Below are 71,772 nucleotides of genomic sequence, written 5' to 3' on the forward strand. Positions count from 1 at the left end.
GCATACAAAACTGGAATTACCGCGCACACGACAAATTTTGACGTGGCACGGTGCCTGGTGCCGTGACACTGTGCTTGGTGTCATGACACGGTAATTCCCAACGTGTCACGATGCTTTTTTCCATGTTTTTAATCCACCGTTTCAGGGGAATAGTTGTCGGGCCATGGGATTTTGCACCGTGTCACGTTACAATTTCTCGTGTCACGGTGCCCATTCCGTGACACGGGGGTGTTCCGTGTTTTCTCCGCGTAAACCCTTCACGCATTTTTATCTTCTGTAGGTTAATTATTTCTTGCATCACACTAAACCATGCCATGTCACGGCATGCTTTGCCGTGTCGCGACAGTGTTTTTTAGGGTTTTTATCTTTTCTAGGGTTCCGTGTGATCCCCTACTCATTGCCTCTATAAATACCCCCCTCCTTCTATTGTTCAGGGCATCAAATCATTCTCTCTTCCTGTCTTTTACACCAAAAATCATTCTCTTATGTCTATCTCTCTGTCTCTCTCTCTTTCTCTTTCTCTCTCTCTCTCTCTCTCTCTCTCTCTCTCTCTCTCTCTCTCTCTCTCTTTCTCTCTCTCTCTCTCTCTCTCTCTCTCTCTCTCTCTTTCTCATACTCTAAACCTTAAACCTATATTCTTAGTTACACCATTATTCCCTTAAGCACTCCAAGGAGTCCATACAACACCCGAAGTTCCGCCCTTAAACCAAGGTGTGAAAGGTACAAATAACTGAGAGTTTGGACCAAATCAACTCTACATTTATTTTATTTAATTTAATTTTCATTTGATTTATATTTTTTTTATTAAAATTACTAACAATTTATTCATGATGTAGCAATTTTAAGGAACGCGCGGAATGTGAGTAATTAATTAATTTAATTACTCTTATTTTATTTTAATATTGCTAGTATCATGATTAGGTTATTTTATATTTGATTTGACTAATGCTATTATTGTTAAATTTCTTCTAATATTAATGTTTATTCTATTATTATTATTATTATTATTATTATGATCACCATATTGCATGTTTAAATGGAATATGTAATTTAAAATCACGCCTAATAAGATAATTTGGACAACCGGTTTAAGATCCTTTTTAATCTTGTTGTTTAACCAAGTGATCACAAATTTTAGAATTATGTGTTGCATTAATATTCAACCAATTTAGCTTAATAATATTTTGGAGCAAATTGAATATTTTGTTTGTATGCCTTTGAGATCGCGGGAATCACTTTTCACTATAAGAATCGAGTAGAGGCCAATATAGGCAAATGTGACTCCATGACTCACTTCGTACCATCATCCCCGATCCTCCTTTCGTAGTTCCGAACCATATGGAGTTAGTAATCTCATGGACTATGAATTGGGTGTAACCTTCACGGGTCAATCGTTGTTGCCTTTCGTTGTCCCTTAATTGTGGTTGTCTTATTTGATCCGTGAACGGTTTACAAGTTCCTTAAAAACTTGTTGGCGACTCCCTACTTTATTTGTCCCTAATCGTATACGTCAATTCCCACTTCCTATGAGTGCCAAGCATATTCACAACATGTTTAATGTAGGCGCACTTTGAACGACACCTACACATTGTCGGCTACATGGCAAGGCAACTTGAATTCATGACTGTAGGCGCTGAACCATTTCCTACAACACTTGAACATATCATGAATAAAACTGTAAGCTCTTTTGTCAACTACTCCCTATCCCATTGCCACCAATACTTACTTTGTTAACTCACGCTACTTCATTTAGGTTGACAACCCTATCCAAGAAGAAGTGTACACACTCACAGTAACAATTCCAGAAGCACAATTGAGCAACATCATTGCTTATATTGGTTGTGATGGTTGTGGTAAGCGATGTGGCGTTGCTGCAAATGTTCCTTTTTTCTGCCCACATTGCCCTAACAAAAAATACACTTCCACTAAAAGGTGCATTTTCCATTTCAGCATCCTTATATTGTACAGCTAATTACTTCTCTAGTTTAAATGTACGAACACCACTACAATGTAGAGTCAACTTCACCTTTGATGATGCGGACAACACCGGCACATTTCGTCTCACTGTCTTTGGTCCAGTGTGTGAGCAAATCCTCAACCTGCCTACATTAGAGATTTTTGAGATGAAAATTAAGGTGCGTGTTTAATCACATAAATAGCTTATTCAATAAAATCACCTACTTATACACATTTTAGTCATGACACTATTTTCTATTTCTCTCAAGATGATTGGAGTGACTTTGATCACCTTGCTGCAGCTATGAAGAACACACCAATGCACATCATACTTCATCCAACACAGTCATTGAACAGGGCAGGGGTGCTAAGGTGGGTGGTCCAGTCAGTTTCCTGCCCCTGAATACCTAATCTACTGATCTAAGGGCTCGTATCAGAACACATCGTTCCCGATAAGCTTTGCTTATCATTTTGGGTTGTGTTCTTGTTTGAGACCTTATTTAATGCTCTTAAAATGTTGGCTATTCTTTGAGTACTTTCCAAACATTATTTCTTCTGATTAGCATTTAAGCCTTCTTTTGTTGCTATATATATTGCTGATATAAAATAGCTTACTGTTTTTGCCTTGCATGCACTTTGACTTAGGCTTACAAAAATGACTCTTTAGCATGCTTAACTAATACATGTGTTCATCAATTCCTTGTATTACATACTCTTAAGTTTCACAATTAGTGCATGCATTCTGCTAAATAGCAACATCTGTAAAAAGTTTTGTTGTTCTTTCCCTTATTACTTGACCCTAGATCATGAAATCATTTAAGAAACTCTTATAAAATCTCATAAACTTTATTCTCAATGGGTTAAGGAAGGATAAATTAGCTAATATTTAGTTTAGAAAAATATGTAAGCCTTTAAACCACACTTAAGCAACTAATAGAGGATGAGTACATTCAAGTTATGTAAATTGTGATATGTGATTAGATATAAATCAGTAATGAGAATATAGCCAGCTTCACAACAAATAATAACTGCTTCAACTACTACCAAAACCTTCATTCTGTCAAAATGCTATGAGGTGTGACATTACAGAGATATCTGCCCAGAAAAAATTCTTTAAAACCTCAGGGGGGGTGTTTAACACTGTTGTAGGTTTGTTGTTTTCCATTTTATCCCCCTATAATAGAAAATGAACCAGAAGTGGAAATAGAAAAGATGTACATGTAGTTTAGGAAATGTGTTTTGTTTGACACTTTCACTAAACACATTACTTCATCTCTATCATTGGTAGAGACTAGAAGTGACTCACAACTATTTATGATACATAAGATGTAAACATTTCCTACTCAAAGATCAACCATTATTAGTCATAAAAATTGAAATATTGGCTAAACAAATTAATCATCTTGTTCTATTCAAAAAAAAAATTAATCATCTTGTTTTGCTTTCTCTCTGATTTTGTCACCTGCAAGCCAAAAAAATAAGCATAAAAAGAAAAGTCATAGGAAAATAAATGTATTCGTCATTGCCTCACATCAAATATTTTCTTTCTTTTGTACCTACTGGTATAACAGCCCCAGAAGATTCAAAAGACACAATCTAAGGAATATATAGCTCACTATTTCAAGAGCCTAAACATTAGTTAATTCAATCAGCAAAGAGCATCAACAGAAATTACTAAACAATGTACCATCAACAAAAACCCCAATAACCCCATCCTTAATTCAATCATCTAAGCGCAGCATGTTCAACATTCTAAGCCTATTTTCAGGACTACTCACAATCAAATCCCTGAAAATCTTTACTGTTCTCATTTACAGAACCCCCCTCCTTAAAACATTTAAGCAAAATAAAAAACCCATTACACAATCAATTCTTAAAAAATAATGTCTTCAACTCACTGTATGTCAACCTAGATCAAGATAATCCTTTCCAAATAACATCCCTTTGTAAGCAATCATATATACATATACTGTGAAATGCTAGCTTTAATATAAACAAACTCATTAAACAAGAAATTAGACTATAAACAGATAAATGAACTCACAACTATATCTAAAATACTTATATTCAATCCATTTTAAATATGCAAACAAAATGCTTATGATCTACCACGATCATAACAGCTTACATAATTAAAAGTTTCCTACTTTCATCCCAATATTACATAATAATAAGTTAAGACAATCTTTAAATAACTAAAAAGCCCCTAAATTCATATCTACTTTAAAACAAAAAAAAAAAAAAAAAACCCTACTTTGTTTACTTAGTCAGAATCGAAACCATGGGCTCCATCATCGCTGTGAGACACCTCAGGAGAATGATAATGGTATGGATAACTGTTATCCTCCTCTGAGTTAGAATACCAGGAATCCTCCTGCTCCTAAACCTCCTCTTCTTTGTCTTCTTGCTCCTCATACTCCATTTCCTGATTCACTTGCGGCTATTGCTGCTCCTGCTGCGTTGCACCAGCATCCTCAACCCTAACAACAGGTTGCTCTTGTGCTGCTTCAGCCTGGAAAGCCAACGTTGAATCAAGTACATGCTTTACTATGCCCTCATCATTACTAATATCCCAGTCAACCTCCCCTCCTTCAACCCCAACACCAAAAACCACCTTAGTATCACTACATTCACCTTTGCTTTTCGATGACTCACCTTAAAAACCTACACATCTTCTCATCCTCACTGGCTCTTCATCGATATCACTATTGTAGGGAATATTTCAAGCGTTATCCCCTAGCTTGAACCCCACTGTGATCATACACTAAAGTACGGTGGCGTCCAAAGGGAAAGAAGATAGAGCAAAAGAGTCGCCAACAAGTTTTAGGAACTTGTAAACCGTTCACGAGGTGAAGGTTACGCCCCTTAACGATCCAGGAGATCGTTAACTCCAATAGGTCTGGAACCATGACTGGTAGTTCGGGGATGAAGGTACAAATCCAACCTAAAAGAGATTGAACCTGCCCTAATAATAGGCCTCTACTTTATTCTGATCGTATTCATATGTGCTTTCTGACTAACATGCAATCAATAGGTTTAACCCTAAACCTGTTTATCTATGTTGGTTGAATATTAATGCACAAATAAATCTATTATTGGCGATCACTTGAATTATAATCATATTTAACCCTAAACAAGATTATTAATTATCTTACTAAGCGTGATTACAAGTACCAATTCCCTTTTAAACATGCATAAAAGGTGTGATCAAGCAATAACAATAAATATATATATCAAGCAGCATAGCAATAATCATGAAAATAATCATAATCATAATAATAACAACTATTATAACAATTATAAAAATAATCATAGAAATAAACATGTTCATGTTAAAGCATAATAACAATAGCAAGATCCTAGGCATGATACTAACAAGATTAATAACAAACCCTAGCATATCACTAAACAATAAAGATCAAAACTTTAACCCTAACATGATACTAACAATCATAAATATTAGGAAGAACATAAAAGGCATCATACTTTTAGTCATACTTGATATTAAAGTTACCCTAGACATGATACTAGGAAGATCAAAATGCCCTAACATGACATTAGGAATCATAAAAACAACCTAAGCATGATTTCTATATCATAATAACAATGTAAACAATTAAAGCACTTACTTGGATGCCTTGTACCTCTTTCTAATAACAAAATACGCACGTTAGTAACTTTAAGGAAAATAATAAACAATAAAACAATTAAATTAAATAATAATTGAAAGAGAGATTTGGGACCAAACCCTCAGAAATCAAACCTTTCACGTCTAGGGCGAAGGCAACTTCGAATATTGCTAGGTGTATATAGGTCTTGTGAATGCGGAATTTTATAAAAAAGGGTAGGTTTAGAAAAAAAGAGAGAAGCTTAGATAAAGAATTGATGATTATAGATTTGATGATTGTAGATTGTAGATGAATGAAAACGGAGTTTTTAGGAGGCTATTTATAGAGAAATCAGCCAAAAAGATAGAAAATCGAACCAGAGTTCTGACGCGAAAAAACGAGGTTAGCGTCAGGCGCAAGGCGCCAGGCTTAGCGAGAATTAAATTTTTGACACATTTTCTAAAATCAGATAGAAATTAACCGTACAGGAGGATAAAATCGTATTTTCCTCAAAAACATTCTTTTATTCTGATTAAAACTCTAAAAAGTCAACAAAAGTCAATTTATCAATGATAATTGAATTAGGAATGAAAAGAACCTCCTAGAAGAATGTAAAAGACTAAAACCATTCCTAATTGCATTAGGAATGATAAATCCATATTAGGCCCTCCTCTAGATCATTGGGACGCATATAAGGTTCAAACTGGGCCGAGTTTAGTAATTTGGCCATAACTTCCTAATTATTCATCAGAATTGGGCTTATAATATATCGTTGGAAAGCTCTTTTCAAGCCCTATCCAACTACACCATTATTGGACCCATATCATGGATCAACCAAACTGTATTGGCTGCTTTCTTAAAATAGGTTTTCAAAAATAGAGAGAAGAGAAAAGAAATTAAAACTATCCATAACACTAAACTTTCTACACTTTCACTTTATTCGATTATGATTCGACGTGAAAGACACTCATCATCGGGTTTGGTTTTGGGGAGACACAAATGGGTGTCTACAGAAGCCCCCACTTTGACTGAGTTTGGAGAAACGCAAGTTTCGAAAACAAAAGTCAAAGTATCGATAGGGACGGAGAATGATTCAGAACGTTCTGCGATCCTAAATCATTCTTGTAACGCCGATACCTGCAAACTAACGTTATTAGTTAAACAGATAAAAGAGTTAAGAAACGCGTATCTTGCACCGTCAAGCACACGTCTCTGAAAGTAACCGATTTGCTGTTGTATTCTATACTTTTATATTTTTTACGACCTCTTTCAAGCTAGATAATGCCGCCTGAAGACTGCTAAGCTTGTACCTGCCTCCAATTCCGCCATGATAGACTTCTGCAAGCTAGAGAACCCCATCGAAGATTGCTTCGCTTGAAACCATTTTCTAGCACTTTGTGACCATCTTCCGCAAGCCAGGGAGCACGATCGAAGACAACTTCGCTTGAAATCACCTCCAGTTGTTTATGACAACTCTCCGCAAGCTAGGGAACGCTGCCGAAGATATCCTCGCTTGAAGCTATCCTCATTTGTTGCAATAATATTCCAAAGAAAATTATCGAAGACCTACGCTTGTCGATCTTTAAAAGTTCGCTTGAACTTTGCTTCCGTTGTGCCTGTACGTCGGCGCTTTTGCTACTTGTGAACCATTATGTCGGTGCCTTTCGCTGAATGAACCAATATGTCGGTGTCTTGCTGAATGAACCAATATATCGGTGTCTTGCTGAATGAACCAATATGTCAGTGCCTTTTGCGATGAGAAAATACTTAGGCGCTTTAAGCTAAGTGAGACGATCTTTCATTAAGTCGATCATTTTATATAATTGTAATCAAGCCGATTACTAACAATCATGTCAAATTGCTCAGAGGGGCTAACTGGCGTACCAAGGAACCCAAAATATATTGCAAAGGTTGGAACAACCGTACTAAGTGGCTAAGCGGCCTGGCGCCGCTGAAATAACGCTAGCGCCGCTGAAATAATGCCAGCGCCGCTTATTTGGCTGTAGCGCCAGACGCTGGTACTAGTGCCAGGCGCTAAGCCTTATCGACTGACGCCAAGGTATGACGCTTGGCGCTAGAGTCGGGTTTTCCTTAAATACCCTTCTCTTCTTCATTTCCGCTGCTGCTGCTCGCGTTTCTGCTCGAGAAATTCTCAGAACTTCATTTGATTCGTTCTTGCTCGTTTCTCAACCAAATTCGCTCAAATTTGTTGCAAATCAAAGCTTATTCCATCCATTTTCCCGATCTATGTAAGTTTCCTCCAAACTCACACTGGTTTCAATGAATTTCGCATGTATTTGTTCACAAATTTCTTGAAAATTTGAAATTTAGATTGCTAAATTCTCTTTGTTTATCGAATTTTATGCCATGAAATTGCTTGATTATGTTTATATATTGCTTTGGGAGTAACTTGAGACTTGTTTGACTCAATTTGGTGAAGAAACGAACGAATCACCATTATTGAACCTCTTAAGGTCGGGAAGACAATGTGGCTTGTTCTTGATGTTTTTGCTAGCAATTCTTGTCCAATTTGTCACAATAATTACTATAGTATTGCAAGAAATTGTTTGATTGCTTGAAAAATGCCGTAAATGCTCAATTTGAATTTGTGCTCTGTTTTAGTACTACTTACTCTGTTTTTCGCGAACATAGTATCATGCGGCTAGGCGAACCTTAGATACCATAGAACCTTAATTTATGATGATTCTGCACAATGTAGCATGGCTAGACAGCGAGGCTCTGGTTCACGGTCCCGAGACGTTCGACGGGAGCATGAGCCTGTAGAGGACGACGCTGACCTGTCCACTTCGCTCGGCCGACTCCATGAGTGGGATGAGCGGACTTTGTACTTCTCTCCCGTCCACCACATCTCTGAGAGAGTGAGACGGGGCATCACAATTAAGAGGACACGCTGCCATGGTTCTAGATGCGACGGTTTGGGCGACCTGTACAAGATGTACATCACCAATGACGATGAGATGAGACGTCTATGGGAGTCTTGCGGACTGTCTGCACTGTTTGAGACCTCAGAGGCCATGATTGCCTCTAGCAGGGGTCACCATGTAGTCCGTGCTCTGGTGGAGTTCTTTTGGGACACCACCAACACTTTCCACTTCCCTTGGGGTGAGATGATGGTCACCCCGACCGACTTCAGTCTCATTACGGGACTGGAGTTTAGCTCTGTGGCGCTGCCATTCGATAGCGAGATCAACGTCTTTTCTCCCGAGGTCGAGGAGCTGTTTGGTCTGATTGCTGTTCTGGCTCGTGCTGAGGTGGAGTCGACTCAGTTCAGCGCGAAGGGGATTCGCCGCTCGACTCTAACGACGGCTTTTGATGATGGTGCGACTACTCGAGAGTAGCGGGTGCGCATATTTGCACTTATCTTGCTGTTAGGGACGTTCTCCCCTGACAAGGGTAGTAAGGCACTGCTTTACTACCTTCCTGCTGTCCGTGATCTACATCGGATCGGGACTTATGACTGGGCCAGCTTGGCCTATGCTGACTTCATCCGAGCGTTGCGGGACTCGTGTCGACATCGGTCCTTCACGGGAAACGTTGCTCTATTCGCCTTTTGGAGGGTCGTAGAGGTACACTTTATTTCCTGTAAAGTTAACTCTAAGCTTTAGTAAGCACTTGCTAATAATTTTTGCCTTTTGTAGATCTGGTTCTACGAGTACTTTCCCTCAGCTGCGCCGGCGAGACCGTCGCCGCGAAGGTTTCCAGTAAGTGCTTCCTAGGGAAGCCGCCGTGTGGGGATGTCCACTGCTTACGTCCGAGATTGGATCATCTCGGTATGGTTCTTTACATATTTGAACATTTTGTGATACCTTCGATAGATTCTTGTCTGATACGCGTTCTTCGCAGGAGTCTGATGTGTTCTACCGACCGTGGGTCGACTTGGCGGTCCCTAGGCTAGCCGCGCAGTATTCTGCTGAGCACCGCTATTTCTTGGGGACCTATGGAGCGATTGCATATCTTGGAGAGAGAGTTGCTATTCAGCATTCCTCAGATACCTTTGTCGTTCCTGCTCCTCCACCGCGTCATATGTTTAATGCCGCGAGGTTGGTGCACATGTTAGAGGGAGCTGGTACCCCTTGGCGATCTTACACGATCCCTGGGCGGTGCTATGAGGAGGAGCTACTGCCGTTGTTAGCTCCAGTTGTTGTACCTGCTGAGGATGTGGTGGTATGATTTTCAGCTTTTACCTTTCGTGTGTTAAGTAGCCCCCAAGTAATGCTTACTGATTTTGATTTGCTTTGTTAGGGTGGTCCTGCTGAGTTCGTGCCACCTCGTATGTCCATCCACTATCAGGGGACATATGTGCCGATTGAGGAGATGATTCCTCCGGCTCCTGAGGGCGAGCGCTTTGTGGAGCGGTCGATTCCTCGTCACCAGACTTAGGTAAGCTTGTTTATTTGCAACTTTCGTCCATATATGTCATGCATGTTTACTGACTTTCTTCTTTGATAGTTCTCACGCGAGGTGGTCGCGGCGAAGGCACGATGCATAGATGCCTTCCGGAGCCAGCTCGTCCGGATGAGGAACGTGGCTACATGTCGTCGAGACGACGCCATTCAGGAGGTAGCTTCCCTTCTCATGTTTTGCACTACCGCTTCTATTCTGCATGTTTTTTATTTTGGTTTCTTTTGCAGGGTCATCCCATTCCTTCTCGTACCCGTACGAGACCTAAGGTGCGGGGGGAGCCGGCGAGGTCTAGCTCGAAGCTTTGCCGCACTGGTTTGGGTGGTCGGGGCGGTCGTTCTGAGGCACTCGTACCGAGGTGGTAGAGGGCTCAGGCTCTTCATCTGAGGGTGCACATGCTGCGCCGGTAGGCCAAGGAGAGGCTACCTCGGCTCTTAGAGGTGGTGGGATGTATAAGGTTGGCTCGTCATCACAGCAGCCTCCACAACCTCAGCCTCAGGTTGATCTTGGGTGGACGGGTCCTGTGTTGAGTTTTGCACCTCCCGAGGAGACCGAAGCTGGCGCTGGAGATGGTGGAGAGGTTACTCCTCATACGACGCAGTTTTATGAGATGATGGGTGTACGTCCCCCGGCACCGTAGTTTGTTCCTGTGCTTTTTATTATTTTATTTTGACTTTGTATAGAACTTTGCCTTTAATTAGACTCATTATTTAGACATGTTTGTATATACATACTATTATGAGTTTATTCATCATTTATCGTTGTTTTTCATTTTTTATTATTTTTATGTGCATGTTTGTGTGTGCAAGGAATTGTGAAAGTTAATTTTGCGCAAAAATTCCTTCATTTTTATTATCGATGGAGGGTATCCGAATTTCTCCCCCAAAAAAAGAAAAATGAAAAATGAAAGTAAAAAAAATATCGGATTTATAAAAACTTGGAAGTTAGTCTAAATAAAATCCGAGAAATAATATAATTAATATAATAGTTGTATTAATCAAGAGGAAGAAATAAATGAATTTTTAGAAAAAGATATAAAAGAAGAATAAAGAAACCGTAAAGTCATTGGCAGACTCGAATCAGGTAAAAAAAAATGCGGTTTTTTGGAAAGATCGTACGATAAGACAGATTAGCGCCAGCTGGCGCCACGCGTTTTGGTGTAGCGTTAGGCACTACACTTAGAGTTTGGCGCCAGGCTCTGGCGTCGGGCGCCAATGTTTGGCGTCTGGCGCTAATGAGCGCTGACTCCGAATCCTTCCTGGATTAAAACTGTGCCGATTTTGTGTATAAATAGCCCCCTGTCCAGCCGATTTTCTTCATAATTTTAGCAAATAAAATATTTTCCTAGCTTTTAGAGAAAAAAAAAACATGTCTCTAGTCTCCAAAAGTTTTACCAACTACACACATGAATGGTGTCGGTCTCTTAACGCCAAGGAGAGAAAAGAGTTAGATGTGTTTCACCTGGGGGGTATTTATGGTGTCAAAAGGGTAGATCTTGATTTAGATTTTATTCATATCGCTCTAGAATATTGGGATGTAGATACTCATTGCTTTAGACTAGGGTATGATGAAATTAGCCCTTTGCCGGAAGAATTCGGTGCTATTTTAGGCTTCCCTGCATTAGATCTTGTAGTAATCCCTAAAATAAACGAATATTATTATAAGGATTTTGAGAGCTTCTTCAACTTAAAAAACAAAGATCTAACAAAAATAGTAGATGGTAGCATAGTTAATTTGAAAGAATTTGCCTGCCATTATTTTGATAGACCTTATTCCGAATCTTTCCATGTGTATAGAAGAAGGGCTTTTCTCTTTTGTATGCTCAATCAATATTTTTTCACTAGTGATAAAAATAATGAGGGTCAAGCAATTATATCCACTATTTTAGAGCAAATTGAATCTGGGAGAAATCCAATGCCCTTAATAGTTGGAGAGACTATGCTTAGTCTTGATGATTTAAAGAAGAATCCAAAAGCACCTTTTCGGGGCTCTCCAATTTTATTATAGGTAGAAAAATAATATTTTTAATTATAAATTATTTGCATTGAAATTTTTTACAGATGTGGCTAATGGAAAGACTGGAATTAATTAGCCCTTCAGACAATATTGAGAAGTATACTCCAAATTTCTTCGTGAGAAGGAAGAAACGCTTCTCTAAGATGGGACGCCACGAATGGAAGAAAGTCTTCGAGTCTTATAATTTTGCCATCAAGTGGGTCATCCCTTGGTGGAAAATAGAAAAGATGGTTGGTGTTAACAAGCAACCTTTATGCCGTCTTCCAAGCTTGTTTCGAATGACTTTTTATTATCCCTGTAGGGTAAAAAGACAATAAGGCCTACTTCAAACTATTCCTTCCGGTGATCTTCGTCGTCCTTATGAGTTCCCTGTCTCTCAGGAAGTAGACAAATTTGATGCTTATTGGAGCGCTAGACCTTTATGGGAAGTGATTACCCGAAAGGTTCCTCCTTCTTTGCCCAATGACGTTAAAAAGTGGCTTTTGAAGAAACCTTCAAAGGACATGAAGAAAAATCAGAGTAAAACTGATGTGAAGAGTCGCCTAGGTGACAAAGTGATTCCTGTTAAGGAGCGCTTGGGTGAAAGGGTTGAGTTCAAAACACCTACAATGCCTAAGAAGAAAAGTATTGCGAAAGATAAAGGAAAAAGGAAAGCTTACACCACAGAAAAGAAAGCTTGGATAGAAAAGAAGCATGGGGTCCTAGCTAAGGGAGAGACTATTTACTCAAAGATTGAATGTAGGTCCTCTAAAGGATGCCTACTAGCTAAGGTTATGGATGAGGAAGAAGACGCAGACAAGAATTGGAAAAGGGCTAAGAAAGAGAAAAAAGATTAAGAGCATTGCTTAATTTTCAATTATCACGCTTAGTTTTTTTTTAATTCAAAGTTAATTTAATTAAGCTTTATTTAAATTCCATCAATAATGTAATTTATTTTATTAATGAAATTCGAGCTTTTTAATTAAATTATTTACTTTAAATTTATTTTATTAAAGCAATGAAAACCTAAAAATTAATTTTCCAGAATTTTTTTCGAGTACGGAAGTTGAAAGTTTTCCGAAAAACACCGAAATATTCCCAAATAGTTTACTTTAAATTGGCGCCACGATTCTGCGACTGGCGCCAGCTACGGCAGTCTGGCGTCAGGCGACGGAGGTTGTCGTCTAGCGCTAATGTTCATCGGCTGGCGCCAGAATTTTTTCTGTGACGCCGATGTTTCGTCGATCTTCTGTTGAATTTTTTATTGAGTCTGGGATGCGAGACTTGAAAGAAATAAAGTGGCCGCACCCGTAAAGGGTTGCCTACGTATCCTTTCTTAAGGAATCAGGCCAAACGTAGCTCTCTTGAGTGTCCTACTCAAGTAATTATGGGTAGTATTTCTTAAGTTGGTCAAGATTTGTCATGTTTGAGAATTCATTGCCATCCATGTCAGTTAATTTTGCTGCACCTCCTGACAGGATTGTTTTGACAATGTAGGGTCCAGACCAATTAGGTCTGAATTTTCCCCTTGGATCTAAAACATTTTTCCTTAATGCCTTTAACATCAAAACTCCTGCTTTGATGTTTCTTGTCTTGACCTTCTTGTTAAAATGCCTAGCCATACAAGTTTGGTAACATTGAGCGTGATGTAGAGATTCTAGTCGTTTTTCATCAAGTAGAATTAGCTCCTCATATCTTTCCCTAGTCCATTCAACTTCATCGAGTTTGCTCTATAATGCGATGCGTAGAGATGGAATCTCTAGTTCGACAGGTTGTACGGCATCCATTCCATAAACCAAGGAAAATGACGTATTTCCCGTTGATGTGCGAATTGACGTGCGATAGCCCCACGATGCGAAGTGAAGTTTGTCAGGCCAATCCTTGTAATTTTCCGTCATTTTCTCGATGATAGTCTTTAGATTTTTATTAGCTGCTTCGAATGCTCCATTTTCCCGAGGTCTATAAGGAGAAGAATGATGATGTTGAATACCATATTTCTGTAGCAATTCTTCACATTCGGCTTGAAAGTGAGTTCCATTGTCACTTATCATTTCATGTGGGACTCCATATCGACAAATAATATTTCTCTCGATAAAGAGTGCTACATGCTTTGCAGTGAGTTTAGCATACGATTGTGCTTTGACCCACTTTGTGAAGTAATCAATTGCCACTAAGATATATTCGTGACCTCCTGTTCTTGGGGGAGTGGTTTTGCCGATGATGTCAATTCCCCATGTAGAGAATGGTCATGGCGACATGTAGGTGTAGAGTAAAGATGGAGGAACGTGTTGTAAATTAGCGTAGATTTGGCACTTAGGGCATCATTTTACGTATTGATGGCAATCCCTATTCATTGTAGTCCAATAGTATCCTTATCGCATTATCTTTTGGACTAACATCTTGCCATTTACGTGAGTTCCACAAATTCCTTCGTGGACTATCCTCATTTCTCTTTGGGCATCCTTTTTTTCTTACACATAAGAGAGTTTGACCCTTAGGTACTCTTTTGTGTAGCTCGTTGTCTATGAGTACGTATTGGGAAGCCAAGAGTCTTAATGCTCGTTTTGCTCTTTTGTCAGCGTGGGGAGGGTATTCTCCTTTGGTGACATAATTGAGTATATCCGTATACCACGGTTCTTCTTCTTCTTCTTCTTCTTCTTCTTCTTCTTCTTCTTCTTCTTCTTCTTCTTCTTCTTCTTCTTCTTCTTCTTCTTCTTCTTCTTCTTCTTCTTCTTCTTCTTCTTCTTCTTCTTCTTCTTCGTCCTGGATTGCTTCGTCATCTTCTATAGCTTTAATATAGGCCGGTTTGTGCCTTTTTTTAATGGTTAGAGGCACTTTCTCGATTTCCGTAGGAATCCTAACCATTGAGGCTAGTCTTGCCAAGGCATCAGCAAATTGATTTTCTTCTCTAGGTATATATGTGTATTCTACCTTCTCTAACTGATTAGTAAGGGTTTCCAGATAGGTTTGGTAAGGGGCTAGACTTTTGCTCCTTACTTTCCACCTTTTGGAGATTTGGTTGATGATCAATGAAGAGTCTCCGAATATCCGTAACTTTTTTACTCCCAATGCCAAAGCTGTTTCAAGGCCTACCACGCATGCTTCGTATTCAGCACCGTTGTTGGTAACGTCGAAATCGAGCTTTATGGAGATTGGAACATGCTCTTCTTTGGGTGATACTAGTAATACTCCAACGCCACATCCCTTTTGGTTTGAGGCTCCGTCGAAGTACAAGGTCCAAGTATCATCTTCAGTGACCATCAAGTCTTCATCTGGAAATTCATTGTCGTGTATTGGCGTCGAGTCTTCTATTGGAAAGTCCGCTAGAAAATCCGACACCACAGATCCTTTGATAGATTTTTGTTGCATGAACCTTACGTCGAACTGGGCTAAGTTGACTATCCATCTTGATATACGCCCGTTGAGTGTAGATTTCTCGAATAAATACTTGAGTGGATCTAGTCGGGAAACTACGAAGACTGTATGCACGAGCATGTAATGTATTAACTTGGTTGTGCCCCACACCAAGGCGAGGCACAATTTCTCAAGTGGTGTATAGCATGCTTCATATTCGAGCATTTTCTTGCTTAGATAGTAGATCGCATTTTCCTTGCCTTCTACTTCTTGTGCTAGCATGGCTCCCATTGTCTCTTTGGTAACTGTTAAGTACAGCCTAAGAGGTATTCCCGGAAGTGCTGGTGCTAATACAGGAGGATTTGCGAGATAGGCTTTGATCTTTTCAAAGGATTTTTGACACTCATCATCCCATATCACTGGTACATTCTTTTTAAGCTTTTTAAAGATTGGTTCACATATTGTCGTCAATTTTGATATGAACCTACTTATGTATTGCAACCGGCCAATAAATCCTCGAATTTGCTTCTCGCTTTTGGGCGGTGGCATCGACATGATTGCCTTGATCTTGGTTGGGTCTATCTCTATTCCTCTACAGCTTATGACATAACCCAAAAGCTTGCCTGAGGTGACTCCAAAAGCACACTTAGATGAGTTTAACCTCATATTGTATTTTCTTAGCCTCTCGAAGAATTTTCTTAAGGCTACTTGATGGCCTTGGCGATCTTTTGACTTTACAATCATGTCGTCCACATATACTTCAACTTCTTTATGCATCATGTCATGGAGCAAGGCAGTCGTTGCACGTTGGTAAGTAGCACCCGCGTTTTTCAACCCGAATGGCATTACCGTGTAGCAGTAAGTACCCCAGGGTGTTATGAAGGTTGTTTTCTCCATGTGTTCTTCTGCCATGAGAATCTGATTATAGCCCGCGTATCCATCCATGAACGAGAGAAGCGCGTGATTTGCTGTGTTATCCACCAGAATATCAATGTGTGGTAAAGGGAAGTCGTCCTTTGGACTTGCCTTATTTAAATCTCGATAGTCGACACACATTCTTACCCTTCCGTCCTTTTTCAAAATTGGGACGACGTTGGCGACCCATTTGGGGTATTTGGATACCTTGATGAAACCTGCAGTTATTTGTTTTTGAACTTCCTCTTTTATTTTAAGAGCTACGTCGGGTTTCATTCGACGTAACTTTTGTTTTACAGGTTTCATTCCTGGAATTAGTGGTATGGTGTGTTGAGCTATTTCTCTATTAATGCCTGGCATATCTTCGTATGACCAAGCGAATACGTCGATGAATTCTTTAAGCAAGTTAATTAAATCGGTTATTTCTTGTTCATTAAGTGTTAGTCCGATTTTAACTTCTCTTTTATTGGTTGAATCATTTGAGATATCAACCGTCTCAGTTTCTTCAATTATCGGTGTTTTCTTTTCAAGTGTTTCCATTACTTTAATAAGTTCTTTGTCTTTTTCATTGTTAGTTAAGCAATGCTCATCATCTTGGGTTAAAGAAGAACACAAAGAATAAGGAGAAGAAGCCATATTATTAAACTCTAAGATCATTACATCAAAGAGTGATATGTCCTCAGGGACTTGATCACTAACTATTCTAGGGGAAGGGATAGAAGGAGGAGATGCTACAACTAAGGACCTAGATGACTCTATGGGGAGAGACTCTGACTCTGACTCTGACTCAGACAACTCTTCGAACATCGGTCTTTGCCCCGTCGTGATGGAGATCTTCCTTCCACTTGGAGTAGTCACTTTGACGGTCTTGCGCCACCCTTGTAGTGATCCTTCCGCTGGAGTGATTAGCTTCGAGGGATCGAAGCTTTCGCTTTGTAGGAATGTCTGAATGAGCGAGGAGTTATCCCCTTTGTACATTGGATCATCCTTTTCTCGCCCAAATAATAATCCCATGACATTAAAGTCAAAGCATGGGGGTGCTTTCTCCTTATGGACAGAAATTGGGATTTCGTCTGTGAAATAGCAAAGAAAATTTCGAATCCCGATTGCCTTATGCCATTTACAACAAATGGTTCGGGAAATTCGTAACATGGATAGTCCTCTCCTTCTCTTATAAATTGTCCATTAAGGGTAAGAGGATACTGATCCATTGGGATTGCTTTCTTTTGGATGCGAGCGTCCCTACGTGCCTTCGACTTTTCCTGAGCTCGCTTGAGATCTTTCCGAGTCTGTTCAAAACCAAGTCCGAAAGTGTCTAATTTAGGGAGGCCAGGTGATTCCAACGGTTTTTCTATTCCTTTCTTCTTTCCTAGGGTCATCCCAGGAAAATGTCCTTGCTTCTTCAGAATAGCGTTCACGATCATGTTGGAGTGGGGGTCGTGGCAGAGAGGGGTCCTTTCATCCTCCTCGATTAAGGAGACCTCTTCATTGAAGCCCCACAAATCTTCATCGTCTTCATCATGCTTCACATTAATTATTGGATTCTCTATAGATTTAATTCTCATGGGTGAAGCATCGATGGTAATAGGAATTCCTCCAACTATAGCTTTTACTTGTTGGTGGAGAGATGAGGGGACAGCCTTTAGGTCATGAAGCCAAGGGCGTCCCAACAATATAATAGATTGAATGAAGCTTTAATATCTACTACTTGGAAAGTAGTAGCGTTTTCTATCGCTCCCGCCGTTACATTCATAGTAATTTTACCAAGAGCTTGACGACGAGTGTTGTCATAGGCTCTTATTCCTTGCGTTGACGGGGTTAAGTCTTCATCCCTTATGCCTAACATTCTCGCAATTCTAAGTGGACAGACATTAATGGCTGATTTATTATCTACAAGAGTCATAGGGACGTTCATTCTCTTGAAAACCACTGTGAGGTTTAATGCCTTATAATGCTTGTCACCTTGTGGGGGCAAATCCTTGTCGGAAAAGGTGATCAAATTGATGGGACTAGGGAGATCACTTGTGAAGAAATTAGCCAACCCCCTAGGAGTGGTGTCAGATTCTATCCCTATTTTATCCAAGGCATTCATTATAGCCAACCTATGTTCTCGAGACACTGCCAGAAGTTTCCATATATTCATTTCAACTTTGGTTTTCTTGAACTGTTTGACAATTCATTATCTTCTATGATAGAAATGGGAACTTGTTGTGTGGTTGGCATGGGTTGTGTCGAAACAGGAGGTTGCATTCTCCCGGATCTTGTGAGGACATCTATTAATGAATCTTCTTCAACCCAAAAGTCATCCATGGCATATGGCACCGAAGGTGGAGGTCCTACCATGTCTTTCAAATAGACGTCTTCTTCGTCGCTGTCCCAAACTCCATTAATATTTGCATCCTCTTCTTGTGGAACTTGGACTAGCTTCTTATCATTAATCATTTTCTGAATTAAATCCTTGAATTTAAAACAGTTTTCGATAGTATGACCCCCTGATTGATGATATTGACAATAATATCTATCTGTCCTTTTTAATGATTCAAATGGTCTCGGTTCGAGAGGTTTGATTTCGCCACTCTCGGAGAGAATTTTGAACATTTGTGCGTATGGGATCCCAATTGGAGTGTAGAGTCTATTACTCTTTTTGGGTTTATCGGTTACTTGCAAAGAAAAGTGTTTCCTCGTTCCCTTGCTAGCTAGAGGTGATGGGATCTTGTTGGCTTCCACAAGATCTTGAATGAGGTTTTGAAACCTGTAGCATTCATTTGTGGTATGACCGTTTCCTCGATGGTACTTGCAGTAGGACTTGGAATCCCATCTTGAAGATCGTTTTTCTGGTGTTGGATCCTCAGTAGGTCCAATAGGTTTGATTAGTCCTTGATTATAGAGATGATCAAAAGTAGCATCATAGGTCATTCCCATGGGTGTGAACTCTCTCTTAGGTTTATTTTTCGAGAGTGGAACCTCGTCATATTTCTTCTGAAGTTCTTTTACAACTTTGAGGGCTTCATGTAGCAAGTGTGATCCTTCCATCATAGTCAGTGTAAGCAATTGTAAGTCTTCTTTACTTGCTAATTCTGGGGGTTATCCATGCCTAATTAAAAAATTAATATTTTAAAAATAAAAAAAAATTCATAACTTTGACTCAGAAACTAGCCGTTATTACTATATTTAAAGGGGCATGAACTTGGCCAAAAAAATGCCATGAAAACACCTGCAAAACACTAGCATCACTGTAGGGCATATTCACCTTTTTTTCTTAACCAAAATTCATCCAAAACGATTTTCCCTGGTTCAATTTCAGTTAAAAAAAAAAAACAACAACAACACAGAAGTTGTAGCAGTATACCAGCACTAAATATCATCAAAACAGGTTCATTCACCATGTCTATTTAGGCACAAATTCTTCAACAAGGTTTTCCCATATTTAAAAAAAAAAACAGTAGTTGCTGCTAGGTTCTTCCCCTGCTGCTGCTGCACAAGAAAAACACACACAACATCATCAATCACACATACACAATTTCACCAAAACCACCCCTATTTTAGTGCGCAAAACAGATCAACAAATCAAACCTTAGAGCATAAATAATCAACATGCAATCAATATCCACCAACAACACAAGCTTAATACAATAAACAACATAGCAACAAATTTAACACAAAAAACACAAGAAATCGACATTTTGATTTTGATTAAAAAAAACCCAAAAAACGCAAAACCCTAAGTCGCAATTACCATCATCAATTGGGCAAAAAATTCAAAATTTATATCAAATTAACAACAAAAACCATGAGTAAGTAAGCATACCTCAAAAAAATGGCGGCTTTCGCTGTCGTTTTCCCCAGATTCGAATGTAGCTGCTCGTGTTCTTCGACTGATGCGCAGCGAATATTTCCAGAAATGGAAAGAATTAAGGGGCAAAAAGGGGGAATAAAGAATAAGAAAGGGGAAAAAGAAAAGGGTTGACCCGCGCATTTTTTTAATCGGGTGGGGCCCACTTTCATTTAACCAAGGTACTGAATTCTGTAACAAAAGGTACTGAATTCTTAGATTGAATTATTATTTTTGGCCGCAATTCTTAACTAAGTACCCAAAAGCAAAGCAAAAATAATTTAGGGGCCGTTTGTTTCGCGCAGGGGAATCGGAATGGAATGGACAAAGGGAATGTAGGAGAATGGAATGAAACCCTTTCCAAGTAGTATGTTGTTTGGTTTTCAAAATACAAAAGGAATCACCACCACACATCCCCTTTCTTCACTATTCCAGCCACCACGAGCCACCCCACCGCCCAGCCACAACGTCGACGAGAATCTTCGGCCCCCGGCGCACCTCCCCCACCCCTCACAGCCCCTACCCTTCCCGGAAAAAATTCCACCACCCACGCAAAAACCCTAGAAAACACCATCAGAGTTTTTTCAGCAGAGTTTCCAGTCCTTTTGTTCTCCGATTCAAAACGTCGTCGTTGGAGGAGAGTGTGAAGAAGTAGTGAGAGTCGTCTAGTTTGAGGGTGGCTTCGTCTTTTGTTAAAGGCCATTGGAGTTGATCTCCGATTCTTGCTAAAACGTCAACATCAGCGTCGTTTTGACAGAGGAGGAGGATTTCGAGATTGTCGTATGCTAGCTCGATGCTTTGTTGGTTGTCGATTAGGTGGACTATGGTTGCTGGGATTTTGATCAGGAGCTCCCCTGTTGCGTCAATGGCGGATTTGCCCATTTTCCGGGGAGAGGATCGGAGGTATTTTCGAGGGGAGATGTGGGGGAGATGCGCGGGCTCCGGCGAGATGGGGGGAGTGCGGTGAGTTTCGGCGAGGTGACTGGGTCCACGGCGAGGTGGTTGGGCAAGTTCCGGCAAGTAGAACGATGGTGGGTATGGTGGCTAGGGAAAGGGAATGGGAAAGTCTAGGGGGGTGGGGAATCAATGTAGACTAAAAATGGGTGAACTCAAAAATAAAAATGGGTAAAGGGAATCAAAAAAGTGACAAACAAACAACAACAAAGGGAATGATATCAGTTCATTCCGATTCCCTTTGATTATTAACCCCAACCAAACGGCCCCGTAGTACCTAAACGGTGAAAAAAAGTAGAATTGAGTACCTGAATTTGTGCTTAACTCAGTAAATCTTTATCAAACAAGCCTTAATTTTAGTATCTAAAGCGACGTCATTTATACTGTCCTCCGACCTCTGTACTGTGTACACTGCTAAAGGGTTTAGGGCTTTAGGCATAAACCTCAGCTTCCTCCGTTGGCGAAAGCTCGCTTGATTTCTTCCCATTTCCCATTTCCCATTTCTAACAACCATAAACAAAAATTAAAGCTTTCTTCAACATTCCTTCATTTATTTCAAATGGCTTTAATTAGAACAAGATTATCATTTTCTCTCTCTAAAATTTCCCTTAAACCCTTCTCCACATCCGCCATTGAAACTCTGCAACCCCAGAAATCTGACAATGAAGATGATATTGAAGCTCCAGAACAACCCAGAAAACCTTCCAATCTCTCTCCTCAAGAAACCCAAATCGCGGAAAATTTCCATTCTTTAATCAAAGACCATTTCCGCAAAAACCCTAATTTTGAAGAAAACCCTAATTTTCTAAACCCTAATTTCACCATCCCTTCTCTTTCCCTCTCCTTCTCGAAGCTTTCCACCGTCGATTCTCTCTCCCCTGAAATCGTAACCTCTGTTATCGAACGGTGTCGTATTGTCCGCCATGGAGTTCCCTTTCTTCAAGCTCTCGCTTTCTTCAATTGGGTGGTTGGCCAGTATAACAATGGCGTTATTGTCTTGACGGATGAGGCTATTGCGGAAATGATCGATTTAGCTGGGAAGGTAAGGAAGTTTGATTTAGCATGGAGTTTGATTGATTTGATGAAAACTAGTAATTTACCAATTTCTGTAGATGTTTTTAATTCCTTAGTTAGGAGGTATGTTAGGGCAGGAATGGTAGCCGAGGCGATACACGCATTTAATCGAATGGAGGATTACGGTTGCCGCCCTGATAAGGCGGCATTCACGGCTATCATTAGCATTCTTAGTAAGAAAAAGAAGGCGGCCGATGCTCAATCGTTGTTTGATAGTGTAAAAGATAAATTTGAACTTGATGTTGTGCTTTATACTAGCTTGGTGAATGGGTGGTGTAAGGTGGGGAATATTCCGGAGGCTGAGAGGGTTTTTGGTGAGATGAAGAAGGCCGGCATTGAGCCTAATGTGTATACTTATACGATTGTTATCGATGCTTTGTGCAGGCACGGGCAAATTACTCGTGCCCATGATGTTTTTTCGGAGATGATTGACAAGGGTTGTCAGCCAAATGTTGTGACCTTCAATAATTTGATGAGGGTGCATGCTAAAGTGGGGAAGACTGAGAAGGTCTTGCAGGCTTTTAATCAGATGAAAAGGCTTGGGTGTGAGCCTGATGTGATCACCTATAACTTTCTGATTGACTCCCATTGTAGGAATGACAATCGGGATGAAGCTACTAAGTTGATTCGCCAAATGGCGATCAAAGGATGTGTTCCTAATGCGCATAGTTTTAACCCAATATTCATCTGTATAGCTAAGGCTAAGGATGTGAATTCTGCTCATCGTTTGTTTGCAAAGATGAAAGAATTGAAGTGTCAGCCTAATACAGTGACATACAATGTGCTGATGAAGATGTTTGTGGAATCCAAGTCGACTGATATGGTTCTAAAGCTGAAGGAGGAGATGGATGAGAATGGCGTAGAGCCTAATGTGAATACTTATAAGACATTGATCTCGATGTTTTGTGCAATGGGGCACTGGTCCAAAGCTTACAAGTATTTTAGAGAGATGATTGAAGTGAAGAGTTTGGTGCCAAGCTTGCATCTATACAACATGGTTTTGAATCTATTGAGAAAAGCGGAGCAGCTTCAGTTGCATGAAGAATTGGTGGAAAAGATGGTTGACAGGGGATATGCTACTCGGCCTATTTGAAGACACAGTATACGAGTGCTACCAGTTTGAGCTGGATTTTCTGTGCTGCACATTAATTGACCTCGGTTGTTAAACTTAATAGGAAGGGAAGAAGAAAATTTTGTGGAAATGTATTCCATGATTTGTCCCTTGATTCAGTGATATATACAGTGCACTCTTCTATTCTCGTATTTTGATGCTAATGACGGGCAAGGTCCTTACAAATTAGTTTACACTAAAACACTGCAAAGCAACTCCTTTAATGCTTTTGTTGAACTTCTTGTCAAGCTCAAGAGGCAGAGCCTGGACGACTATTATTGTGTTGGCGTGTTCAATCTCACTTATTGCCATTCTCTTGAGGCAGAGCCTGGACAGTTTTTGTGTTGGCTTGTTCAATTTCTCTGTTTGCAACCCAATCTAGTGTACATACATGATTACTGTTTTCTATTCTCATAATATACACTTTGCTGTTTTTGATAAGTCATGCAATTGGAATGGCATGAAGTTTCACATCTTTTCCTAGTCAATTTATATGTTTTACAATGCATTATCGTAGCATAAAAGCACTTGTTTTTCCAAGTCAATCTCACTTCCATAGTTCCTTGCAATAATCTGAATTTTCCTTTTCAAATGTATACTCCGTATTTGGAAATTGGAACCATGTCTAGAGTAATATATTATCTTCTTTTTTACTTTATTGTCCAATAAGGTTAGGGTTAAATCTTAAAAATAAGGGCTAATAAGTGAAATACAAATGAATGCATAGGGTATTATATTTGCCTTCTTTAAAAATGTTTAGTTGGATTAGTCTGCTGCTGTCCAATGGGTACACGAAAGTGATGAAATTGCTTAGACTCTTTTATTTATTCATAAAACGCGCCTGCCTTTTTAAAATTAAATTGAAAACCAAAGCGCAGGACTTAGAACTCATTAGATCTCAAGACTGGCAGCATAATGTTACAGAAGAAATTCTCACATCTCAAGACTGGCAGCATAATGTTACAGAAGAAATTCTTACGACGTATTCCACATACATATCCTCATTTAGAAAAAGATTACAGCAGTCAACACATCATGGCTGAACCACCACAGTGAGGGAGTACATCAGGTAGCTAGCAAGCCAACGAGCTTTGTGATTTAAATATATCCTCTTGTAACAGAACATTTCCCCCAAAGCAATGAATGGTCAGCATTCTCAGCAACCTTGCATATCGAGCATCTCATCTAAGCGTTTCACTCTCTCCTTCCCTTCATTTAGCAGGAAACGAATCTTCTGCTTGTCTTGACAATCCCGGTTCTTCTCTATCTCTTGCCTTATTGTTTGCTGCAATTCAACTGCAATTGCAAGGACAACCATAATCTCTTTCAGAACTTTCACCAGAATCGGCACAAGATTACTTGTTAAGTGGCATGATCCACTGAAGATCATAGAAAAAAACGTACATTATGAATCCATAACACACAAAGCTGCAAATGTATTACTACAACTATCATGACCAGTGATTAATAATGGAAAGATTGGAAAATCGACAAGGCTAGGTGATGAGCCAAAGTGAAACAATAAATTAATTCTCTGGTATCCAAAGTAAATTTACCCAAAGATGAGGATCATGAAGTACCCAGAATGGATTATTTTGCCTGCTTTAGGCAACCAAGGTGATATATAACAACCAACTGCAATAACTAATGAAGGAATTCGCAATAGCTCTCGCAACTGATAAAACAATAGCAGCAGAAAATATATGAGAGAGAGGGGGGGGGGGGACCTCTGGATTGAGATGGGGCTCGCCTAGCCGTTCTCAGTGCTTCTCTATACAGCTTCAGTACTCTAGCACGAAGAATAAAAGCCTGTAAATCAAGAGTGACACCCATGACAACCTGCTGCAATCATATTCTTCAACGTTAAAAGGGAGATTAGAGAGGTTAATAAAGGGAAAATACACTGGAAGAATAAAGGTTACATCTACAGACAAGATGTTTATTAAATGTCCTAATGACGATGATCAAGCAACAGGCAAGACAGAACAACAATACGGTGTTCACAGTTACAGTAATGTTACACCATTATGTACAAGGGCCATAATCTTAAATTCAAATTCGTTAAGACTAAACAACAGGGTAATCTATCCTTCTTAGTTATTCAGGACTCCATTACATAGCTTGTCCTACACCATCTAAGCCTAAAGGCAGAAGGAATCAAGAGTTTGAATCCTTATCACTAGCATCCATCAAAGCTTGTCATTTCAGTTCATTAAGTCTACCCTAATGTTCCACCTACTTATTAGCAATTGATAACTAGTTTTCCCTGCTGTTCCAACTCATAAAGCAAGTGCAGTGCTGCCGAGTCTTGAGAACTTTTCTTATCAGCTCTTTGCTCCCCCATGGCCTCCATGACACCATAGTCAGGTATGAGCAAAGAGATTTTCGATGTAAAACCATTGAAGCCGGTCCTTTTATCTGAGCCTTCGCCGAATTCAATAGGTGATCTTGACTTTTCTTCATTAGTTTCAAAGCTAGGCATAGGCCACTGCAATCTTTTACACAATTCATACAATGAGTTTCTTGGCCCCCCTTTATCTGTTTTAACAGCTGCAATAACTGGAATAGCAGCATCTGGAGCTTCATTATCTCCACAAGGCAGCAGAGAGACCTTTTGCTTCTTCTGAGATGTATGTTTGCTTTTCATGACACTGAATTTCATATCGATCAGGCCTGAACTGACATCATTCAATTCCTGTTTTTTCCTCTTCAAAACACATTTATCATATGACATTCCTTTGTTATCCAGTCCTTTCAACAAATAAAGAGCAGCTTGTCCCTTGGCAGCTTTTTTAGTTTTACCAATTCCTTCTCCTATCAATAAAATGTCTTCCAGTTGTAGTCTCAATTCTGCAAGCACCACATCTTTGTCATTGATACAATGTTCTTTGAAAAAGTATCCAAGGCGATCACACAATTCATTCAATTCACGGAAGGGAGGTAACTCAAGATTATCAGGTGTTACAATAGGAGACAATAAAGGGAAAAATATTCTCCACACTTCTTCGACATTAAGCTTGGTATCAATTAGTATTGCCCCGGCAATACTCTCCAGAAGGTCACCAAGAACCTTGGGGCACTGCCTTCCTTGCAGCGACTTAGAATCTTCTGCATCCATAACCAGTGTAACGTACTCTGTTATCTGTTTTGAGATTGACTCGGAAGAAAGCTGAAGATGCTGATACAGGTTTCGCCTGACAGAGACTTGGGCAAAATTTTCGTTGTTCACAGAAGCTGAACGTAGGTCAGTTAATTCTCCTGGATCAATATCCGTGTGGTTCTGATAAAGATGCCATGTTATCAGCACATCCAGCACAGCGTCTCCCAGAAACTCCAGCCTCTCATAACAGTAGCCCACCCCAGATTCTTGCTCTGTTAAATGAGTAATAGCTTCAAGTAGCAGTCCTTTGGTAGAAAAGTCATACCCGAGTTTGGATTCCAAGGCTGTAATCTGATCAACTTTTTGGATGCAAGATCGGTCAGATGCCAGATTAATAGCTTTGTCAACATAACCAGGCCCCAGTTCAGCTTCAATTCCTAGCCATTTCATCATATGGAGAGCAGCCATTAATCCACCACCAACATAGTATGCTCCAATAACTGCCTCAACACAATCAGCTATGCTTTTGGAAACCAACCACCGATGTCCCTTGTCACAGCTCTTTCCAAGTACGGTATTTTCGTCAATAGTATGAAATCTCTTATCTAAAGGCACTTCAGATGTGTCAACACCATGTGAACAAGGAACCGGATGAACTGAAAGCTGCCCAGGAGCAACCCATCGACGAGGCTCAAATGCACTATCACGAATGTATTCGTGCAGCTTGCGCTTAGTTCCCAATTTATGTAAGTTAGCATTGCAAATAGTACTTTGGCGCTGGCCAGATAACTTTCCTTCATGTTCATGGGGACTTTTAAGAAAAACATGGCAGCTCACAACATACTTTAGCACTGAATCACCAAGCAACTCTAAACGCTCTGAAGAAAAATCTTCACAGCATCTGAGAGTTGTAAGTGCTTCCAAAATCAGTGAGCTTGGCATATGAAAGTTACAGGCAATCTCTTTCCTTAGCTGACAGGCTAACATCAGAGACTCCAGCCTGTGAATCAAAGAAGGTATTAAATACAACGCCCTTAGAGTTGATAGTTGGATATCAATACAGACTAAAAGCTCAGGTGGCATGTGAACATGATTCTGTCGCTTTGAGTCAACCAGATCACCACTTGACAGCAACTTTCGACGCAATGCACTAGCCTCACTATCTGAGAGAAGATTAAATGGATTATGAGTCTGCTTCAACAGTAACAATGGCTGTCCTGGATAGAACAGCACAATTCCGTACTTCTTGTTGAAGTAATCAGCAAAACTAGTATACTTTGATGGTGCCCCATCAACATTAGAATCAAAAGGGCTCTCAGCAGAGGTATTGACCAAGACTTCTCGAACATAGTATATCCTTCCAGTGTGGATGGACATAACGACAGTTTCTTCCAAGTTCTCTATAGACAATGAACGGTTAGCCAAATGTATAGTATTCTCACCAGCGTTACCTGCTGAAGAGGGGTCACCAATCGAGCTCCTATATTGGGCCCCAGATTGTTCAGCACTCAACCAAGCAGAATTCCTCATAAATTCTACCACAGAGACACAGGAATCAATGCCCTTCCAGTCAATTCTCCATGAATCATGATCTACATAGTCTAACGACTCAATTGGTAAGATCAAATAAATGTATGAAGTACTCCACAGAAGACCAGTGTCTCTCTGAAGAAGAAACTCTCTATTGACCCCACTTGCTTTTGATCCTAGAAACAATTTTCCATATAACCCATTAAAGAGAAGTTCATGAAAGTGCATTGCTCGCCTTATTTGGTCCGACCCCAAATGCACTTCACCACATGGCATAACCGATGATTTGACCATCTTGTCAAGTAGATACAAGTCAACTTTAGTATTAGCTACATCCTCATCTAGCTTCAACTCCGTCAAGAGTACAAAACCAGGGTACAACTCACAATCACAAGAGAAATCAATCTTGTAAGCATGGAATACAGCTCCATGAGGGTTATCTCTCCAAGTACCAGATAAGGCATTAACATGAACTGTCCCGTGCAACTCCTTTCTTTTTGTGGTTCCAGCACCAGCAGACTCATTGCATTTCACTTTTGTATCACTTTCATCAAGTCCTATATGATGACCATCTAGGATATCCATCAGATGCAATGCCCAACAATATTATAGAAATTGCACAATGACTTTGGAGATGATGCAACCCCTACACAAAAATTATTGAAACACCCATAAGTACTCAAGAAAACACCAGTACAAGTACAAACACTTTGATTTTTGTGACGAGTGCACATGTTCTCCTGCCAGCAATGGCATCTGGACTTGTTACAGAGAGAGAAAGAGACAGAGACAGATAGGTAGGCAGATTGAATCACAGCCCATGGCATCTGGACATCATCCATGTCGAACATAAATGCAGACACTTAAAATGTACATGGGCAATTGAGCATCACCCTTCAAATTACAAAAACCTTGCAAATTCTGATGCATCAACTCCAACATTTTTAAATAATTGACAAGTTTGATGACTGTCAATAGCTAGGACTTAACATTGTGGATGGGTATCAAAACAGAAACGTTTCAAGCCGATTGCCAACGCTAATGCTAGATGCTGTGACAATCTCATTCCACAACACAGGCAACAAAATCTTCAAAATACCATAATCTTGGCAAGGAGATCAATTCTACTTACACCAATGAATTGATCCCCTTACAACAAACAGAGAAGAAATGTCTATGAACTTGCTCATATTAATTCGAGTATTAATACGAACCGCATCTGACTCATCAAAACCAATTACCTAAAACATTTCAGCAAATGCAACACTTCCTCAATTACATAACTTCTAACAGGCCCGTCCCTGAGCCATGGCAAGAGGGGATAAAAGGTCCATTTTCATAGTTCCCTCCTAACATTAAAGGCTTATACAATGTAAACAAAAGCATGCATTACATAATTAAAATCACAACCAAATTTGACTCAATTATCAAATTAGGCCCCAAAAATAACATGAAATTCTTCTTGATAAAGAAAATCAACAAACTTTTCATTGTAATGAATTCAGTAATTATAACAAACAATTTAAAATTCAACAAAGAACAACCCTAAATTGAATATACTGACAATTAAATTAATGATTTACACTAAAGTGTGACATTTATATTCGATGATTAAAAAAAAAAAAAGAAAAGAAGAAAACTAAAACATTTTACCTCAGAAGCTGCTTCAATGGAGGAGAGAAAGCTCAGATGCTGTTTCAATGGAAATTTCAGAGTATGCAGTATCAATGGCGTGTGGAGATTCTGGAGAGAGAGAGAGAGAGGGTTAAACGTTAAAAACCTCCAAAGGATCAAAAGAAATTAAAAAAAAAAAGTAAATAAGAATAATATTAATAACAGGTGTATGATGTTAAGTGGCGCATCTTAATAATATCAAACGGTCAGAATTTATTCTCATTTATGTATGTACTTTCTTTTACAAGTACCAAACACTTTGTACTTCCTAACCAACTAAACTTGGTCTAATAGAAAAGCTTGCTTCCATCAACTTTGAGGTAGGGTTTAATGGAAAATGATTTTGGCACACCAAAATTAATTTTATGCTCTTCTTATAAAGGAGTGTGCAAAAATCAATTAAAGGTGTACTAAATTTAATTTTCGGATTTAATGCATGAGTCACTTAATTTTGCCCAAAGGTGGTCAACAGAAGAAACATGATTTATTTATTTTAATCATACGGGGCTTTTTAAGAGATCAAGGGACAATTTGTAAATAAATCAACTAATTTTCATTAAATGTGGTATGTTGTACATATAATTGTTAATTTAATTTTGAAAACGTTGAGTGATTGGGATTTTTTATTGCTTTATTTACAAAATAGTCAATTGATAAACGTTTCTTGTTTAACAACTACATAGAGTAAGGTTTGCTCGTTTTACAATACTATCACACGCTTTGATGTAACACCATTCACATACTTCCTTCTTTTTTTTTTAAATCTGACCCCTTTCATGTTTTCCAATGCACGGGTACAATGATTGATAATTTAACTAGATTAACGTGATGCACGGTTTTAAAATAAGAATTGAATTATAGACTTTTTAACATGTATTGAAAGAAAATAACTTCATCATTTTTCCTAACTAATTTCTAATTAAATATGAATATGCAATTCCTGAAAGTGCATAATTTTCATATTTTAATTAAGAAATTTCAATTAAATTATATTAGTAATTATTGTTAAAAACTCGTAAATAACTAAATAGCATGTGTAGATAATCCGAAATTTAAAATTTGAAAATTCAAATGGAATATATTTTCAAAGCTATGTTAAATAGGTTACCTTAAAAAGGAAAAAGAAATATAACATCATCCTTGCATTTTGGAGAGAAAAATTAAACTGGAAAATCTTATTCGCCAATTTTGCTTACGTGTCATTTTAATTATTTACTTATGGGAAGTAGGAAGTTGGGTTTGGGTTTAATTGGTTACCACTAAAATTTATTTTCCTACATGGCGTGTTGAAAAAATTAAATCCTACGTGACTCTCTAAAAATTCTGGAAAAAACTCTCCTTTATATATATATATATATATATAGCAATGTGATCGCTTATGTATGTGGTAAACTGGCAATTTGATGACGTGACTAAATAAGAAAAAGAGTTAATATGAAAAGTTTTAATAATAATAACTAGTTGTTGGCTCAGGCGATGCCTCGACACATCATTTTTTATAAGTTTGATAAAAATTAATTAAAAAGAGTTAATATTTAAACAATATAATGTTAATAAGTGCATGAATATAGTAATCTATATTATATTTCATTTATATATACTTGTATAAGATATATCTCATTTAAATATAGAGGTTATACATATGAAAAGTTTTTAAGTAAATTAGACATTATTATAGAGAATTAAAGTCACACCAATGAATGAAGAGTTTTTCAAGTAAATCAAACATTATTATAGAGAATTAAAATCAAGCCAATGAAGAGTTTTTTTTTTTTTTTTTTTTTTTTGGACACGATGAAGAGTTTTCCAAAGTGACTACATTACTACAATTATTCAATGTGGGAGAGAGAATGGTAAACACACATAGGATGACACATGACACAAATGTGGTACCAACTCATCACAAGTAAGGGTGACATATGTCATTATTATATTGTTCCCATGAGTTTTAATAATATTATAGATAATATTTTTTTTTTTGAGGAAAAGCTCCAAGAGGAGCCCTTAACTTTCATTCATAGATAAATCACCTGCAAGAGCAGAGCTAACAACAGAAGGAAAATCACCAACCCAAACCCAACTTCCTACTTCCCACGGCATGCTATGAGCAAGCACATGGGCTACTCTATTCCCTTCCCTTCGAACAAAACTCCAAGCAACACTACCTAGCAGACTACAAAAATGACGAATGTCATCCAAGATCATATGAAAACAACTTCTACCAACCTCCCGCGACTTCATTGCGTTGATCAACCCTTGACAATCACTCTCCACCACTACTCTCCTCCAGCCATCCTCGACTGCAGCTTTAAATCCAAGAAGTAAAGCTTTTGCCTCAGCAATCCGGGGATCCCACAAGTCCTCAAAGCTCCACGCAGCAGCAAACAAGGCTCCCCCCTTCTCATCACGAATCACAGCACCTGCACTTGACCCAAGACCCTCACATGACCCTCCATCGACATTGAGCTTCACCCATCCCGCAGGAGGGGGCGTCCACCTCTGCCTCCCTCTTCCAACAGCCGCACGCACCCCCTTCTCATCACCCCCCTTCAGCTCACTAATAATTTTAGTAACATATTCCATGGAACGCCTTGGATCACAATGCACCCCTTCAAAAATCCACTTATTTCTCGCACTCCAAATCTCCCAACAGACTGTCATAAACATCCCATGTTCTTCTGCAGGCAGCCTTTCAAAGCAAGCAGTAGCTAACTCACCAAATGATTGAAAGCATCCAGTCATTGCACATCCCAGCTCACACTCATCCCATAAGAGACGAGCTATGATACAATCCCTTAAGCAATGTAGCTCTGTCTCGTCTTCAACCCACACACCGAGCACGTGGTATTTTTCCCTGGAATTCTCTTATTTAAACCCACTAATGTCGGCAGTGCCCCTCTACATGCCCTCCAAAAGAACACCTTCACCCTTGGTAATGTGACAGCAGCCCACATCTTCCCCCAAAACTTCAAAGAGCTCGAACCCGACGACCTGAAATCAGCCTCATAATCCCCAAAAATAGCTCGGTAAGCAGATCGAACCTTATAGTCCCCTCCTTTCTCCAAATCCCAGCAGATAGTATCATCTAATACACGCACACTCAGAGGAATACTCAGAATGCATTCTTGCTCAAAAGGTAGAAAAATCTCTTTCACCTTAGGCACATTCCATGAAGCCGTGGGAAGGTGTATCAAGTCACAAACTTTAAGGTTCAGTGACTGACTTCCTCTCGGGGTTATAACCCTTCGAGATTGTGTTCCAGGAATCCACTCACACTTCCAAACTGGAATACTACACCCATCCCCCACTCTCCACCTCAACCCTCTTTGCACCACCCACCTAACGCTCCAAATACCTCGCCATGTGTAACTTGGCATATTACCAAGTTCCGCGTCCAAATAAGACCTTTCAGCGAAATAGCGAGCTTTAAGAACCCGAGCCACCAAACTATCTGGGAATTGAATCAACCTCCATGCTTGCTTGCCAAGGAGAGCCGCATTAAACGCTTTAAAATCCCTGAAACCCAACCCTCCACTAGCTTTCGGTTCGCATAGCTTCTTCCAAGCCACCCAATGGATTTTACGTTCCCCATTTTTCTGTCTCCACCAAAAATTAGCCACCATCGAACGCAATTCGTCACAAAAAGAAGAGGGAAATTTGAACACACTCATCGCGTAGGTTGGAATCGATTGGGCCACGGCCTTAATCAAAACTTTCCGACCCGCCTTACACATATATCCCCCTTTCCACCCTTGAAGTCTCTTCCATAACTTCTCCCGGATATCTTTCGTAATCACCCTTTTTGACCTCCCCACCACCGTGGGAAGACCAAGGTACTTGTCATGCACATCCACAATGTTCACCCGAAGAGCATTAGCCAAATCCTCCCTTCTATCAACCGGAACCCCTTTACTAAAAGTCACCGTCGTCTTCCCAAAATTTACCATCTGCCCCGAAGCTATCTCATAAGTATGAAGAACCTCTCGAATGGTATCAACTTCGTTCAAATTTGCCTTTGCGAAAATAATACTATCATCCGCAAAAAACAAATGTGAGATGGTTGGTGCCAACGGAGCCACGCGTATACCATGTAAATGTCCCAATGCCACTGCTCTATTAAGGAGCCCCGATAAGGCTTCTGCACAAAGGATGAACAAGTAGGGGGATAGAGGATCACCTTGACGTAAACCCCGAGATGGAGTAAACTCCCCCGAAGGTGCCCCATTTATGAGAACTGAAAAAGAGACAGTAGAGATACAATGTATGACCCGATCCACCCATTGCTCTGCAAATCCAAACTTAATCATCACAGCTCTCAAAAAACTCCACTCCACTCTATCATACGCCTTAGCCATGTCCAATTTCAGAGCCAGAAAACCACTCTCACTCCCTGAATTTTTCATATGATAGAACAACTCAAAGGCAACCAAAATATTATCAGTGATTAATCTTCCCGGGGTGAAAGCACTCTGATTAACAGAAGTAATATCAAAGAGAAAAATTTTCAACCGATTAGCCAAAACCTTCGTGATCAATTTATAAATTACATTATATAAACTAATCGGTCTGTATTCAGTCATTTTATCCAGATCTTTCTTCTTCGGAATAAGCACAATAAAAGTACTATTAATTTTTTTCCGGAATAACAGCTCCATTAAGAACACTAATGACTAAAGCAGTAACAGAAGGCCCTACAATATGCCAATAAGTCTGGAAAAAAAGAGGACAGAACCATCCGGCCCGGATCTTTCAAAGGGTGCATCTGTTTAAGGGCAAGGAACACTTCATCTGCCGTATAAGGAGCACAAAGCCTCGAATTCATCTCACTTGTGACCCTTGTATCGATACCAGCCAAGGCCTCATCAAACTGTGATGGCAACGAAGAGGTAAATAATGTCTTACAATAATCATTAGCCACGAAACAAATCTGCTCCTTCTCTACATGTGTCACCCCATCGTCAGTCACAAGGTGGGAAATGCGATTTTTGCTACGACGTTGCGAGGCTTTCCTGTGAAAGAAATTAGTGTTACGATCCCCTGACTCCAACCACAAGGCCCTCGACCTTTGTCTCCAATATATTTCCTCTAGATGAAGTAAGGCATTAATTTCTCGAACCACCTTCTTCCTCTCATTCACTTGCGCCTCAGCACGGCCCCCCTTATTCAAGACCCCCAATCTCTTCCTTTTCTTCCTAATCTCCCTGAAAACTTGCCCATACTCTCTGCTGCTCCACATTTGCAACTCCGAAGCACACTTCTCAAGCTTTAACTCGACAGAAGGACCCCCTAGCTGTCAGGCGTCCCTGACCACATCTTCACATTTCTCGTGCTCTGTCCAGAGCTGCTCAAATCTGAATATTTTCTCACTTTCTTTGCCATTCATTCCAACCTGCTCATCCAATAATAGTTTAATTGGAGCGTGGTCTGACCATCCACGCTCCAAATTAAACAATTTTGCTCTCTCGAAAGCATCGAACCAGTCATTATTAGCAAGGGCTCTATCGAGTCTACATTGGGTATTATCATCACCGCTTTGTCCATTATCATAAGTAAAAGCGTACCCCGAGAAAGGAACATCACGTAACAAACACACATCAATCGCTTCTTTGAAATTCTCCATTTGCCAATTAGCACGATTTCTACCCCCTTTCTTCTCCGAGTCAGACAAAATTTCATTATAATCCCCAATGCACACCCAAGCCATGTCACACCCCGTCGCTAGTTCACCCAGAAGCTTCCATGAGAGATATCGGTTTTGAACCTCCGGCCACCCATAGAAACCAGTTAGCCTCCATTTGATACTTCCCACACCCTTCACCACTACTACATCAATATGATGAATTGACATAGACCTCAACTCTACATCGATGCCTTTCAACCAAAACAAAGCTACTCCCCTGGACCTCCCCCGACTATCTACCACAAGACCATCATAACCCAACAACTTCGCACGAATTTTATTCATCTCCCTACTACTCAACTTCGTCTCCATTATAAAAATGAAAGACGGGGCCTCTCTCCGTACTAAGTTTCGGAGATTATTAACTGCAGGAGTATTGCCCAGCCCCCTGCAGTTAATGCTCAGAATACTCATTGAGCTTGGCGGGGTAGCTCGAATGCTACCTCCGCCGACCGCAATCCATTAGAATTTCCATCAGTCATAGGCTTTTTGGCCACATTCTCCAATTCTAGCAATCCCTCACTGCCCTCCCTGCTCCTTTTCCCTAATAAAGCATCTCCTTCAAAGTCCATCTTACAAACCCCCGTACCCCTTTTGTATTTTATCCCTCTCTTAAATTTCTTTCCCCCCCCCCCACTTCCCAGCTTTCTTTCCTCCCCCCTCCCCTGCCACAAAAGCCAAATTCATCACCCCCATACCCAGGCCATCTCCTTACCCCCTGCTGCCTCAACTCCCTCCCCCTCACTACCACAAGACCCATCATTCTCAACACTCACATCCTCCAACCCTTGAGCAGATAGCTCCTTTCAGCCACTCAGAAGCGTAGTCTACAATTTTATTCACCTCACCCAACTCAACCTCTTTGTCTGTCTTTTGGTTACTCAACACAGTGGCTTGCGATTGCAAAGCAATAGGTTTATGCGTGAACACAAGTTTACGTTGAGGTGCTGAATGTATACTATCTATCTCCTTCTTAAACTTTCCTCTCCCCTTGCGCGGTGAGGCTCTCAGCCAAAGTCCCCATTGCTTCTCATCTGGTTCATCCTCTTCAGCAATATTAGGACAATCTTTCTCCGTATGTCCCAAAATTCCACACAAAAAGCAAAACGTTGACAGACGCTCGTACTTAAATTGGATGCTTGAAATCTCCCCCTTCTTGTTCCTGATCTTTTGAACCCGCCTCAGCGGCTTTGAAGTGTCCACCATAATCCTAACCCTTCTTGACTTATCCCAACCCAATTCATCATCTTCAACCTCTAAAACCACCCCCACCTTCTCAGCTATGATTTTGACATCCGAGTTTGACCGGCTGTCCAAGGGTAAATTATAGAGTCGCACCCAAAAAGGGAAGTATTTAAGTTCGATTGATTCTGGTTGTTCATCCCCATTAATATCTCCCAATAGCAGCAATTGGTTATCGAAATTCCAAGGCGCACCATCAAGAACCTACTCCTTGTCACGCTAATGGAATAATTGGATTATAAATAAATTATTTTCGATTTTCCGAAAAACAACATTGCGTTTCACTAGTAGAAAAAATGCATTAGGCAGCGGTTCAAACCCGGTCTAAGGCACCGGTTTGAACCGCTGCCTATTTGAGGGGTGCCAAAAACCCCCTATTTGGCACCGGTTCAAAACCGGTGCCATAGGGTTTAATAGGCACCGGTTAACCGGTGCCATAGGGTAGAATAGGCACCGGTTAACCGGTGCCTAATACTGCTCTCCCGCCATTTTTTTTTTGGGTGGTGGATAGTTTAGGCACCGGTTCCTGCCTAACCGGTGCCTTTTGTATAATTTTTTTTTTCGTTTTTTTTTTCAATCGTGCAATAATATTTTTAAAAAAAAACCTGCAATAATAATACCCTGTAATTCCAGCAATTATATTAAATATAATAATTTATAATTTTATTATTATAATAACTAATAATATATTATTAATTATTATATACAAAAATAATATTAGATACAAGAATTCAATTATATATATATATAGATATAAATATTCCCAAACGCAATACAAAAAAATAAAAGTTGCTTACATATACAAATAATAGTAAGTACACATATATAATGAATAATAAGTTATATATAGTTCAAAAGTTAACATAAATAATTTACAATTACAATGCATGCCATTTACATGTTGAAGGTGATGAAAGTCGCCAACATGTCACGAACTTCATTAAGCTCCTTGATTGTCAAAGGACCATCCTTTTGGACCTTGCAAAACTTGAAATACAAAAACATTATTTTAAAAATAATTAATTAGGCAAAAAATATGTATTTTATCAAATATTACCTATACGACTTCTATATAGCCCATTTACTACATTACTTATCAAATGAACTATTTCTTTCTCATAACATTTCAATATTGGATAGTTGTATGTGTGTAAGCCCTAAAATTGTATAGGAGAGCATTTTATTAAGGTTTATGACGGTTTTTACCCAAAATGGCCTGAATATGGCCTATATGACCTTACTTTGCCCATTTCCTACATTTTTTATTAAATGAACTTTATTTATCTCATAACATGTCAATATTATCTACTTATATGTGTATAAGGAAAGAAATCACATTAAAAGAGCATATTAACACAAAATGGCCCTAATATGGCCCATATGACTTCTATTCAACCCATTTTCTACCTTTCTTGTGAAATAGCCTTTTTGTTTCTCATAACATGTCATTGTTGGATAATATTAGGTGTCTAAGGCTAGAAATCACATCAATATAGCATTTCAAGAAGTTTAACAACGCATTTTACTCAACATGGCCCAAATAGGGCTTATATGACTTCTAAGTAGCCCATTTTCTACATTACTTATCAAATGAACTATTTCTTTCTCATAACATGTCAATGTTGGGTAGTTGTATGTGTGTAAGCCCTAAAATTGTATAGGAGAGCATTTTATTAAGGTTTACGACGCTTTTTACTCAAAATGGCCCGAATATGGCCTATATGACCTTACTTTGCCCATTTCCTATATTTCTTATTAAATGAACTTTATTTATCTCATAACATGTCAATATTATCTAATTATATGTGTATAAGGAAAGAAATCACATCAAAAGAGCATATTAACACAAAATGGCCCTAACATGGCCCATGTGACTTCTATTCAGCCCATTTTCTACCTTTCTTGTGAAATAGCTTTTTTGTTTCTCATAACATGCCATTGTTGGGTAATATTAAGTGTCTAAGGTGTGAAATCACATCAATATAGCATTTCAAGAAGTTTTAGGACTTACCTCATCAAGCTGTTGAGTGTCCGTACAATGAGTCACAATGTCAAGCATGAATCTCATCACATACAAAGCACAATCAAGTCCATTCTCTTGTTGTGCGCACTAGCATATGACAAACAAATCACATCAGTGAAACATGCAAAGGAAATGAGCAAATATTTACTACCATAGAACAAGTTTGATCAACTTAATATTCAATGCTGGTATTCAATCTCTTCTACATCACTACTCTACAAGACTCTCTATGACATTCATACAATCTCATCTCATCAATGCCAAATCCACACTACCATACACATATCAAACACAGAAGCCCTTGGGAGATTTTAGCATTGTACAAAAACAGAATCATTATCAGCTCAATATCACCCAAAAAAAAAACTACCAAGGGTCTATTCCGATTTACTGAAAACAACTGAACTGATTGGGGCAGCAAATATAGGGGAAAAACTTGAACAAGGCAGGGTACCCTCTAGCTTACTTTTCTCAAAATATGCAGTATTCATTAAGTCATCTTGATATTTCTCAATAGATATATACAGAAATTTTAGTTGAAAAAAATATATGTATTTCCAATAGCATTCATATAGCATGCATTCAACTAGCAGTATGATTCACTAGTATTCCACCATCCTCATTCAAAAAATTCATCAAACAGTTGGTAGGCAATCTAATCCCAGCATAAAACTCAATAAATCTCTCAATTACAAATTGCATTAGCCCATCAATCCAACAAAGCATAAAATTTCTCCAAACAGCACAAAAATCCCAAAAAAAATGGAAAGAAAAAGAATTACCATAGTCAGTTAGCCGCCACCATAAGCTTTGGTATAAGAATAAATTTGGCTTCAATATTGAGCAAATTGAACTGAAACCCTAACACTTGAGCAAATAACAACGAAATTCAAACTCACACAAAAACAGCAAACCCTAAACTCTAAATTCGATTTAACATACGCCGATAATCAAACGAATTACAACCAAAACGGCACACATAACAACAATTCAAAAGAAATAACAACTAGATTTGAAATCTGAAACCCTAAATCTAACAAAAATCAATAATCAAACAAATTACTACCAAAATTAGCACAGGGATTAGCAATTCAAAGCGAGACTGTAATGTTCATAGATTCAGATCCAGAAATTACCGGCTTAACTATTGTTAACATCAACGGTACCGAGCTACCAAGCAACCTTCAGCAAGAATTCAGAAACATTGGAGGTCCAAGTAACGTCGGCGTGGAGGGGGTTGAGCTGAGGGGAGAAAGAGAATGGCAGGGGAGAAGAGAACGGCAGGGGAGAAAGAGAAGGCCAGGGGTGGCGGCGGTGATGGTGGCCGGCAACTGTTGCGGCGGTGAGGTGAGGGGTTTCGTAGGTGAGGTGAGGGGTTTAGAGAATGGAACAGTGAAGAAGATAATTTTGAACAGCGAAAATGAAAAGAAAGAGAAAGAGAAGGAAGAATAAGGAAGAAAGAAGACGCGGTTTTTTTTTTCAAATGAGGCACCGGTTCATTTGGCGCCGGTTCAAACCGGTGCCTTTTACATTTTTGGCACCGGTTTGAATTGAACCGGTGCCTTTTCCCTTTGTTTAAAATCCCGCCCAATTTTGGGCCGGTTTTTGGCACCGGTTTGGGTTGAACCAGTGCCATATGGGGGGTGCCAAATGCAATTTTTCTACTAGTGTTTCAACGACCAGACCTGTTTTAAAGTCCTCTGAAGGGCTTCAAAATTATACGATCTCACCGTCAAAATTTTACCAACAAGAGACAGGGCAATCTTGCTTCCATCAGCCTCCGAATTAGAGGCCCCCAAATCAGCAATATCGTCTTCTTCCGCCGTAATCTTCAAATTCGACCACTTCGCCACCATCTCGTCCTCCATCTCGACCCAAAACACCCCGCACAAGGGGAGTCAGACTTGTACAAGCAAGAGCACCACCACTCTGACCTCCGTAAAATAGGAACCCTATTCTCTAGAGCGAGACTCGAAAGAAGCGTTTATTATTAGAGTCTTGAATTAATATTATAGATAATATTGATATCACTAAATATTAATAACTACATTATTATAAAAAGTTAATTATTAATAAGTGAGTGATTATAAAAAGTTTAAAATATATTATTAAGACAGATATAACAAGATCCCACATGATAATGTTTTACACTCCTTCTGTTACGAATTACTCGCAACAAAAGGGGTGGATTGCGGGCTCCTAGCTTAGACAAAAGTTCTTAAAGTGTAATTATTGAAAAATAAGGACATGTAATTAGTACTAATCCAACCAAAAAAAATAATAATTAAACCAAATCAAACAAAGCCACCCAACACCGTACCACCACCACCACTTAGCAGCATACCAACCAATACCGTACCACCACGACCTAGCAGCACCACAATCAAACCCACAATCGAATCCAGGAATCCACGAATTTGAGCGCCACCAAGCCCACCACCCATAAACCCCATAACCCTCAACCGACGAATCGAACAACGAACCCCAAAACCCTTAACCTTCAACCCACAATCGATCCCACGAATTTGAGCACCACCACCCACAACCGATGAACCCACAAACCCCAAAACCCTCAACCCGGAATCTTGAATTCGAACCCATAACCTCAAAATCCATAACCCACGAACCTAAAACCCGATCCCACAAAAACCCAAACACGAATCCAAAACCAAAACCCATGAAAATCGTAAGATTTGGAAAACCCACAACAAAAGGAAGGTCTTCTTCAACAATTTATGATAATGGGGTTGGAGGAGGAGAGAAAAATATGGGGATGAGGAAGAAAATGAAAAAGGAAGAGAGAGAAAGATTATGGAGAAGATGATTTTAGAAAGATAAGATGAATTTAATTAGATTAAGGGCCTGTTTTGATTAACTGAACTAAGCTGAACTGAACTGAACTGAATATATTGGAGCTAAACTGAACCGAACCGAACTGAATATTTTATGTGAGAAGGAAATTAAGAACTGAATTGAACTGAACTTATTGGAACTGAACTGAACTGAAAATAAGCTGAAGAGAACATACCCTAAATTAGTTTTAATTAATTATGTTTAAAGTATGTAATTGAGGTTATAAAAATTTATGTAAGGGTATTTTTGTAATTTCATTTTAAAAAAAATTTACTAAAAAAATGAAAGATTTGGATTTTTTGCGAGTAATGTGTATCGGCTATTTGTATTAATTTTTGCGAGTAATATGTAACGGAGGGAGTACTTCCTTCGTTTCTTTTTAATTGCAACACACGTAGTTTTAGGAGATGATTAATTAAGGTAAACGAGTGATTTTATCAAAATAAATTTAACACAAGGATTTATCATGTGTAAAAATAAATCATTTTGAGTAATTTATCCGTTTTCATTACTCCATCCGTATTTTTTTTAAGTGTTATAGTTTGACCGTCACATTGTTTTAGGTAATTTAATTGACTTAAATAAAATAAGAGGTAAGTGGGATAGTTGGAGTATTAAAAAATTGTAAAAGAAAGATAGTGGGGTTAATAGTTAATTGAAAATTAATGAATGTGAGAGGAAATATATATTAAAAAAAGTAGTAGTGAGTTTGGGTGGGGACCATAATAGGAGAGAAATATAATATTTTAATATAGCTTTTTGCCAAAATAGGAAGTGTAACACTTATTAAAACACGGCCGGATTTGGTAAGTGTAACACTTAAAAAAATACGGAGGGAGTATATAATATCAACCTCAAAGCGTGTGCCACAAGACTGTGTTTCAAGTAAATAGAAACAGAGGAAGTAATAATTATATAACACAATATATATCTAGTAAAAAAATTCAATGAATAGTATCAAAAGGCAAAGGTCTCATGAATAGAGGTAGTATTAGGCCCCGTTCTTTAGAGCTGCTCTACTCTGCTTTGCTCTGCTCAAATCAAATCTGCTCTGCTCAAAAGAAATCTGCTCTGCACTGCTCTGCTCAAAAGAAATTTGCACTGCTCTGCTCTATTTTCAAATAATAATTAATAATAATAATAATTAATATTCAATAATACTAATAATTAATATTGTATTGATGATAATAATTTATTATTTTGAATAATTATAATAATTATTAATATTAAATATAATTATAATAATTAAAAATATTAAAAATAATTTTAATAATTATTAATAATAATTAATATTTATTAATCATAATAATAATTATTAATAATAGTTATCATTATTAATATTTAATAATTCAAACTATTAAGAATTCATATTTAATAATATTATTAATTAATAATTTCTAATAATTATAACAATTTTTTCAAATAAATAAATAAGTATAATAACAATTTCTTTTATAAACAATTGATATTATAATGACAATTTGTAGAAACATTTTATGTATGTGGGTATTGATTGTTAGTTCATTGACATATGTTTCTACTATTAACATATGTTAAATATGGTATACATATATTTATGTTTTCACTCACCTAAATCAATGGTATGCAATTAATAATAGTAATAGTAATAGTAATAGTAATAGCAATAGCAATAACAATAGCAATAGCAATAACAATAATAATAATAATAATAATAATAATAATAATAATAGTATTAATAATAATAATAATAAATAATAATAATAATATTAATATATAATAATAATAATAATAATAATAGTAATAATAATAATAATAATAATAATAATGGTAATGGTAATGGTAATGGTAATGGTAATGGTAATGGTAATGATGATGATGATGATGATGATGATGATGATGATGATAATAATAATAATAATAATAATAATTGGAAGATATATTCTGCAGGTGATGTCGCTGCCCATAAACTCATGAAGAAATTGGCAGATATATATTTCACAAAGGTTACCGCTTCTGCAAAATCCACCTTTTCTTTGTCTCCTCGGCAGTTGGCATTGTGGAAGTCGCAGCAGGGTGATCACACCTCTGCTTGGCTTCGGGCAGTCCCTATTTCTGGATTGAGTCAGACGATGAACGCTAAGACATACCGATGTGTGTTGTGTTATCGGATGGGTGTTCCATTGTTCTTTATCTCGACACCGTGTTCTGCTTGCTTGCTGGTTTTTGCTGGGGATGTATTCGGCGACCATGCGGTGTCGTGTGCTGGCATTGTAGGTATTAAATATCGGTACAATGTTGTTCGGTATACATTTGTTGATATTTGCTACAGATCTGGGATTTCAGCAAGAAAGGAGGTTGACATAGGATTGTCTGGAGGGAATGACGGGGCCCTCTTACCTGCCGATGTGTTACTTTATTCATGGGATCGTGGTCGTGATTTATGTGTCGACTTCACAGGGTCTTCTCCTTTGACAAAGACAAGGCTATCTGACTTTGTTCCAGGACGGGTTGTGGCTGATGCGGCTCATCGGAAGCGGGTTAAGTATGAAGCTTGTTGTCTGCGCGATTGGATATGGTTTAATTTCATTCATTCCCTTCTCCTTTTCTTCGCTTGGGGATTTAGAGAAGGAGGTTGTTGCGTTGCTGAAGTGGATTCAAAGGTTCTCGACGACGCAACACATTGGGGCTCGTGCTGTAGCTCATATATTCACTAGGGTAGGCTTTGCTATAGCTAGAGGAGTGGGGGCCCAGATTGTATCTCGGCTTCCTACTAATTTATTGTAGGTTGTATGACTTTTGTTTTTGTGATATAATAATAATAATAATAATAATAATAATAATAATAATAATAGTAATAATAATAATAATAATAATAGTAATAATAATAGTAATAGTAATAATAATAGTAATAATAATAATAATAATAATAATAATAATGATGATAATAATAATGATAATAATAATGATAATAATAACAATAATAATAATAATAATAATAATAATAATAATAATAATGATGTTGAAATCTGCTCTGTTTTGCTCGGCTAGACTCTGCTCGGCTGAAATTTATTCAGCTCTGCCTAAAAGCTCAAAAGAAGAGGGACTTAGATTAGATTTGATTACTTATATCTTAATAGATTAGTCTACACTAGAGTAGAGTTGATTTCTAGGTTAAATCTCTACCTTATAAAAAATTTAACAATATTCTTATAAATAGTGCATGGACATTTATTTTCCTAAAAATGTTCTTTTACATATTTGCCTCCGTTTGATGTCAAAATCCTTCATAAAAATGTTCTTTTACATATTTGCCTCCATTTGATGTCAAAAGCCAAGAACCTATATTCCCTTCATATTTTCCCTATTTGGAATTGATCATTATTATACAATGTATAAAAGAGACTCTAATTTTTTTTTTTTTTAATTTTTAATTTTTAGCTTACAATAAAAATTTATCAATTTATCGTAGGAAATTGAAACATTTTTAAATAGCACACTAATAAATGACCTCCTACATTGAATTATGAGAACATATACTATATCATAATTTAAAATGTATGTAATTCTTTCATGTATAATAGCGATTTATTATTAAAATGTACATATTAAAAATAGGTTTTATAATGATTGTGCATCGCACGGGTTCTAACCTAGTATATATAAAAACAAAATGTCAATCACTTGGATAAGTATTGTTTTTTATTTTTTATTTATTTATTTATTTACACTTATCATCACACTTAAATAGGAGGAAATTTAGGATAATTAGTGTTTTTTTTACACTTATAATTCACTTTGACATTGTGGACAAAAGTCAATCACTTTTCATCATTGGTAGTTTTGGAATTCGTAGCTTTTTTTTTTTTTTTTTTTTTTGAACAATGCTTATTTTTTGAATGTATAAATTATGTTATGCAATTTGATAGTGGTGTATTTATAGGCAACCAACCACAATAGTACGCTTTTTTTTTCTTTTTTTTTTTTTTTTTTTTTTGAGGAAAAGTATGCATTTATTATCTAATACAATACTTGTAGGTTTTTTTTTTTTTAGAAAAATTAAAAATATAAATAAAAAAAATAAATTGATGCATCATACAACAAAATGGGAATTTTTTTTAATGTGGAAGCCACACTCAGTATAGGGAGGGGAATGTCAGCAAATTTCTGTTTGATTAATAGTTAATACTCCTCTGTTCTCTATTGATAGTCACCTTTGCCATTTTTTTTGTGACCCAAAATGTTAGTCACATTTGTTTTTTTCAAGTACCATTAATATTATTTTTTTACCAAAATTCTCTCCTATTTGTAAAAATATTTGTGCAAATTTAAAATTCCCATGTACTTTAATTACTTTCTCTTTCTACTTTTTTCTATACCCAATGTAAATTTACTTTTTCAATGTAATTTTGCTACTTCTTATTTATGTTTATTAATTCCTATAATTTTCTACCAAAAGTGACTATCAATGGGGGCCGGAGGGAGTATATATCTAGGTATCATACAAGCAGTCATAAAGCATAAAGGCTATCGATAATAGTTCTTCTCAATGCGTTAGTCATCCTGTATGCGATTGGATTCCCATAACTAAAAAAAATAGGGGCATCGCATAAGCAGCTACAAAAGGGGAAAAAAATAAACAAAATAAAACAGCAAATTAGATAAGAGAATTAAAGTTATTAGGTTTAAAAAAAAAGTTATTAAATAAGGATGATTAAGGGCCTGTTCACATTTACTTAATTTCAATTCAGTTCAATTCAGCTCCAATCAGTTCAGTTCAGCTCCAATCAGTTCAGTTCAGCTCCAATCAGTTCAGTTCAGCTCCAATCAGTTCAGTTTAGTTCAGTTCAGCTTCTAATTTCTCTCTCTCATAAAATATTCATTTCAGTTCAATTTAGTTCAGTTCAGCTCCAATCCGTTCAGTTCAGTTCAGCTCCAATCACTTCAGTTCAGCTCAGTTCAGTAAATATGAACAGGCCCTAAGGATGATTTTATAGTAGTCCTTTGAAAAATGACTACCATATAATTGTTTTTTTTTCACCTTATAAAATGGTCACAATTAGTCTTTTATATCTACTATGCATACATATTTTTTAAAAATTTTAATCCAACATATAATAATTATTTTCCGAGAAACTATAAAAGAATTAAAATTACATAAATGTAACTAAAAATTTGATAAATCAAAAAAATGTTGATAATACTTTTTTATACCTAAAATAAAGTAAAATAATTAATTATTGGAAAAAATATATCAATTATAAACTTTATAATCATGAAAACATTATGGTAATCATATTTCAAATAACTACCGTAAAATTTTCAATTAAATAAATAATTTTTAAAAAATTGTATCATCACCATCTATAATTATCTTTTGCTTTTAGATAAATGTTTTAACACAAACATAGCATTGGCTATTGGGTACAAAATAATACGATAAATTATAAATCTATAAGATTTCTCATATCATTATAAAATAAAAACACTACCGATTTTTTTTAATTGTACCCTATGTAGGGATAAGTTATCATCCTTCAAAAAAAAAAAAAAAAAAAAAGGTTAACATGATAATATTGATAAAAATTGACAAGATAAAAACGTATTTTAGATAAGATTAGAAAAACATTTTGTACATATTTTAGTTTTTTTAAAAAATCGATCTATTGTTGAGCCATATAAACGTAAAATAAATTGATTGGGATATAAAAGTTTTGTGGAAGAAACTTTATCACATCTTAGTTAGAACACTTCACTGAAAAATTTCTATTTAATAACTCATTGTTATGCATTTTACTATTTTATTTGGCTATTGATATGAACCTAAAGATGAAGATCTTCTTGGTTTTTCTTGTGCTTTCAGCCCTCCATGTTTCCTCATCACTAGCAGTAAAACAGGTTATCTTAACGACACGATTTTAATTAATTTCTAACTATAATGATTTTGAACTTAATTTGCATTGCTAATTTGATATATTATGATGTCACTTTTATAGTCGTACGTAGTTTATATGGGAGCACACTCCCATGGTCCAGAAGCTACTACCGAGGATTTTAATGGAGTTACGGATTATCATCATAGTTTCCTTGCAAATTTTCTAGGAAGGTATGCATAATCAAATTGTTAATGACTTATGTTTTTTTCCCAAAACCTTATTAGGGTTTTATTTTCGATGTTTCTGATTCATCGAGTTTAAACATTACTATGTACAATTTGCGGTTTTGTTGTGTATGTAGTCATGAGAAGGCAAGGGATGCAATATTTGACTCGTATACAAGGGTTATCAATGGTTTTGCTGCCAACCTTGACGAGCATCAAGCAAAGGAAATAGCAAGTTAGTCCCCAATTATATTTTTTAACGTGAATTTTTGTGTTTATAGTAGATTACTTGAAGTTATAAGTATATTCTGATGTACAAGGACATGATTTTAGTTACTATATAGCTATATCAAGTTTATTGGTCGCGTTAAATTGTGGCTGCCCAGCCCATATAATTAATTTGTATTTTGTGATTTAGAACATCCGGACGTGGTATCTGTGTTTCTAAACAAAGGAAAGAAAAAACACACAACACACTCTTGGGATTTCTTGTTGCTCGAAAACAATGGCATTCCAAGTGAAGAATGGGCCACAGCCAGATTCGGAGAAGATACTATCATTGGCAACCTTGACACTGGTATTCTTTTGAGCTTATGTCAATTATAATTGATAATGTCACAAAATTTGATATTTTGATGTATACAACTATAAAAATCTAACGTGATCTTATATGACTACACGCACATTTTCTACCAAACTAATGAAAAAGTTTATAATATTTGATCTTGGAAATAATACACTGTATAATTGTGGACAGTTTGGTATTAGAAATAATTATTGTGTGAAAGAATTGTATGTTAAAACAAAAGTTACTTTTATATGATGAGTTAGACTACAATAATGAACAAGTATATTCTTGAGGGGTGAAATTATTATATGATTCATCTTCTAAAATGATATTCTAATTTATGCTTGATATAAACTGTGATTAGGTGTATGGCCTGAATCCGAGAGCTTTAACGACATAGGGTATGGACCTGTTCCATCGCGATGGAAAGGTTCTTGCGAGCACTACTCGAATGAAACTAATGGAGTTCATTGCAACAGGTTAAATTATCAACTTCTAAACAAAAAAATCATGAAATTTGACTTAAAAACTTTAATATATTTACACAATGAAAAAAAATTTGTAGGAAGTTGATTGGAGCAAGGCACTTCAACAAAGGATACAAATCCAATGGTGGAAATGTGCCAATAGCTATGGAATCTGCACGAGATTTCGATGGCCATGGATCGCATACCCTCTCAACAGCAGGAGGAAACTTTGTACCAGCAACCATAAATGGCAATTTTCTAGGAATTGCAAAAGGCGGTTCACCAAGAGCACGAGTTGCTTCATACAAGGTTTGCTGGGAGCCTATTGAGGGAAATGAATGCTTTGATTCTGATATCATAGCAGCTTTCGACAGGGCCATTCATGACGGCGTTGATGTGCTATCTTTATCTCTTGGAGGTAATCCTGTTGACTACTTCGCGGATGGAAATGCCATTGGAGCCTTTCATGCTATTCAAAATGGTGTTGTTGTGGTGTGTTCTGCTGGTAATTCTGGGAATGATCCTGGTACTGTCACCAATGTTGCTCCTTGGATTTTTACTGTTGCTGCGAGTTCTATGGATCGTGAGTTTGACTCCTTTGTTAAACTTGGCAACGGACATCTTTATAAGGTATGAAACGATCAACAATATTATTATTAAAGGACTAACTGGTTTTTTTTTCCAATTTTATTATTATAATTTCGGCCTCATCAATAATTTTTCATTTGGCCATTGGTAGGGTGCAAGTCTATCACAAGCATTGCCAAGAGTTGGACCATATGCACTCATCTCTGCTGCTGATGCAAGAGCTGCTAATGCATCTGCTCATGACGCGTAAGGACAACTCCCTTTTTATACCAATTTAACAACACTTTTTGCTAATTATCAGTAACTGATATGTATGTTGCACCTGTAGTCTCCTTTGCAAGCCAGGCACATTAGATGAGAAAAAGGCGAAAGGAAAGATCGTGGCTTGCCTTAGGGGAGTCACTGCTAGATTGGACAAGGGCAATGTAGCAAAACTCGCTGGCGCTGCTGGCATGATTCTTTGCAATGGCAAAGAAGATGGAAATGAAACCATTGCGGATCTTTACGTACTTCCTGCAGTACATGTAAACTACAAAGATGGATCAGCTATATTCAACTATATTAATTCCACAAAGTAAGTATTAACATCTTTTGTACACCAATTGTACATAATTTCTCTGTTTCTTGCTTTTTTGGTGTTGAATTTAGACTTGATCAAAAATCTTTTTCACAGTAATCCCCTGGGTTATTTTACTGCCTTTAAAGCAAGTTTCGATGTCAAACCTGCTCCTTCAATGGCTCCCTTTTCCTCCGTCGGTCCAAATACAGTTACCCCACAGATTTTGAAGGTTTGTACTAACAACTTTTAGTCTGCTTTAGTTACATTATTCTTCATCCTTTTCTTTATTGGCTAATTCAAAAAATATGTATAATTTTACCTCATTATTGAGACCTATACTTGGGATTACTTACTAAATCTTTTCTGTGCTCTAAACAGCCTGATATCACAGCACCAGGTGTGACTGTTGTAGCTGCATACAGTCAAGGGGTGAGTCCAACAGCAGAGCCTTATGATCACCGCAAACTTTCTTTTGCAGTCGAATCTGGTACATCTATGTCTTGTCCCCATATATCTGGTATCGTAGGCCTTCTGAAGACACTTAACCCAACATGGAGTCCTGCTGCTATCAGATCTGCTATAATGACTACAGGTAAATAATCCTATTTATCTTTGTAATCAATTTTCTTAATAGTACACATATATTCCGATTTTAGTGTGTAATGATCTGTCATTGAATCACAGCTAAAACTCGAGATAACACAATCAAACCGATGGAAGATGGGGACTTTGCTAAGGCTACTCCATTTGCTTACGGAGCAGGACATGTCAGACCAAACCGCGCCATGGATCCTGGGTTGGTCTATGACTTAACCACAACTGATTACGTGCACTTCTTATGTGCCATAGGCTACAACAACACTATAATCAAAACCTTATACAATGGTTCCGTTGAATGTTCAAAATCAAGTTCTAACACAACCACCCTTTTGAACTTTAACTACCCTTCGATTACAGTCCCTGAACTTTCTGGCTCCGTCACTGTTACTAGGACTTTAAAGAACGTTGGATCTCCAGGAGAATACATAGCAAGCGTTCGCCATCCATCAGGAGTAGCTGTTACTGTGAATCCGAGGGTATTAAAGTTTGACAGAGTTGGAGAAGAGAAGAAGTTTACAGTGACTTTAACTTCTGAAATAAATAATAGTGTAGATTACAAGTTTGGAGAGTTGTTGTGGTCAGATGGCATTCACAATGTTAGAAGTCCTATAGTAGTTGCTTCTTCTCAGTAATTAGTGAATAGATTAAAAATTCGTTTAAAATGTTTTTTCTTAATTAGATTATGATCAGGGAATAAAACAGTAGCATAAATAGATGATAATTAGTTATTACTTATACAGATTTGGAATAGTTATTTAAGTCAGCTGGACAGTTGATGACTTTGCTTTTTTTTTTTTTTTTTTTTTTATAATGACTTTAAAATAGTTATAGATTATACTGCCAATTTGTTTGATTTTAGGAGAACTTTGAAGCACAGTACACCAATTTACAGTTGAAATTCAATTTAGAATTGGTGATGATCAAGGGCAAGAAAATAAATAAGAAAAAAAGTTGACAGCTGTGGGATTTGAACCCACGCCCTTTCGGACCAGAGCCTAAATCTGGCGCCTTAGACCACTCGGCCAAACTGTCGGATGTGAAATTTAATTAACATCATAACAGAGATCTTATGCCAATCTTCCATTTAATTATTTGACCCATACCAAAAAGTCATGCAATAAGGCTTTGAACTAGGGATGTTAACAGCATTTTATAGAATTTTACATAATGGGTTTACTCTTTTAAAAATAATTAAAATGAGGAAATTTTAGATTTTAACACCTCATAAAAACCCGAAAATGGTTTTTAACACCTCTAAAAAAAAAGGGTCAAGTTTTGTGTGTGGCCGGCCACACCATGTGGCCAGCTAACACACAAGTAACCCCCTCACCAAAATAACCCCTGATGAACTTAGTAACCCTTGACCAAGTAACCTTCCAATCTAGTAACCCCTGACCATCCTAGTAACCCTTAACTAACCTAGTAACCCCTGACGAATTAACCCCTTCAACCTAGTAACTAACCCCTGACCAAACTAGCTAGTAACTCCTGACGAAGTAACCCCTCCAACCTAGTAACCCTTAACCAAGTAACCCCAAACCAAATTAGTAACCCCTGACCTAGTAACCCCCGAACGAATTGGTAACCCCTCACTGACCAAGTAACTCCTGACCTAACCACCAATTCCACCACTAAAGAAGCCACCAAACCACCAATTCCAACCACCTCAACAATCAACCATCTCTGACTCTTCAATGTCCAACGAAACTAAAAAATACACTCAACTCAACAATGGAGTTAACAACTAATATAATTGTGAATAACTAGTTTTAACAAACTTTAATTTACAATCATTTATCACAAATCTTTCTATTAGCAGCAAATCAAATGATGAACTATTCTTAATTTGGTACTGAGGGAGCGAGAGAAGTAATTGTATTAGCAGGTTCTACATTTTCACAAAAAAAATAAATAAATAAAAGAAGGTTCTACCAATTCTAGTCTTCACAACGTACTAATTGTAACCATGGATTCCGAGCTTCGATTTCGAAAATGTCGTTGTCTTCAACGGCGATAAAATCACCGACATTGGAAAATCTGATGACATTCTCCGTCGCCACCATGCTTCCGATGTCACTCTCCACGACCTTCATGAAATTTGATTGAGATTGGAGAAGATGGAACCCTAAAAAAGAGAAAATCTAGAAATTGGGGATTAATTGAAGAAGATGAATTGAAGAATAGCTGAAAAGAGGAAAGTGAAATAGGAGAGATAACATGATTTTGATTTTTTTTTTTTTAAAATTATGGTTGGCCACACCGTGTGGCCAGCCACATATAAAAGTTACCATACAAATTTCCAAAAAATTGGTATTACCACCACTTAATGGTTTCCGTTAAAAAATTCTGTTAAATGTGGTCCATAGGGACACGCGTCACTATTTTATTTGTTTTTAAAAAATAAAAATAAATTAAAATAAAAAAAATAAAAACCTAAAACTACCCCCAGCCACCCCAGCCCCACCACCGCCGTCCCCAAACCCACCCCCTGCCGTAGCCCAGAGAATCGCCCGGCGCCGGCAACCCCACCCCCACCCCCTTTCCTCCACCTACACAACCCACCCCTTCCCTTTCCCCATTTTCGTTTCCCGACCAACAACCCTAAAACCACCCTAAACGAGTTTTAGGGTTTCGTTTTAGGGTGGTAGGGAATCGATTAAGGGAGGGCGTTTCCGGGGGAGGAAGAAGTGGAGGAGGGGCGTTTTTCGAGGGAGGGGGGCGTTTAGGGTGGTTTCGGGGTGGTGGGTCGGGAAACGAAAATGTGGAAAGGGAAGGGCTGGGGTGCATAGGTGGAGGAAAGTGGGGTGGGTTGGGGTCGCCGACGCCGGGCGATTCTCTGGGACGCCGATAGGGAGTGGGTTGGGGGACGACGGTGGTAGCGTGGTGGTGGGGCTGGGGTGGCTGGGGGTAGTTTTAGGCTTTCTATTTTTTTTATTTTTTTGGCCAATAATAAAGCGACATGTGTCTGTATGGCCCTACTTAACGGATTTGTAAACGAAATCAGTTAACTGGTGGTAATACCCAATTTTTTGAAATTTGGGTGGTGTTAAAATCATTTTTTTTACGAGGGTGTTAAAAATCATTTTCGGGTTTTTATTAGGTGTTAAATTCTAAAATTTCCTTAAAATGATCCTCATTATTAACAAAAAAAACCCACGTGGTTGATCTATATAATTCAACAGAGGCTCCCTCGCATCAATTGATGCTACTCCCTCCGTACACTAGTACAAAACTAACCTAAGGTAACACCACATGATATCACTTTCAAATTGTATTTTATTACTTGCTATATTTCTCTATGCATGGAGTTTTGAGAAAAATGGTAGAAAATAATAAAAATATGATAGATTTGGGTTGGTTGAAGATTAAAGAACTCCAAAAAAAGAAAATAAAAAAAGTGAGTATAAGTAGGGAAGAGGGAGAATCTGAAAAAAAAAAAAAAAAAAAAAAAAAAAAAAAAAAGTGAGTGAGAGGATGGAGAATATGAAAAATATTAAAATCCTTTTGTTGATCTGCTTAACACCACAAATTTTTATATGTGGTTGTGGCTGATTAGGGGATTTTTATCCACCAATCACCGTCTGACAAGTGGACCAACCAGGTTCCGCCACGTGTCCTTCACGAAGGCCAACAGGAGCTTGCCACGTGTCAGTCACAGATACGTCCTCCACGGACCACTTAAGACACGCCACGTGTCCACCCATGCCAAGTGGGACAACCGGCCATCAAGGCCCATTTCAGTCTAGAGGCCCGATCAGCCCTAGGTTTACCTTAAGCCTAGAGAGTTGCACGCTTCCCAAGGCTATAAATACTCGATTAATCCTCATTAATCAAAAAACAAAAAAAACAACCGAATAATTAAGAGATCAAGCAGAGAAGAACAGACTTATTAACAACCGGCTAATCTCGCTAACGACGCAGATTACCAACACTAAGCACTCTCACCTAGAGAGATCTCATTACTTTACTTTCTGTATTGATTACTCCTTAATCAGGTACTAACTTGACCGTTGGAGGCGGAGCTCTCAGGAGTCTCCGTTATTTTGCAGGTACAGACGTCCGGTTCCAGTCTCGGAATTGTAACTCTCCCGCAGGACATCAGAAAACCCCGAAACATTTGGCGCCGTCTGTGGGGAGAGTACTTCAGAGATGGCATCCAAGTCTGTACCGACTCCAGAAGAGAGGCGTCCCCTAGACGACCCTCAAGTTCAGTCGGACCATGATACCGAAAGTGAATTTGAAGTTGAAACTCATACAGCTCCAGACGGGACCCTAAGGGCCCGCCGTACCCGTCATACTGAAATAAGGGAACGGGAGTATCTTCAAACAGGAAGCGAGCCAGCAGGCGCACCGCTTGCTCGGCAACAGCCGACTGATGGGTCTGCTCCCATCACAAGGAACGAACTCATGACCTTCATGAGGGACTTCAAGGGAGAGATCCAAGAGTTGATCAACAAAAAAACCGCCTGCTTCAGTCAAAGAGCAGTCGGCCAAGAAACCTTCCACTTCACTGAGGAGGAAGCCAGTTCAAGGGCGAGAGGCGACTCCCCATCCTAAATCCAAGAAGCGGGAACCGTCTGCTCTTGATTTCACAAAATTCCGTTACCCTACGGGAAATAGGAAACCGGTTCGTCATATTCAGGCGGACGGGTCAAAGCAAACGTTCACAGATGCTCGGCACCTGCTAGAGCAGAAGAAGAGTGACCGATTATCGGAGTCGGCTTCTACTTCAAATTTTCAGGACAGTTTGCGAAACGCCTCGATGAGGCCAACTCAGTCGTACCATGAGAGTCAGTCAGGCGGCACCTCCCGTCAGTCCGACTTTCATAGTGCCCAGGCGGTACCAAACTTACCATTTGTGCCGCAACAACAGTATTTTATGCAGCCACCTCCATTTGGTGGACCTGCAGCAAAAAACGTCCAACCTATGGACTGGCAGCTACGGCTGCTTAGACTTGGTGAACAGCCGTCGGCCTTCTCCAAGGAAATTACTGAAGCCGCTCAGCCGGCCAAAGTAAAAAATGTTTTAGTAGGCGCCTATGATGGCACTACTAACCCGGAAGACCATCTGATGGCATTCACCAACCTGATGTACCTTCAAGGGTTGGATGATCCCACTTGGTGCAAGTGTTTCCCAGCGACTCTCAAGGGAATTGCACAGCAATGGTTCAGCAACCTGCCGACTGGTTGTGTAAACAGCTTCAGGACGCTTGCTTACTTATTTGCCTCCAACTTCGCAATGAACATCCCTGCGAAGAAAACGACCCTTGATTTGGGAACAATTCAGCAGGGTGAAAAGGAGGGGCTTCGTTCCTACATCAGGCGGTTCAACCTGATGAGAATACAGATTCAAGGGTTACCGGATGAGGTAGCTTATACTGACTTTTTTAGAGGTCTCAAAGACGGGTCTACCTTCAAATTTGATTTAGTTCGAAAAAGGGTGGCGACTCTTCAAGAGGCCTTGATTGAAGCAGAAGCCTATATACAGGCGACTGATCTGTGTACGATGAAACAGTCGGACGGGAAGAGGTTCGACAATAGAGAGGGACGACAGAAACAGTCGTCCAACAAGGATGAAAAAAGAAAAGGGGTCTGGGCGGCTGATTCCTCTAAACAGCCGGCCCAGAAAAAGAAAAAAGAATTCAAACCATACTCCCCAAAATATGTGTTTAACAAGGATAACCAGTTTATCCTAAAAGAAATAAAGGGACGGCTCTCAATTGAGAAGCCGCTCCCCATGAAGGGTTCTGCGAGCAACCGGAACCAAGACAAAATCTGTGCTTATCATGATGACATTGGTCATCACACCAATGACTGCATCAGTCTCATGCGGTACCTAGACCGATTGGCTGATCAAGGTGATCTTGACACTTATGTCAAGAAATCTGCGGGAAACACTTCCTCAAAAAAGCAGTCGGCCAAAAAGAATCAGCAGGCCGACAGTTCTGATACAGATGATGCAGTCGTCTACACCATTGCAGGCGGCTTCTCAGGAGGCGGCCCCTCTATTAGGGGCAACAAAGATAATATAAGGCGGTTAGATGTAAATTCCGTTCACCAAGAACGACCGTCCAAATATACATTTCCTGAGATTGTCATCACTGAAGAGGATCTAGGAGGAATAAGGGGGCCGCATGACGACCCTCTCGTTATTGAATGTAAAGTGGCCAACCAGAGAGTTGGCCGAATCCTCATAGATACCGGGAGCTCTTCAGATCTCATCAGCAGCAAATGTCTATCAAAACTGAAATATCAGACGGACTGCATACATCCGGCCTCCCACCCTTTAATAGGGTTTGGGGGAGGAGTCGTCCACCCACTGGGACGAGTAGATCTACCCATCCGCCTGGGCGAAAAAGGGGAAGGACGACACATGGTAGTCCGGTTCCTAGTGGTAGAGGAACTCTCTGCCTACAACATGATTCTGGGTCGACCAACCCTGAATAATTCCAAGGCTGTTATAATCCCGTCACTTATGCTGCTTAAGTTTGAAAGGGACAATGGAACAGTCGGCTCCCTTAGGGGAGATCAGAGGATGGCCCGAGAGTGCTATCTCTCGGATGTCAAGCCCACTGTTATGGCCACTGGGTCAAGTGGAGAAAAAACAGACCTTGACAATGTCAAGGAAAGTGCGCCTGTTCAAGAAACAGGCGACAAAAAGAGAAAGGCACTCCAGACTGAGTCCGCAAGAAAAGCAAGAAAATAGCAATCATTGGCAAGAAAATAGCAATCATTGGGTTGCAAATGTGGTACTTGTTAAAAAGCCGAATGGCACCTGGCGAATGTGTGTAGACTACACAGACTTGAACAAGGCGTGCCCCAAAGACAGTTACCCTCTGCCTAAAATTGATAACCTGGTCGACTCAACAGCCGGCCATGCCTTGATGAGTTTTATGGACGCCTATTCTGGTTTTCATCAAATTCCTTTGTGGAAGAAAGATCAGGAGAAGACGGCCTTCGTCACTGATCAGGGATTATACTGTTACACGGTCATGCCGTTTGGTCTTAAGAATGCTCCGGCTACCTTCCAACGAATGATAAACACAGTGTTCTTTGATCAGATTGGGAGAAACGTCGAGGCATACATTGATGATATGATTGTCAAGACTAAACTTCAGAAAGATCATCTGACGGACCTCCGAGAGACTTTCGCCACACTCAGGCGGCACCATGTCATGCTCAATCCCAAGAAATGTGTATTTGGAGTTGAGTCTGGGAAATTTCTCGGATTCCTTATCAACCAGAGAGGAATAGAGGCGAACCCCGAGAAGGTACAGGCGGTCATTGACATGCAGTCGCCTCGTACCGTTCGAGAGGTTCAGAAGTTAACAGGTTGTCTGGCGGCCTTGGGAAGATTCCCAAGCCGATCAGGCGACAAATGCCTATACTTTTTCCAGGCAATTAAGAAGAAGGCAAGGTTTGAATGGGGGCCGGATGCTGAGGCCGCCTTCCAGAAATTAAAGGTTCACTTGCATTCCTTGCCGAGGCTGGTTAGCCCTTTGCCCAAAGAAAATCTCTACATGTACCTGGCCGTCTCTGATCATGCGTTAAGCGCGGTGCTCCTTGCTGAAAGGGACGGCTGTCAACTCCCGGTCTACTTTGTCAGTCACGTACTGAAAAATGCCGAGTTGAGGTATCCCCTAGTGGAGAAATTTGGTCTTGCACTCTTCATGGCTGTTAAAAAATTGAAGCCCTACTTTCTGGCACATGCAGTCGTCGTGTATACCGACCAACCGATCAAGCGGCCCCTTACCACCATGGAGTCCTCCGGACGAATGATCAAATGGGCCATAGAAATGCAGAGTCTCGAAGTTACTTTCGAGCCTAGAAAAGCAGTGAAGGGGCAAGCCTTTGCTGACTTTATCGTAGAGATGACTCGTCCTCCTAACTCTCAAGTTCCAGACCAAGTCTGGAAGGTATATGTGGACGGAAGCTCTACTTCAAACGGTTGTGGAGCAGGCGTCGTATGTCAATCTCCAGAGGGCGACAGGTTCGAGTATGCTCTACGCTTCAGTTTCCAGGCTTCAAACAATGAGGCAGAATATGAAGCTTTACTAGCCGGGATCCGCATGTGTAAGGCGGCAGGGGCAAGGAAAATAGACGCCTGTTCTGATTCACAACTGATAGTGAGTCAGTACAATGGCGAATACGAAGCAACACATCCGGCCATGATCAAGTATTTACAGGCGGTCCGACAAGCAGTCGGCTCCCTTGAGGATTTCCATCTGATCCAAGTGCCGAGATCAGAAAACAACCAGGCAGATGCACTTTCGAAATTAGCATCATCCGCCTCCTCCGATACTCCTCGGACTGTGTTTTGGGAAGTAATGGAGAAGAGAAGCATCGAGGAAAATCCTATTGGAATTCTAGACAGAAGCTCAACCTGGATGGATTCAATCAGGGCATATCTGACAAACGGTACACTGCCGGATGATCCTCAACAGGCGGCAGCACTGAAAAAACGAGCCTCCTGTTTTGAAATTATACAGGGAGAACTTCACAAGAGGGGGCACCTTCAACCCTTCTTAAAGTGTGTTACTCCTGAAAAGGGACGAGAGATACTAGATGATCTTCACTCTGGTTTCTGTGCTTCCCACATAGGTGGTAGGATGCTTGCTCAAAGGACAAGGCGGCAGGGTTACTTTTGGCCTACTTTGGAAGCAGATGCAATGGAGATGGTGAAGAAATGTGACAAGTGCCAAAGGTTTGGCAAATTAATTCACCGTCCGGCTACTGACCTCACTACCATTCACAGCCCACTACCGTTTGCTAAGTGGGGCATGGACATTCTGGGGCCATATACGCCTGCTACAGGCGGCAGAAGGTACATACTTGTTGCCGTTGACTACTTCACTAAATGGGTAGAGGCGGAGGCTGTAAAGGGAATCAAGACGAAAGATGTAATTTCATTCATTTGGAAAAACGTCATCACTCGGTTCGGGGTTCCCATGTCTATGGTTTTTGATAATGGCCCCCAATTTGAGACGCCTGTTCTCAAAAGCTGGTTGGGAGACCAAGGAATTGCACATTACTTTGCATCTGTCGGCCGTCCACAAGCAAACGGCCAGGTAGAAGCCTTTAATAAAATCATCTCAGACGGTCTCAAGAAAAAGATTGAACGAGCAGGCGGCCTATGGGCAGATGAACTACCACATGTTCTTTGGGCCATTAGGACGACTGAAAAAGGGGCGACTGGAGAAACTCCCTTCCTCCTAACTTATGGTGCAGAAGCTGTTCTTCCAATAGAACACTACGAGCCGACTCTTCGAGTAATGCTATATGATGAAGAGGCAAACTGGGAAGCTATGCGCCTGGCATTAGACTCACTTCCTGAAAAAAGGGGCAATGCTGTTTTGCGCCATGAGATCTATCGCCTAAGAATGACTAGATCATACAACAAGAAAGTACACAGGCGTCCACTCAAAGTAGGGGACTTTGTACTTAGAAAAATGGAAGCAGTTGGTAGGGCCAATGAGTCTGGAAAACTAACTCCCAACTGGGAAGGACCCTACCGAATCTATGCGGAAGTCAGGGACGGTACCTACCGTCTGGAAACACCAGACGGACAACCGTTGCCTCGAACCTGGAATGTAGATAACCTTAAAAAATATTTCTTCTGAATGATGTAAAGTAAAGAGCTACTTAATAAAGTTTGCACTTACTATTCAATATTGTATTACGAGGGGCATGCCGTCTGTACCTTTACAGTCGGCTACTCTCCATTGAGTTTCACTATCTTTAGAGGGGCATGCCGTCTGTTCCTTTACAGTCGGCTACTCTCCATCGAGTATTTTACTCACAATACTTAGCTAAAAAGATAAGGGCCTGGCCGATCCTGTACCTTACAGGCGGCTACCCTTCTTTTACTTAGCACCTACGTTCACCAAGAACTTACCAAGGCCATCGACCGAATGATCAGACCAGGCGCCAATCCACCTGATCAAAACTAAAAAACTAATTCGACCTGTCCCAACATCATAGCAGGCGTCCGACGGCATCCCTCCGGATGAAATTCGTCGCAGAGAGCAGCTCCCTTTTGGGTGGAACATTGTTCTATAAACTAATTACACGGCACCTATACGACTGTCCCAAAGGGCAACCACGTAGCCGTTTTTGAGACAAGGATAACTCTATCACTAACCAAACCAGTGGTAGCAGTTGACATCTGAGTCAGATGACCGCCTGTATTACTTGGGATAAATGCAGGGGGTACCTATTGAGTTAATAGCCAACAAACATTGGCGAATCAAGGGGTCTAGCCGGCCTACGCCGCCTGGTACCTCTACTTCTCAAACAAAGTGACGGCGACTGAGTAACTCCAAAGTTAACTCATAGTCACTCCTTCAAATTTGGTATGGAACCTAAAAGGTTTGAGTCGTCCGCCTGTTTTAAACAAACAAGGGCACTCGAACCCCTATTCCTACTGGATAACCTATTAAGTTAATAGCTTACATTGGTGAATCAAGGGGTCTAGCCGGCCTACGCCGCCTGATACCTCTACTACTCAATCAAGATTGTGACAAAGACTAAGTAACTCCTATGTTACCTTAATAGTCACTCAAACTTAGTATGAAGCCTAAAAGGTATGAGTCGTCCACTTGTTTTTAATAAACAAAGGCTCTCAACCAATACTCTTGCTAGGTTAAAAAATAACGAGTTTAAAGCCAACATTGGCAATAAAGGGAAACAACCGGTACCCGCCGCTTGTTTTCCTACTTAAAATCCTTGGCTACTAGGTAATTCTATTTACTTGGTCAAATTGAATAAAGAGTTCGAATACCGATTGATTAAATGGCCGACTGATCATCTATCCTGGAAACAGACAACCAGTCGTCCAGGGGCATAGGCGGCATACTTACCTGTCTAAACGTTTGGCCATACACAACAGTCGGTCAAGTGAGCAAACTTCAAATACTTAGACAAATTTGAACAAAAACAAAATATTTGATTAAAATGAGCCGGCCATAAAAGACCAGCAGAATATTCAAAACCCCGGCCCCCTGGCCGGGTAATTACAAAGCAAACGGCACGCAGGCCGTGAAAAGAAAAAAATATACTTAAAGCTTAAGAAGGGGGCAGTTCAGTATCAGCAGCAGCCGCCTGGTCAGCACTCTTCTTGCTGGACTCGGCCTTAGCTGCATCATTTTTTGATGCCTTACCCCCAAGTGGCACAAGCGCCACAACCGGCTCTTCCTCCTCCAACGCAACGTCCATCGCCTCTTCTTCAGCAGCCGCCAGGATCTGTTGATTATATATTTCCGAACACTGGCGGTACGTTCTTTCCCATGAGGCAAAGTCGGCACTGGGGAACAGTCGTTCCCAGGTCATGCGTTGGATTTGGGCGGAGTCTTCCACCATCTCCCGGACGAGCTCTTGTTTCTCTTGCTCGGCCTTGTCCGAGAGCTCTTGGGTAAGACTCTTCTCCTGGTTCACCAGGCGTTCTTTTACGTTAGCCAAAGATTTCTCCATGGCTTCGTAAGAGTGCATTTTTTGGCGAAGGGGTTTCAGCTCGGTTTTAAGTTTGGTGACGGTCCCCTCCAGCTCGTCAACCTTCTTTTGGGCCGTCTCTAGCTGAGCCCGAACAGCGGCGGTCGCCTGCGCCTGATAATAAAGAAGATCAAGGGTCAGTACTTCATTTTGGGCAATTTGAAACATTGCCTTATCACAGCTGGAGGCGGCCATAGCCTTTGCGGCCTTTACCTCTTTGTTTTTCCGATCAATCGGCTTGCGAAGGCTGTTGACTCGGAGCAGGGCCTAAGTACAAAGAAAAACAGGCGTCAGTTTCCAATCAAAAGAGTTAACAGGCGTCCTGGAACTCAAAAGCTCAAAAAGGTGCTAAGTATACCTCAGCTAGGATCCCCGAAATTCCATCGAGGTCAAGGGTGCCGGCACCCTTGACCGCCTCCCTGTCAGATGGAGGAACTATTTTAACCATTGACTTGGCTACCTCAACCAAGTCAAGTCCCTGGGGGCCGGCTGCATTAAGCGAAAGGAAAAAACAAGTTAGACCTAATCAAGAAGGAAGCAAGGGTGAGTTTTTACAAGCAAGTGTCCATACATCTAGGCGGCCCCGCCTGGGTTTTTGAAGAAGTGGCCGGCTGCTTCTCAGCCGCCACTGTTTTCCTGGAAGACCCAGGAGAGCTTGCAACAGTCGTCCTCCGGGCCTTGGGGTCCGGCTGTTGCGAGGAAGAAGCCCTTGGAGTGCCAGACTGAAAACAAAAAGAGTTAGTATATGCATAATACAACTAAAAGGAGGAGTTTTCAAAGCTTACCAAGGGTGCCTCCTTGCTGGGGGAGTCGACATACGACTGCTTCATTAGTGAGACCCGCAGCATGGCCGCCGCAGTCTTAGATGCTGTTATTTTACTCATGGCGTCGGCTGAAAGAAATAAACAGCAAAGTTAGTAAAAATTCCAAGTAAACAAGGCGTGAAAAAACAGAGTATTCGTCAGGCCGGCTACCTCTAGAGCACCGACTGCCGAGGCCACAGGCGGCCAAGAAGTACTCGTCATAGAGCCACTTGAAGCTCGGGACGCAATTTAGGGGTACTTGCTCTCGTACCCCTGAAGTAGAGTTCACCCTAGTCTCTACTTTGAAGAGTCCTTTGTCTAGGATCTCTTTTTTAGCCTTTGGGGGAACAGGCGGCATGCTGCGGCCGCCTGCGAGAAGAGGTGGATCCCTGTTCCACTTATTAAAACGTTTGTTCAGCTCCGTGTCTGAACTCTCGATAATAAGGAAGGTGTTCCGCCAATCCTTCCATTTGTTTGCCTTACCTCTCGTCATGAGGTAACCCCTATGGCTTGTCAATTGATACCAGCCGGTACCTCCCGACTTGGGGGTCCGGCTGAGATAGTTCATGTGGGCGAAAGCCTCAAAACTTGGCTCCACCCCGTTCAGTTCGCACCCGGCCACATAGCCGAGTACGTTTACCCAAGAGTTGGGGGCTAACTGCCATAACCCCAGATCATACCCATCTAAAATCCGCTGAACAGCCGGATGTAATGGGAAGCGCAGTCCAGCTTTGATGGCCGCCACATAGCAGCCAAAGCAGCCGTCACCATAGCTGGTACCAGCCGGCCAGACGACAGTATCTTCTGGATCCGGCACAAACAGTAAATACTCCGGGCCCATTTTGTGGTTAGCAATAAAGCTCGCCACGTTGTCTCGCATGGTTGCAATCCGGCCCCGGGGCACCCTGCAGTAGTAGGGGGCGTTTTCCTCTCTGTAAGAGGCGGACGGCTCTGCCCAATTATCCCCCTTCTCCACTGCATGAGAACTTCTCGCCTCTTGTAGGCGGCTATGTTTTTCTTCTGAGCCAGAAGAACTATGGTCAGAAGAGCTGGATTCGGACTCGTCCCCTGACGAGTCCGAAGAGGACGACTCCTCCCCTCTCCTAGAGGGGCCCGCCTCCTCTCCCTTAGAAGGAGCAGAAGGAAAATTAGACATGTCCACGGTTAGATGAGAAGGGAACACCTTGGTCCCTCTCTCAGCACTGTCAGCTTGACAGTCGCCTCGTTCTACATCTGGCGCCTGGTCAGATGTTTCGCTAAGGAGCACCCTTTGGGAGGAGCCGTCTGAGTTTGATATCATAGCAGTTTTTTTTGTTCTGGCCATCACGTTCTGCATAGACACAGATTCAGTCGGACTTTGTATAAAGGGCAAAGATGGGTCCAGAAAAGGGCAGGCGGCACTCCTAGTCCTAGATTCAGCCGTCCCCGGTGACCGGCTGATCACTAACTTAGGGCGTGTCGTGTGCTTCCATGGTGCCATTTCAAAAAATAAAAAGAAAATTAAGAGTAAGAGAACTGAGTTACCTGAACGGGTGACGGTTGATGAAGTCCTGGAAGTTCGGGTCAGTCGGCTTGTCAGAACAGGCGGTAGGCAGAAAAAGTCCGAAAATGTCAGAGCAAGTTCAGGGGTCCGAATGTTCTCGCAAAAGTTCTCAAATGTGAAAATGACCGAAGTCAGCACTTCCTTTTATAGGCAAAATGAGAAGGCGAAGGGTCGCTTCCAAATTCAAATTTGGGCGGGAAAATCTCTCGGCCGTCTACAAGGTGACACCTGTAACGGGCCGTCGCCTGTCACCGTGCGACACCTGTCACAGGCGACACGTGACCAGTCGCGTGCCGCCTGTGAGGGGCAAATGATTAGGGGATTTTTATCCACCAATCACCGTCTGACAAGTGGACCAACCAGGTTCCGCCACGTGTCCTTCACGAAGGCCAACAGGAGCTTGCCACGTGTCAGTCACAGATACGTCCTCCACGGACCACTTAAGACACGCCACGTGTCCACCCATGCCAAGTGGGACAACCGGCCATCAAGGCCCATTTCAGTCTAGAGGCCCGATCAGCCCTAGGTTTACCTTAAGCCTAGAGAGTTGCACGCTTCCCAAGGCTATAAATACTCGATTAATCCTCATTAATCAAAAAACAAAAAAAACAACCGAATAATTAAGAGATCAAGCAGAGAAGAACAGACTTATTAACAACCGGCTAATCTCGCTAACGACGCAGATTACCAACACTAAGCACTCTCACCTAGAGAGATCTCATTACTTTACTTTCTGTATTGATTACTCCTTAATCAGGTACTAACTTGACCGTTGGAGGCGGAGCTCTCAGGAGTCTCCGTTATTTTGCAGGTACAGACGTCCGGTTCCAGTCTCGGAATTGTAACTCTCCCGCAGGACATCAGAAAACCCCGAAACAGTGGCCACTTCATATATATAAGGCAATTAAATAAGTAAATTTTTTTTGGTGTTTAGAGAGCAACACGGGCGGGGGTGAAAATCGATCCCAGGACCTCCTAGGATCGGGAGGGAAGCTCTAACCACTTGAGGTATCCCTCAACCTCAATTAAATAAGTAATTAATAGAGGGTTACGGTGATGAGCAAATAGGGTTACCTTGACGTATAGGGGTTACTTAACTGAAAAAAAGGTTACTCTATTTCAGAAGTGAAATCAATTTTTTTAATTTTTAAAACCAAAAAAATAGGGTTTACTCGAATGAACAAATGGGGTTACTTATTTCTAAATTATTAGTTGATATTAGTATTACTAATATAATAGATTGGAGTTACTTTGATGGACAAAATTAGGTTACTTTTATGAATAAATAGGGTTACCAATATATATAAATAAGCATTATTCTTATAAGTCAGCATGGCCACACCATTTGACTAGCCACATACAAGACTTACCTCTGATTTAAGTTATTGTTATTCTGTTTAATATCGTCTTGTGTTAATTTCAGTAGAAGTTTAAGTTATTTAGTTATCAAGTAGTGAATTGTTATTTTAGGTTAAACTTTGTGTTACTTTGTACACAAATTGATGTTATTTTATTTAAAGTCTATTAAACACGTGATATTGAAATAAACTATATCTTATTTTATTTTATTTTAAATTAGTGATGTTTTTAAGTTACAGAAATTGCAATTAGAAGAAAAATTGATTGAATACGTAGAAATTGAAAGAAAATAGAGGAAACTAAGTATAGTAGGAAGAAAAAGGGGAAAACAGGGGAGAGGAAGGGGTAATAGAGGGAGGCTAACTATGTACCTAAATACTAAAATGCCTAATTAATGTCCAAGCAAATAAACGATGTCATTTGACTCTAGAGTATCATGCTCGCGATACTCCAAGAGTAGGATGGAAATTGCGAAAATTCAATTCCTAAACAACAATCAAACACAAAGTATTCATAAGTATTCATAAGTATATATATATATATATATATATATATATATATATAAACTTTTAGTCAGGCGACGAGGCAGTGACACTTGGCGTTCCAACTTTTCGCTAAGTGTCGTGCCACGTAGGATAAAGTTATATAAAATTCAATTTGTAGGATAAAAAAGTTAGTTTAGAATTTTATTTCAATCAGATTTGGATAGAATTTTAGGATAAAATTGTTAATTTAGAATTTTATTTTTGATAAAGTACCAATATTTTTATCATAGAATTTTATTTTTTTAATAAAGTACAAATTGAATTATAATTTTATTGAAAAAATAATTAGATTATAACTCTCATAAGTTATCATATAAATTTATTTTTTGTATCATAATATTTTTCTGGAGCGAAGGAATTAGTTCAAAATGTACCACATCCATTGTTTATAATATATTCTAATCAATTAAAATAATATACTTCACAATCTAATATAATTTTAATACTGCGTGTAGACCTGTAAATCAGGTCGGGTTACCAGTCATTTTAGGCAGGGTCATTATTTCAAGTTACGGGTCAAGAAATATTTTTCACCAATATTATTATTATTAGTCATTACATGTCTACAAGTTTAAATCGTCACAAAAACACATCAATTCCTAACTAATTTTGTATCAATAATATGTTTTTAAAATTTGACATATAGATTAAAAATATATTTTAAAATTCAAAAAAACAACCCGGGCATCGCAAAAAAACTAAACTTTTAGCCAGGTCACGAGACAACGACACTTGGCGTTCCAACTTTTTGCCAAGTGTCGTGCCACGTTGGATAGATTAAAATAGACTTCATAAGATAAAAAAAGTTAGTTTAAAATTCTATTTTCGATAAAATACCAATATTAAATTGAATTATAATTTTATTTAAAATACTATTGTTAGTTTTTATTACGTACCTACTACATAATGTAAAAAAAAAATTATCTTAAATTCAATAAATACCCGGGCATCGCACGGGGCACCAAACTAGTATATATATATAATATGATAAATATTCTAGATATTATTCTGTATAGAAGGATATAGTTTGTGAACATTATTCTGTAATTATCTTGTGAGATCTTAACGTGTTTAGGATTCACATTTGTAACCATATATATATTTGATCAATTGAAGACGCTCCAATATGAGGAGTTTCACATTATCTAACATGGTATCACAACTCAGGTTTTGATCCAATCAACCTCGAATCTGCAATATTTTTTTAATTTTTTTTCTACACCCTATCCCTAGCCGTACACCCCTCCAACATTGCGAATATTTATCATATTCTATCATTTTTACATTTCTTGATTCGAAGACAACAACAATTTTTTCAACCCGATTTTGTATGGAATTAGGTCGATCTAATCCATAATTTTGTCTATCCAAACCGATTTTTGAACACCCCCACTTAGGCCCCGCTCATCTAACCTTATTTTTTTGCTGAACTGAAATTATTTTTACTGAAATTAAATTATTTTCACTGAACTAAAATTAATTTTACTGAACTGAAATTATTTTTGTTGAATTGAAATTATTTTTACAGATTTTCTATTATATTTCTTCTTCAGCTTTACTAATTTTTACTGAATTGAAATTACTTTTACTAAGGTATTAATTATGGCATATTGAAACCATGAGGATGCACAAGCACTTGATCTCATCAATTAAGAAATAGAAGCTTTTGGCATTATTGGCAATGGATATGCTTCCAAATTTCATTTTCAGCAAAGAGCGATCTTCCTCACAATCTCTTTCACACATCACATATTCACATGTGGGGCTGAATGATAGGGCTTGGCCCAATGGACGGTGAAATGACAAGAAACAAAAAAGATATTTTATTGTATCAAACTTATAAGCTCATTGCTCCTAAATCATATCGTAATTAGAGTAGCCCGAGCGTTGTATCGGGTTATCACTTTTATTAAATTGTTTTTTTATGAAATATATTATCATTTTTTTCACATAATGAAATATATTATCATCGATTATGTATGTTATGCATATATGTTAAAAATTATGTTACTAATTAATAAAAAATATAGAAAGATATTTTTATATGTATAGATGACATCAATTATCATTGGCTAAGATGGTAAGAAAGTAGATCTTGTTTGTTTGAGGTCGAGGTCTAGTGTTCGAAACCCATCAAAAGCTTTTTAATAATAGTTGGAATGATTTGTCAATTGGTAATGACGTGTCATTAAGTGATGAGTGGCACAATGCTATGAGAGGAGAATGACATGTCACATAAACATTAGTTAAAGTAGGACAAATAAATAGTGCAAAAAGTAGAAATCGAGGAAGTATTTAAAAACGAAGGGAGTATGATTAGTCAATTGGTGTAGTGATGATTGAGACTATATTTGGTAGAGATGACCGCGTGTTCAATCTCCCACAAAAAACAATTGAAAGGAGATTGAAACCTAACTAACCAAAAAAAAAAAATACCTCTAATTTTTTTTAGTTGCAATTTTGGGGTATTATTTGTGAGATATTTATCTCTCAAGCAATAACTATTCAGACTTGCCGGACGATTGGGCATTCTAATGGTCACTCCTCCTGGTGCAACTTGCTCTATCACCTCTTAGTCTCTTACATGGTCTTGGACTTAATTGAAATGACAACTTTCAACTGCTTTGATTAGGCTTCCTTGCTAAGATTAACCTCTAAAATGCTACTTATACTACTCATGATTTTCAATATGAAAAAAGTCTAATTTTAACACTTAAAAGTCTAATTTTAACACTTTCTAACGTTAGAGAGAAATTATTGTAGGTGTTTTGAATAGTACGAGCGGAAATAATAATTGTAGGTACGATCTTATATATCTAAATATATTAATGTCAATACATTAGTATGTGTAAATTAAAGCTTTGCAAATCAGCCTTGTTTTAACTTTTTTTTCATACCTAGTCATTAACTAATTAATATTCAAATAGCTTTCATAAACTTATTACACACCTTTACTTAAGAAAGCTTTAATACTTGGTACAAAAAATTAACAAGGTTTTAATTAGTTTAACAATTTTGTTTAGTGTTTAATGAGCCACAATGACGGGTAATAACTTAGCTATCCCTAGTTTCGCTCTCACCAAGTCACCGGTATAGCAAAATTTGACCAACTTAATGTAATCCCTTACAAACATGTTTTGGTCAAGATTTTCAATTCGTTTAATAATTAAGTTCATCCAATCCCAACCTAAAATTAAACGGGTTTGAAAAACAAACCCATACAAGTATATAACCGCCTAAATTGTTACCATGGTAACTGGGACCACCACATAGAAGCGTTAGCTCCAAACTTGTAAGTTGTACTCCAAGTATTAAATGTCAGCTTCCAAGTCTTGTACAAACATTTAAAGAATGCGTCCCTAATGTAATGGTTGAGTCAGATTGATTTAGCTTCGTTACAAGTAAACAAATATAAATTAAATGTTGGTATCATCAATGTTAGTAACAGATTTGTGTAACCGAGTCATAAAACTCAACCCTCTTCTTTGACTATTCCTAACATGAAAAGGTCAATTCCCCCACAATTTCATTTTTCCACCTACTCTCCCATTCCTTCAACTATACTTTTTCAACCCTTTCATTTTATATCTTTATTTTTCTTTCCCTCATATAATTAATCATATAGTATATATACTATACATGCATGTTTGTTTATATACTATGCATGGATTAGAAAGTAATTAACCAAAGTAATTAGCATGGAAAACTCAAACAAATCCAAGAATTTGTTTCTTAAGTTCTTACCAAAAGCAGCTTCAGCAGTAAGCTTTCAAAACCCTCAATTTAGTCCTGGAAGAGATCATCATCACCACCACCACAACCACCACTCGTCCAAGGCTAAGGCCCACGCACATAAAGGCTTCTCCGGGCCAATCAACTACTCAGTGTTACCGGACGAGGCCCGAGAAAAGCCCAAAAAAGATGGATCAACCTATGAAGCCCATGAGCCCACCTCACCAAAGGTATCTTGCATGGGACAAATCAAGTACAAGCACAAGAAAAAGAAGTTAAGAAAAATAGCTTCTAAAAATAAAACAAATAATGTCTTTTTAGAAGTTGATCATCAAAAAATGCCAAGTACAAAATCATCGCCTTTTAGTAAGTTTTTCAACAAATCATTGAAGAAATCAAAGGGTAGTCATCAAAGTGAAGAACATGGTAAGGAAGGTAGAAGAGCTACACTAGATAATAATAATCAAAAGAAGAAGAATAATGTGCCTTCTTTAGGCATGATGAACAAGTTTGCTAGTGGAAGGGAAACCCTAGCTAACTTTGATTGGACGGCTCAGATCGCTCCGTTAGATCATGATCGAGATTATTATTCTGATGATGAGGAGATCAGGAGAGCTAATAGCGACGACGATGATGAAGATGATAATAGGGAGGTAATAATTCCATACTCCGCGCCTATGTTAATAGGTGGAAGATCAAGGGATAATAATAATGGTACAAATGATGTGATTGGAGGAAGAAGGTTATCTTTAGAACCAAGGAAAGAAGTTAATCTTTGGAAGAGAAGAACTATGGCTCCACCTCCTCCTCTTGCTTTGAATTCCAACAAGGTTAGATCATGAGATTATATTATAATTAGTTAATTATATATTATAGAAATATAAGTAATCAATTTATCATACAAAATACTAGTGTTTTTTTTTTTTTTTTTGTTTTCACTTTGCCTTGTATGGAGTATTTGATTTTCATCTTTATTTTTTTTCTCTTGTAAGTTGTAATTAATTAGATTGTTATGTGTTAATTACAAATGTATGTTTCCACATGGACATAAATATATGGTGGATTTTTGCAATTTAATGTCTTCATTTATTTTCACGTTACAGAAATAACGAGCAAGAATTCAATGTATGACATTGTTGTTGATAAGTTTATTATGTAATCATTTTGCAAAGAAATGGAAGTTTTGGTTGGTTACATGTACCATGTAATTAAGAGTAATAATAAAACCATTATGTACTACTCCTACATATTTTACAATATTTTTTGGGATTTCACTAGAATCATCTTTACCATTCTCGAAATTTTATGATTGTTTTTTTACCTGAGAAACTTTTAAATTTTAATTAATCCTCAGAGCTAAGAATTTTACTATAAGTACTCCGTACTTCATATAATAATAAGATTGTTAAAATCATGAATATGTTGATACATGGTTTGCATATAAACAAAAGATATTCCTAGGGACCTGATAATTCCTTGGTCTTATTTCTTAATTATGAAAAAGAGACATTGCATCTAGATTTTTTTACTCAAATGAAAATGCATAGATAGATGAGAAATTGAGGCTTTGATTTGAATAATGGTTGCGGAGTGCCTGATCTGGCAAGCAACGTTACAAGAAAAGGACCATATAATATAAGATATACAAGTATTAATGAAAATCCCAACTGTCTTTTCTTGTTCGTAAGTCTTTCATTTTAGAGTATTTAATAATTAATCACATATTGTTTCATCCACTTTCTTTTACCTTTGATTCAAATACAAATTTGATGTCACTTTCACTATATAACTAATTAATGTGAGTAGTTTTCAATTCATACGACTTTAATTTTATTCAACAAATTGCTTGATTAAAATTGTCAAAAGGATGAGTGAAAGTTTTTCAACATAATCCGCCGAAGGCCTATAGCCCTAAAGTCGTTTTATATTAATACATTTCACCAAGCAAAGCAAACATTATACTAATGAGGGTCGTCTATACTATACTATTATAAACAATAAAACTGTGAATTTAGGTGAGTTCCACGATTACATGACTAATCTTAAATTGAGAGTTAGGGATAATATAGGTGGTTAGAGTCCCTTATCCGAATTTAGGTGATCCTGGATCGATTCTCAT

General features: G+C 38.8%; 6 protein-coding genes and 1 non-coding gene across 9 annotated transcripts; 3 read left to right on the top strand and 4 right to left on the bottom strand.

Annotated features, from left to right (window-relative positions):
• The first annotated feature begins 21,406 nt into the window (after positions 1-21,406).
• On the top strand, positions 21,407-23,662 carry LOC110703612 (pentatricopeptide repeat-containing protein At1g20300, mitochondrial-like). The gene has a single exon (XM_021881390.1). It carries the CDS (start codon positions 21,596-21,598, stop codon positions 23,201-23,203), a length of 1,608 nt encoding a protein of 535 aa, XP_021737082.1. The 5' UTR covers positions 21,407-21,595; the 3' UTR covers positions 23,204-23,662.
• Positions 23,663-24,081: 419 nt separating this feature from the next.
• Positions 24,082-29,722, bottom strand: LOC110703613 (endoribonuclease Dicer homolog 3-like). Of its 3 annotated transcripts, none has more exons than XM_021881394.1 (3): positions 29,505-29,722; positions 24,949-25,060; positions 24,082-24,517 (listed from the first exon to the last, which is right to left on the bottom strand). In XM_021881394.1, the coding sequence occupies exons 2-3, from the start codon at positions 25,052-25,054 to the stop codon at positions 24,378-24,380; spliced, it is 246 nt and encodes an 81-aa protein (XP_021737086.1). In that variant the 5' UTR covers positions 25,055-25,060; positions 29,505-29,722; the 3' UTR covers positions 24,082-24,377. The 3 variants fall into 3 exon arrangements, with proteins under 3 accessions (XP_021737086.1, XP_021737085.1, XP_021737083.1); XM_021881393.1 differs by having other exon boundaries at positions 24,949-25,063; XM_021881391.1 differs by lacking the exons at positions 24,082-24,517; positions 24,949-25,060 and adding an exon at positions 25,102-28,497 and having other exon boundaries at positions 29,505-29,719.
• Positions 29,723-32,320: 2,598 nt separating this feature from the next.
• On the bottom strand, positions 32,321-34,761 carry LOC110703671. The gene is made up of 2 exons (XM_021881464.1): positions 34,258-34,761; positions 32,321-33,994 (listed from the first exon to the last, which is right to left on the bottom strand). The coding sequence occupies exons 1-2, from the start codon at positions 34,759-34,761 to the stop codon at positions 32,321-32,323; spliced, it is 2,178 nt and encodes a 725-aa protein (XP_021737156.1).
• A 1,209-nt stretch (positions 34,762-35,970) lies between these two features.
• Positions 35,971-40,338, bottom strand: LOC110703672. The gene is made up of 2 exons (XM_021881465.1): positions 40,201-40,338; positions 35,971-36,651 (listed from the first exon to the last, which is right to left on the bottom strand). The coding sequence occupies exons 1-2, from the start codon at positions 40,336-40,338 to the stop codon at positions 35,971-35,973; spliced, it is 819 nt and encodes a 272-aa protein (XP_021737157.1).
• Positions 40,339-46,994: 6,656 nt separating this feature from the next.
• LOC110703614 (subtilisin-like protease SBT5.4) lies at positions 46,995-52,080 on the top strand. The gene is made up of 11 exons (XM_021881395.1): positions 46,995-47,200; positions 47,299-47,408; positions 47,540-47,637; positions 47,821-47,979; positions 48,335-48,449; positions 48,536-49,067; positions 49,177-49,271; positions 49,354-49,599; positions 49,699-49,813; positions 49,963-50,176; positions 50,269-52,080. The coding sequence occupies exons 1-11, from the start codon at positions 47,120-47,122 to the stop codon at positions 50,814-50,816; spliced, it is 2,313 nt and encodes a 770-aa protein (XP_021737087.1). The 5' UTR covers positions 46,995-47,119; the 3' UTR covers positions 50,817-52,080.
• TRNAL-UAG lies at positions 51,137-51,216 on the bottom strand. The gene has a single exon. It is a non-coding gene; the product is annotated as a tRNA-Leu (tRNA).
• Positions 52,081-69,322: 17,242 nt separating the features above from the next.
• Positions 69,323-70,912, top strand: LOC110703615 (uncharacterized protein At1g76070-like). Its single transcript, XM_021881396.1, has one exon. The coding sequence runs from the start codon at positions 69,620-69,622 to the stop codon at positions 70,493-70,495; it is 876 nt and encodes a 291-aa protein (XP_021737088.1). The 5' UTR covers positions 69,323-69,619; the 3' UTR covers positions 70,496-70,912.
• The last annotated feature ends 860 nt before the right edge of the window (positions 70,913-71,772 follow it).

This window comes from Chenopodium quinoa, unplaced genomic scaffold (genome assembly GCF_001683475.1).
Source record: "Chenopodium quinoa cultivar QQ74 unplaced genomic scaffold, ASM168347v1, whole genome shotgun sequence".
Classification (NCBI taxonomy): Eukaryota; Viridiplantae; Streptophyta; class Magnoliopsida; order Caryophyllales; family Amaranthaceae; genus Chenopodium; species Chenopodium quinoa.

Excerpts from the sequence above, each read along its gene's own strand:
- LOC110703612 (XM_021881390.1), top strand. The coding sequence starts at position 21,596 with ATGGCTTTAATTAGAACAAGATTATCATTTTCTCTCTCTAAAATTTCC.
- LOC110703613 (XM_021881391.1), bottom strand. The coding sequence starts at position 28,436 with ATGGATATCCTAGATGGTCATCATATAGGACTTGATGAAAGTGATACA.
- LOC110703671 (XM_021881464.1), bottom strand. The coding sequence starts at position 34,761 with ATGTGGAGCAGCAGAGAGTATGGGCAAGTTTTCAGGGAGATTAGGAAG. Across the intron at positions 33,995-34,257 it reads TGAAAGATCCGGGCCGGATG|AGTGCTTTCACCCCGGGAAG; the intron begins GTTCTGTCCTCT and ends TCTGTTAATCAG.
- LOC110703672 (XM_021881465.1), bottom strand. The coding sequence starts at position 40,338 with ATGGAGGACGAGATGGTGGCGAAGTGGTCGAATTTGAAGATTACGGCG. Across the intron at positions 36,652-40,200 it reads TTGTTGGTAAAATTTTGACG|GTTCTTGATGGTGCGCCTTG; the intron begins GTGAGATCGTAT and ends GACAAGGAGTAG.
- LOC110703614 (XM_021881395.1), top strand. The coding sequence starts at position 47,120 with ATGAACCTAAAGATGAAGATCTTCTTGGTTTTTCTTGTGCTTTCAGCC. Across the intron at positions 47,409-47,539 it reads CTTGCAAATTTTCTAGGAAG|TCATGAGAAGGCAAGGGATG; the intron begins GTATGCATAATC and ends TTGTGTATGTAG. Across the intron at positions 50,177-50,268 it reads ATCTGCTATAATGACTACAG|CTAAAACTCGAGATAACACA; the intron begins GTAAATAATCCT and ends ATTGAATCACAG.
- LOC110703615 (XM_021881396.1), top strand. The coding sequence starts at position 69,620 with ATGGAAAACTCAAACAAATCCAAGAATTTGTTTCTTAAGTTCTTACCA.